The sequence below is a fragment of the Vicugna pacos genome, chromosome X (genome assembly GCF_048564905.1).
Source record: "Vicugna pacos chromosome X, VicPac4, whole genome shotgun sequence".
Classification (NCBI taxonomy): domain Eukaryota; kingdom Metazoa; phylum Chordata; class Mammalia; order Artiodactyla; family Camelidae; genus Vicugna; species Vicugna pacos.
Genome location: NC_133023.1, coordinates 39,181,380 through 39,251,168, shown reverse-complemented (window position 1 = coordinate 39,251,168; position 69,789 = coordinate 39,181,380). Strand labels below are relative to the sequence as shown.

Sequence of the window (69,789 nt, the reverse complement as noted above, 5' to 3'; positions counted from 1 at the left end):
GGCTAGCAGTGGAGCTGCCCCCTCCTCACCCAGGGTGGCAGCCCCATGAGGCCTGGCCTCCCCCAACCCATTTCCAAGCCTTGCTCCTGGGGGCAGGGTGTGAAGACTCAAAAGTGGCAGAGGAGCAAGATGGGAACTCAGTAGCAGGGAGCAGCCATTCTGCCGGCTCGCTGCCTGCAGGCTACTCTTCCGGGCTCAGTGCTTCCCTGGGCCTGGGCTGCAGGCAGGCAAGACCTTTGACGGTGAAGGATACTGAGACTGGGAAAGGGCAGATGGCTTCCCCGAGGCCTCAATGACCCATGGAACCCTGAACAGCTTCCTAAGTGTAAGCTGCCCACTCCAGGGGTGGATAGACAATGCTCCCCACCTACCAACCCTCATTCAGCTCTAGGCCCCTCCCTGGCCGGGGCATCTGGTCTCCTATGAGCTATGAGAGAGTCAGATACACTTTCTTGACTGAACACTTGCTGTCCCACTCTCAGATCTTTGCCTTCTGAGTCGAAGCCTTTGTCTTGACTGTTTTCTTTGAAATCTTGATGACTTATTTTTTTTTGCTATACAAATCAACTTAAAATTTTAGAACATTTATTTTATTTTTGTACTATTTATTTATTTGGGGGGGCTTTATGTTTATTTATTTATTTTGATGGTGGTACTGGGGATTGAACCTAGGACCTCATGCATGCGAAGCATGCACTCTACCACTGAGCTCTACCACCCCCGCCCTGTAAATCAACTTATTTATTTGTTTATTGAAGTATAGTCGATTTACAATGTTGTGTTAATTTCTAGTGTACAGCATAATGATTCAGTTATACATATATATATATATATATTCCTTTTCATATTCTTTTTCATTATAGGCTATTACAAGCTATTGAGTGTAGTTTCCTGTGCTATACCTTGTTGTGTATCTGCCTTGATTTCTGTCTTTGTAGCTTAGTGGGCCGTGTAATGTTGTCCCAAACTGAAGAAAGAAGGCCGGGCCTTTATTTAGCTGTGGGGTGCCCCCACTCCTGGAAGGGAGCATGACATTGGGCACAGGCAGCTGACTTCATTGGAGTACAGTTCCCCAAGATAGCTGGCAGAACATGGGAACAGGATTGTCAGGATTTTGTGCCTGGAGCAGCGAACATTCATTGCTAACTGAACAATCTCTGGGTTCTGTTAGCATAGAAGAAAAGGGGAAAGTATATTTGATGTGCCACTAACAAGGCTTGCCACAAACAGACCTCTACAAAATTATTTTGGAATAATTGCATATGGATATAATTTGCTGAAACAGTCTCCCTGTTGCTGGACATTTGGCTGTTTCCAGCTTTTTGCTATTGTCCACTGTACTGCAATAAACAGCCTTGTAATTTTTCTCTGCCCATATCCTCAATTATTTCTTCAGGATGAAATGCTGCATGTGTAATTGCTAGGTAGGGGGACCTTCTAAACATTTTTGATTTAGATTACCAAGATGTACCTTAGAAAGGCTCTACAAATGTTTTGTTTTCACTGAGCAGTCAATGAAGACGTCGATCTTTACTGACACTGGATATTCACATTCTCATTAATTTCATCAGTTTTATATTCCCGTCCCGGCATGTCTAGGCCCTCCGCATTGCCCTGGGCCCTCTTCCCTGCACCCTCCTACTCCACCCTTTAGGAAGCCTGACCTGAATCTCTTCTCCCTGCTCTGAGCAGCTTCCTGGCACTTCTGCTTCATATCATGGAGGCTTATAAGCATTACTCATCTTTCCTGGAGTCTGGGCACATCATCTCCGGGTTGCCAGAGTCCAGCACAGTGCTCAACTGAGGAGCATGGGACTGAATGAAGGAAGAGGCACTTTCCAAGCTCTAACTTTGTCTCCAATAACGGTTTGAGAAAAGCAAAATGGTCCTGAATTCCACTCCCCTCCTGGCTTTGCCAAAACCTGGATTTCTAGAAGAAGCACATTCCTTGGTTTCCCTTATAATCCCTAGCCAGGTGTAGGTGGAAGGAAAGCTGCATGTCTATCCCTGCAACAGATGCCCCACATGCACCCCCAGGGAGACACGTACACAGACACCAAGATCCAAGCTCACAGGCACATCTGAACACTTGATTGCATGCTGTGTACAGGGCCCTACACACATGTACACACACTAAGGATTCACGTACGCACATACTCTGAACCAGGCCCACGTCTGCACATGAAACCATGCACACACATGTGCATGGGTCTCCAGAGTTACACCTGCACAGATACTGAGGCCATGGCCACAGGCACACCTGCACCCATCCACACACACATGCACATTCATACAGGGCCCATGGACAGATATGCACCAGTGCATACACACATTCATGGGTGCCCAGAGGTACACATGCCCAGACACCACACGGTCCAGGCTCCTGAGCACTCATGTGTCTGTGTGCACACACATGTGCATCCATGAGCCCTCCAGGCAGCTAGTCCCAGTAAATACCTGAAGCCATGCCCATACACATGCCCAGGCCCAGGCTCTCAGGTCAATTACACTGGCAAATGCACGAGCACCCATCGTATGCTTGCACAGACACTAGACACACAAGCCTGGGCCAATGGGCTCCGCTGTACCAGTGCAGTCACACACAGCCATGCATGCACACCCTGGGGTATGCACAGACACACACAAGACACAAACAGGCTTCCACCCGTGGCAATAAGGGTTTGAAAGCGGAATGTCATGGATGAGCATATTGGTGTGTATGCACAACTGCATTTCATATAAACCTTTGTCAGGGTACAGGCTCCTGTGTCCCTGCTGGGCTCATCTGCTCCTGAGCACCTCCACTCGAGTGCACACTTGCACCTGTGTAATGCACATACACACCTGCCCCACAACCAGCACAGCCTAAATGCACACACATGTACCCCATATGTGTGCATGTATGAACACATTGTAAATGCAGTTTTCCCCAGCCCCTGCCATCTAGAGTGATTCAGACATTTGTCCTTAACCTTGGGCTGCCACCAGGCCTGCGATGACACCATCACAGCTACTCTCCCAAACCAAGGCACCGGTGGCTGTAAAACTGCATATATGTTCCGTGGGAGAATAGCCTGGTATGAATCAGGTTTGGGTGGGGCTCTTGAAGGAGACTTAGGGCCATTCTGGAAGCTCCCCAAACAATTCTCACTCATCTTGCAGAGTGGCTGAGAATGTTCTGCAGATATAGCCCCCAGAATCCAATCCGTGAGAGTCCTGCAGATTTCACCCGGAGTTTCCCGGGGCTACACATCCCTTCTCTGAGCTGAAGCCCCCTTCAACTAGTCAAAGAGGCTGTGCTGAATTTTCTTTTCACCTGAATGCCTGCTGCCCTCATGCATGGCCAAAATGAGACTCCTGGGGTCAGATCTGAAACTGAGAGGCAATGTGTTAGTCCGCTCGGGCTGTCATAACAAAATACCACAGACTGGGTGGCTTAAACAACAGACATTTATTTTCTCACAGTTCCGGAGGCTGGAAGGCCAAGATCAAGGTGCCATTGGAGCTGGTTTCCGGTGAGGCTTTTCTTCCTGGCTTGGAGACAGCCGCCTTCTTGCTGTTTCCTCACATGGGCTTCCTTCTGTGCATGTGTGTGTGGGAAGAGCTCGCTGGTGTCTCTTCTTTTCATAAGGCCACCGGTCCTACTGGATTCGGGCCCACCTTTAGGACCTCACTTAACCTTTATTACTTCCTCGAAGGCCTTATCTCCAAAAACAGTGACACTAGGGGCTGGGGCTTCAACACATGAATTTGCAGGGGGGTACACAGCTTAGGGATTAACAGCCAACAAACAAAGTGCTACCTTGAGCAGCTGCAGGATGGCTACGGCTCCTCCTTTTCCTCAGGTGCGTTCCTGAGACGTGTCTGTGCAGAAACCAAATGGAGAGGAGGAGTAAAGACAGGCACGGTCACAGCCGTTCTCGTAGACAGAATTCTTTATCGCTTGCCAAATACTGCACTTTATTTATTTATTTGTTGTAATTGAAGTATAGTCGGTTTACAATGTTGTGTTAATTTCGGGTGTACAGCACAGTGGTTCAGTTATACATATATATATATTCCTTTTCATGTTCTTTTTCATTATAAGCTATTACAAGATATTGAAAATAGGTCCCTGTGCTATACTGTAGGACCTTGTTGTTTATCTCCTTTATATATAGTAATGTGTATCTGCCAATCCTGAGCTCCCAATGTATCCCTCCCCACTCCTTTTCCTTTTGGTAACCATTCTCTGTTCTCTGTCTGTGAATCTGTTTCTGTTTTGTAAATAAGTTCATTTGCATAACTTATTTAGAATCCACATGTAAGTGATATCACGTGGTATTTTTCTCTCCCTTTCTGGCTTACTTCACTTAGTATAACAGTCCCCAGGTCCATCAACGTTGCTAGCATGGTCAGTTTTATTAAGATTCGCCATTCTAATAAGTGTACGATGACATCTCAGTGTGGTTTTAATCTGCATTTCTCTAATGACTAATGATGTTGAGCATCTTTTCACATGTTTATTTGCCATCTGTATTTCCTCTTTTGGTACAGCGTCTGTTCAAATCTTTTGCCCATTTTCTAATTAGGTTGTTGGTTTTCTTATTATTGAATTGTGGACATTCTTTATATATTCTAGGTACTGGTCCTTTGTCAGATAATGCATTTGGAAGATATTTTCTCCCAGCCTGTGGCTTACCTTTTCACTTGTACATTATACTTTTGTATCTTATTTTGTTTCAGTCATACTTTCAACAAATTTTTTTTTATTGAAGTCAAGTCGATTTACAATGTTGTGTTAGTTTCTGGTGTACAGCATAGTGGTTCAGTTATATGTATGTACATGTATATATATTATGTTTCTTTTTATATTCTTACCACATGATCCAGCAATCCCACTCCTGGGCACATATCCAGAGGAAACTATAATTCAACAAATATTTTTAAGTGTGTCAGGCACTGCTCTAGGTACTCAAAACACAGAAGGGAACACAACAGGCACAAATCTCTGTCTTTAGGAAACTTCCATGCCCAATATTATTCAATAGGCAGTGGAGAACATGAAACTAACCTGTTGGCTATTCTATTTGTCTCCTCAACCCACTGTCCCTCCTTCCCTGTCCTGCCCCATGTCTCCGGGTGGATTTCATCAGCCAGGCTCTGCTCCCACTGGCTTCCAGCTGAGAGGCCCTGGTAGGTGACTGGACAATGTGAGGACAGAGAAAGCTGGTTGTTCACTGACCAAGGCTGGGTTCCAGCTGGGTGCCCCTTCAGGCCTAAGAATGGTGACAGCATCCCTCTGATGCCAGTTCCCGGGTACCTCAGCGATCTTATTGGTTTACTGGACCCTCCCCTCACCTCTTTAACAACTCCCTCATTAATGTCTCTTCAAAATCCCACCCATGTATGCCTTGTGTTTCCCCACCCACCCACCCCAGGGCCCTGGCTGACTCAGCGAGTAGACATATAATATACTATTAGGAAGTACTAAGTGCAGTGAAGGAAAACAAAGCAGGACACAGGGGTGCAGAAGAATGAGGTGCTATTTTGGATAGTCAGGGAGGACTTCCTAAGGAGATGATCTTTAAGCAGAGAAAAGAAGAAAGTGAAGGGGGCAGCCATGTCACTGTGAACAACATGCAGATCTTGGGAAGAGTGTCCAAGCAGAGGGGAAACAGCAGATGCAAAGGCCCTGGGGTGGGCTAATGCTTGGTGTGTTTACAGAACATCAAGGAGGCTGGTGTGGTTGGAGAGAATAGGTGAGTAGAGACACCGGAGAGATTGGCAGGGCAGGAATGATTCTACCCATTTGCCAAAGGCAGAAACTCAGGGCCCAGGGAAAGGCAGAGCTGGCCTAAGGTCCCACAGTGAGGTCCCCATGGCTTCTCCCCAACATATGCTGTGTTTCTGGACAATAGAAGGAGCACTGCCATATGCCCCAGAGAGGATGTATAGCCCCCTGGGGAGGCCTGTCAAGTGGTTATGGTACTGGCCCCTGTGGCCCCTGTCCTCCATGGTTCAGCCTGCTCTCTGATCTAAGAACTTACTTCAGTCTCTCCTCACAGCAGTCAGAAGGTCCTATTACAGCCCAAGTCAGCCCACATCCCTCTTCTGCTCAGACCCCTGTTTCATCTCACTCAGAGAAAATGCCAAAAATCCTCCCTGTGGTCAGCGAGGCCGCGTAGGACCAGGCCCCATCACCTCTCCAACCTCACCTCCTGCCACTGACCCCCTGTCTCACTCTGTTCACTGTACCTCAAATGTGCCAGGCACAAACCCACCTCAGGGCCTTTGCACAGGCTTTCCCCCTTTGTCTGGATCACTCTCCAGATGTAACTCCTCCTGGAGTCACACTGACTGGTATATGAATCCTCCCAGGGTTGCACAGTCTGGAGTGTGGACACTCCTAGGATCAAACAGACAAGGGTGTAGACACTCATGAGGTCATGAGATTTGGGTATAAGCAAACCTGGGGTCATGCTGATTGGGGTGTGGATCTCCTGGGATCACAGAGACAAGGTTTGGACACACCTGAGGTCACACACTCAGATGTGGAGGCTCTAGGGGGTCAGACACACTGGGACGTGGACACGGCTGAGGTCATGCAGAATGGGGGGTGGTCACCCTTGAAGTATCACAGGCTGTAAGATGTTCTCTTAGGGTCCTATGGAGTGGGGTGTGGATGCTTCTGGAATCATATAGACTATGATCTGGTACCTCCTGGTTTTACACAGGCTTAACTTTGGATCCCCTGAGAGTCAGAAACTCTGGGGTCTGGATACTTCTGGGGTCCCACAGACTGGGACAAGGGCATGACTGAGGGCACATCCACTGGGGAGCCACTGTGGTCAAATGACCATGGCGTGGAGATTGCTGGACGATCATGGGCTTGGCTGTGGCTACTTCTGTAGTCACAATGCTTGTGGTGACACCAATGGAAGCAGAGATGCCTCTTGGGACACACAGACGGGGGTGGATACTGAATGGGGGAATCGACATCCCTGTGGTCACAGACACTGGGGCGTGGAAACTCCTTTGGTCACACAAATGGAGGACATCCTCCCCTGGGTCACCCAGACTGGAGTGTGAAGCTGCTAAGAGTCACAGGCACAGGAGCCTCATCTTCCTGTGGTCACAATGATGGGAGCACACCCTCTGGAGGCCACAGACATGCCTGTGTAGACACACTGTGCCAGAGACCGTGGGGTTTAGACAACACTGGGGGCCCAGACACTCGAGATAGGACATGGCTTCTGTTACCAGAACTTAGGTGTGGACATTCCTGGGTCATGGAGACTGGGGAATGGAGACTCCTGAGGTGGCTGAACTGGGGCAAAACCATCCTGGAACTTCACAGGCTGAACTGAGGACACCCACGGGAGCGTGGCTACCTCTGGGATCACATAGTTTGAGACACATACACTCATGGTGCCACTCAGACTGTGGTGAGGAAACTCCTGCGGTCACCCAGACCAAGCTGTGGCCACTCCCAGACTCACTCTGACTGTGGGGTAGACATTCCTGGGGTGTGGATGTTTCTGGAGTCAAACCTCAGGATGTGGACACAGCCAGGGTAAAACACACTGGATCCTTCCGGGGTCACAAAGACTAGGGGAGGACACGTTTGTGGAGTGGAGACACCCCTTTGCTCACATCATGCAGATGAGGTCAGTGACTCTGAAGGTCACAGACTGGGAAATGGACACTCCTGTGGTCCCGCAGACGATGTAGTGAACGAGCCTGGGGCCACAGAGACTTAGATGTGGACACTCCTGGCTCCCATACTGGCTGGCAACTCCTGGAGTGACACCCTGGTGGTCACAGATCCTGGGGTGTAGAGACTTCACTCATCATAGTCTGGGCTGTGAAAAACCCTGTGACTCACACAACCAAGGGTGTATCATCCTGGGGACACACAGACTGGGTGGTGGCCACCCTTGTGGTCACACTGAAAGGTGATCATCCCCTAGGGTCACGTAGACTATTGACTAGATCCTTCTAGAGAAACACAGGCTGACTGTGGGCTCTCCAGGGGTGACATACATGGGAGCACGGACACGCCTGGCAGTTTGTGGTCTGAGGAACGATCACTCCTAGGGGACACTGATGGGGAGATGGAGAGCCGACAGTGACAGACTGGGCTGTGACCAAATCTGCAGTAAGACAGACTACGGGTGTGCTTCTCTGAGGACACACATTGGGGTCCGGAGGCTCCTAGGGTCACACAGAGGGGGTGGACACTTCTGTGGTGACAAAGGCTGACATATGGCCACTGGTGAGGTCACCCAGACTGGGACATGGGTGCTACTGCTGACTGACCTACTCAGCAGTGGGCACACCTGTGGTCAAAGAGACTGGAGCTTTCACAACTCTGTGGTCAGAAGCTTTGGGCTATGCACACTTATGGGGTCACACATACTATGTTTTGAATACCCCAGGTGTCACACAGACTGGAGTGCATACCCTCCTGTGGTGCTATGAACTACGCTATAGGCACTTTTGGAGGGGACAATGACTAGTAACCCTTGGGGTCACACCGACTGGGGAATGGACACCCATTCTTGTCACACAGTTTAAGCAGTTGGCACCCTGTGGACAAACTGACAGGGGGGTATATGCTTTTGGCGTGACACAGGCTGGGGTCACAGGGACTGGAGAATAAGTGTTTGTGTCATCACAGACTGGGATGGAAACACTCCAGGAGTCACTCAGGCTAAAGTAAGTACTCCACTGGGGACATACCGTCTGGGGTATATGTACCTCTGTGGAAAAACTGACTTTGGTGTGGAAAATTCTGGGGTCAGAGGGGTGTGGAGACTCCTGGAGTCACAAGATGAGGGCATCCATGCTCAGGGACAGACGGGTGGAGAGTGGGCACTCCCAAGATGGGAGACTGGGCCTAGGCCAGACTGGGCCCTCCTGGGCCACATACTTGGGAGTGTGGGCGCCCTGGGCCACGTAGACTGGGGAATAGACATTGCTCCAGTTGAGAGACTTGTGTGCATATGCTTCTGATGTCACACAGATGGGGGCGGACACAACTAGGGACACGCAGCCTGCGGTGAGTACACTCATGGGGGCCTAAAGGCTGGTGTGTCCCCGCTCCTGGGAATTCAGGTGTGCGCGCTCCTGGGGTCTGACGCCGGTGCCGACCCTGCTGAGTTTGCATGGGAATGGGCGTGGATACCCCTGCGGTCACACCTCTTGTGCAGAGACTTCCGTCATACATTCCTGGGGTCAGACAGACTGGGGTGTGGACATTCCTGTGGTCATACCGACGTGGTGAGAAGATTCCCGGTTAACGTGCTGTGGTGCGGCCCCTCCCCCAGGGTTACAGACTCAGTATGGACACTCCCAGGGTCACAAAGTCAGGGACAGAAATACCTAGGGTCACAGACTGGATGTTGGTAGCTCTGAGGTCAGTGGACTGGGGTGTGGACAGAGAATGTGAGTTACTAAAGATACGGCAGCGAGCTGCGGAAACTGGGTGTGCTTATGTAGCTGGTGTTTGCCAGCTCCTGTTTGCTAGATTACAGACATTCAGGACTGCAGTCATGGCTGACTTTCTGACATTTCTTTAAGAAAGGGGTTCTTAACATTAAAAAATGTGTTCTGGGGAACGCTTTGGCATCTGGTTAAATCTGTGGATGCCTTCACATTTTAAAAAGCATATATTTAGAAAAATTTACTAAAAAGGAGGCACAAGAAGTATTTTAAAAAGCATCCATGTGTGTGCATAAGTGTGCATGCACACACACACACACACACACACACACAAATACACAGGATTATTATGGAAACCAATGAAATATTATGGAGGTTCCTCAAACAATTCAATAGAACTACAGCATGATCCAGTGATCTCTGGATCCCAAATATGTACTTCTGGGTATATTTCCAAACGAGATGAAATCACCATCTCAAACAGTACATGCACCCCCATGTTCACTGAAGCATTATTCACAGTAGTCAAGGTGTGGAGGGTATAGCTCAGTGGTAGAGTGTGTGCTTAGCATGCATGAGGTCCTGGGTTCAATCCCCAGTACCACCGTTAAAAACAAACATATCAGTCAAGATATGGAAACAAACCAGGTGTCTGTCAACAGATGAGTGGATAAAGAAAAGGTGGTATATGCATACAATGGTATATTTATTATTCAGTCATAAAAAAGGAAACAGACCTTGAGGACATTATACTAAAAGAAGTAAGTCAGAGAAACAGATATACTGTACAATTTCACTTACATATGGAATCTTAAAATGGGTGAAGGTGGTCAAAAGGTACAAATTTCCATCTATAAACAAGTTCGGGAGATGTGATGTACAGCATAGTGACTCTACTTATCAATAATCTATTGTATATTTGAAAGTTGTAAAAGAAAGCAAATCTTAAAAAAAAAAGAAAGCAAATCATAAAAGTTCCCAACACAAAAGACCCAGAATTACCAAAGCAAAATAGAAGAAAAAGAACAGAACTGGAGGAATAACTCTCCCAGACTTCAGACAATACTACAGACCTACAGTAATCAAAACAGCATGGTATTGGCATAAAAACAGACATATGGATCAATGGAATAGAATAGGGAGCCCAGAAGTAAATCCACAGACCTATTGTCAATTAATCTTTGACAAAGGAGGCAAGAATATACAACGGAGAAAAGATAGTCTCTTCAGCAAGTGGTATTGGGAAAACTGGACACCTGCATGTAAACCAATGAAGTTAGAATACTCCTTCACCCCATACACAAAAATAAACTCAAAATGGCTTAAAGACTTAAACATAAGAGAAGACATGATAACTCATCTAGAAGAAAACATAGGCAAAACATTCTCTGACATAAATCTTAGCAATGTTCTCCTAGGGCAATCTATCCAGGCAATAGAAATAAGGAAGAAAATAAACAAATGGGACCTAATTAAACTTATAAGCTTTTGCAAAGCAAAGGAAACCAGAAGCAAAACAAAAAGACAACCTATGGAATGGGGGAAAATATTTGCAAATGCTGTGACTGACAGAGGCTTAATTTCCAGAATATATAAACAGCTCATACAACTTAATGACAAAACAACCAAATCCAAAACTGGGCAGAAGACCTAAACAAGCAATTCTCCAATGAAGACATACAAATGACCAACAGGCACATGAAAAAATGCTCAATATCACTAATTATCAGAGAAGTATCACCTCACACCAGTCAGAATGGCCATCATTCAAAAGTCCATGAATGATAAATGCTGGAGAGAGTGTGGAGCAAAGGGAACCCTCCTATCCTGTTGCTGAGAATGTAGTTTGGTGCAGCCATACGGAAAACAGTATGGAGATTCCTCAAAAAACTAAAAATAGACTTACCATATGATCCAGCAATCCCACTTCTGGGTATATATCTGGAGGGAACTTGAATTCAAAAAGATATATACACCCCAGTGTTCACAGCAGCACTATATACAATAGGCAAGACATGGAAGCAACCTAAATGTCCATTACAAATGACTAGATAAAAAAATTGTGGTATATTTATACAATGGAATACTACTCAGTCATAAAAAATAAAATGCCATTTGCAGCAACATGCGTGGACTTAGAGATCATCATTCTAAGTGAAGTAAGCCTGAAAGAGAAAGACCACATGATATCACTCATATGTGGAATCTAAATAAAAAAGAAAGAAAAAAAAGGACACTATGAACTCACCTACAAAACTGAAACACTCGCAGAAACAGTAAACAATCTTACAGTTACTGGGGAAAGGGGATGGGAAGGGATAAATTTGGGAGTTTGAGATTTACAAATGTTAGCCACTATATACAAAAATAGACTTAAAAAGTTTCTTCTGTATAGCACAGGGAACTATGTTCAACATCTTGTAATAATCTTTAATGAAAAAGAATATGAAAATATATGTATGTATATGCATGACTAGGATATTGTGCTGTACACCAGACTGACACATTGCAACTGATTGTACTTAAATTATTAAAAAGTTCCCATCACAAGAAAAAAAATTGTAACTATGGGAGGTGATAGATGTTAACTAAACTTGGGGTAATCATTTTGCAATATGCACACACATTAAATCATTACTGTTGTACACTTTCAACTGACACAATGTTTGATATCAATTATACCTCAAAAATTGCAAAAATCTTACCATATTAAAATGAGATGATACTGGGGTACTGTATTATACATGAACTTTTTTATTAGTACATCAAATTATAACATCTTATTCAAAGTAGTGACCCATGTGAACAATACTTTAAGCTGCCCGCAACAACTGTAATGTAACATAAAAAAGTAACTGTGATCTGCGTTGCTGGGAAAGTTGCAGTCACTGCTTTCAGTATTGTAATTTGCTGCCAGCATTCAGATTTGGGAGTAACACAAAATTTGTTATATTAGTGAAAGTAAAGATATCATATTTCCCTGCATCAAAGTCACAGGTAACCCTGACTTCTATCCAGATTAAAAACCCCTGCTTTTGGGGTAAATTCTGGACATAAATCAGGACACTGCTGGAAAGACTTAGAGAAGAAGCAAGACCTCATTCAAGAATCCCTCTGCATGACTGGATAAAGAAGATGTGGTACATATATACGATGGAACACTACTCAGCCATAAAAAAGAATAAAATAATGCCATTTGCAGCAATATGGATGGACCTGAAGATTGTCATTCTAAGTGAAGTGGGCCGGAAAGAGAAAGAAAAATGCCGTATGACATAATTTATATGAGGAATCTAAAAAACAACAATAAGGACACAAATGAACTAATTATTTTGCTTTCTTGAATATGTGTAAGCACATTTGACTGTCCTTTATGATTGGATTACCGTATTCTGTTGATTCCTATCTTGTAGTTGGCTTTATTCCTTTGATTACTATGTAAGTTTAAAAAGCTAAAGATCTAATCTGTTCTTAGAAACCATGATCAGTACATATATGAAAACTAAAAAAGTGTGCAGTATATTGTATATATGTATTTACATGCAGTATAATGTGTATGTGCAGTCGAACTGTAATAAAAAAAAAATCCCTCTGCAGGGCAGATGGACATGCCGTGAAGTTTCTCTCCTCGCTGTGTTCGTGGTGGTTGTTCCAGGTTCCCACTCGGGGCTTGTATGTTCAGGATCCGATGATGAGATATTTCAAAACAAGTTCATCAACTCAAGTTCTGGTTTTCCTGACAGCAAACAGCTTCCGAGTCCTTATCAGATTGCCAGCTAACTGAAGGTCAAAGTAAAAGGAAGTTTTAAACCAAAAGGTATTTTCCCACTGTCTTCTACTAGAATCTTTGTTTGCTCAGCTACTAACATTTTTGTGAAGCTTTGTTTCCCCTTCTATTGTCAACCATAATCCACAGAAAAATGCCCAGAACATGTAATAATGTTCATTCTCTTTGATGTGTAGTTCTCCATTGTGAATATACCAGGATTTAATGATCCATTCTGCAGCTGATGGGTGTCTGGGCTGCATCTAATCTGGGGGTACTACAAATAGTGCTGGCTAGGAGCATTCCAGTACTCATTTCTTAGGAGTGGAATTGGCACACATGCAGCTTAAGCAAATACTGCCTAACAATTTTTCCACAGTGGCCGCACCATTTTATGCTGCCATTGGCGTATATGAGGGTCCCAACTGTTGCACGTCTTTCCAGACACCCGGTCTTGTTAATCTTTTTAGCCGTAGCTTGCATTTCCCCAAGGAGCAGCTTTTCATGTACTTATTGACCATTCTCATATTTTCTTTTCCTTCTTGATTTTTAGGAGCTTTTTAATATCAAGGATAACCATCTATAGGGATTATAAATATCTTTTCCCATTGTGATTTGCCATTTCATTTTTTTAAAGGGGTCTTTTTTACTTCTTATTTTAATGTAACACTTGGTCTGAATAACCTGCTAAGCCATTGTCAGAAAGGGACATCCCTGGGGGGAGGGCATAGCTCAAGTGGTAGAGTGCATGCTTAGCATGAACGAGGTCCTGGGTTCAATCCCCAGTAGCTCCCCTCAAAATAAATAAGTAACCTAATTACCTCCCTCCCCCTACCAAAAAAAGAAAAAGAAAGGGATGTCCTCTAATGTGGTGTCCTGAGGATGAGAAGCCCTCCAGCACTGACAGCCCAGGCTGTTCCAGGCAAACTGGTCCCTCGCTGCTCCCTTACACACCAGGCAGTTCTACCTCAGGGCCTTTGCACCTGCTATTTCCTCTTCCTGGAATGCCCTTCCCCTAGATAAATACAGGGATCCCCTCCCTCAACTTATTCAGGTGACCTCAACTTATTCAACATGACCTCAGTGAGACCATCCCTGATAACCCTCTTAAAACCTGCAAACTGCCATTCCCTAGAATTTTTGATCTCTTTATCCTGCTTTAAAAATTTTTCATATCCCATATTATTACTTTTACATGTTACATATTACACATGTATATAGAGATAGTGTGTGTGGGTGGGTGGAAACTCCTGCATTCAGACTATGTTATCGTTTATGACCTTTCCCCCAAACTAGGAGCTCTGAGAGCCGGGATATTTGCCTGTTTTGTTCCTGCTCTATCTCCAAACCTAGAACAATGCCCGCACATAGCACATGCTCAATAAATGTTTACCAAACGCCTCAATGTGTAAGATGTAAAATGCTTAAAGCAGTTCCTGGCATATAACATCAGGTGTTTTAGTAAAGGTTTGCTGAAAGAAACCTTACCTGTTGACATAAAAATTGCAAAAGTGAAATTTTACTCAGTTTTTTCTTCAAGGTGCCCTTTACTCAAACCCTTAGATAAAAAAGCAAATATTTACCTGAACGTGTTAAGGTGAACAATTCATTTCACTGTCTTCCACCTACCCAAGAAAAAGAAAAGGGGCTCAGACACTTGGCTAAATTTTTCCATTCATTATACTTGGTTTTACCCATTGATTTTTATAGGTATTGGGAGGCAAGGAAGAGACTTGCCCCAGAAACCATGAGATCTGGGGCAGAAAGGGGCACACGGGGAGGGGGTCACTATGGGCAGAGAGGAAGGGCACCCAGGGCCCTGGGCCCAATTTCCAGACCTCAGAGGCCAGCATGGTGTGGCGCTGTGGGGCGGTGAGGGGCTGGGGCAACGTGTCCACTGTGCCAATGGGACAGTCCTGGGGGCGGATCTCCTTGGCCAGCCGCCCCTTCTTCTTCAGCGTGCAGGCCTCCTGGTATGGCGGTGAGATGGGGGGCTGCGTGGGTGGAGTGTACTTGTACTCTGAGCCGTCCTCTAGCTGCAGGGACACGTTGTGGGGGATGGTGAGGACCTGGGAACCTAGGACAGCACTCCTCCACCCACCCACTGTTGGCTGGGCACTTACGTCCAGTGGGTAACTGCGGTCTGAATCGTAGGCACTCAGGTCCCCACAGGTCACAAATGGCACAATGATGCGGGTGGGACCATCTAATTGGTTGAAATCTGGATCTGACAAGCAGGGAGCAATGAGAGAGGACAGGGCTGGGGTGTCTGGGACCAGTCATGACTCAGGCCACATGCAGCATGGGTACTGAGGCCTCCCCATGTATCTACCAGCTACTCTTACACTCCACTGGAAATCCTTCATTTGGCTCAGATTACCTCCTCAGGGAAGCCCTTCATGATCACCCATCCTAAAGCATATCCTCCCCGCCCCCACTTTTCTCTCATTGCACTTTATGTCCACTTGCCAACCTAACATATGCCACCTGGACTTTGTCTCACTTAAGTGTGTTTGCCACAGGAGCAGCTCCATGCCTTTTCCCTCTAAGGGCCAGGCTGAAGAGCCTTAAGGGACAAAATTTCCAAACAGGGGTGGGGCTTCCACCTGGGGGCGTGACTGAGTCTCCCCAGGCTAGAAACTCCTTAGGCTGTAGTCTCCACTGGGGCAGGACTCAGGATCCTCCCAGGACAGAATCTTTTTTTCAATCAGTTCTAAGAGTTACCACCAGGGGACTGGGCTGAAGATCCTCTTGGGACAAAATATCCATACAGGGTGGAATTTCCACCAGAGGGTGGGGCTGAGGATCCTCCAGGGACAGAATTCCCCTAAGGGGCAGAGCTTCCAACCGGGGGTGGGGCTGAGGGCCCTCCCGAGATGTAAATTCCACAAGCCGACAGCATCTCCCCAGGGATGGGGCCCAGGGCTCTGGCTCTCACCGTAAGAGTGGTCCAGCAGGGGTTTGGTCAGGTCCGGTAGGAAGCCCTCAGGGGGGTCATAACCCTGACAGACAGCGAAGGCCTCTGTGGGTAGAAGGTAGAGTGAGGGGCGCTTGCTACTTCCACCCTGTGTGGGAAGCGTCCCTGAGATTCGCACCCACCTGCCCGGCCCCCCAACCCACTGACCGATGCTGGAGTTCCGGCTGCTCCGGGGCTTGGCGCAGAGTACGCTGGAGAAGAAGACCCGCAGCTGGCTATAGATCAGTGTCACATCCCGGCCCCGGAAGATCTCCAAGGTGGGGAGGTAGAGAGGGAAGCGTGAGGCTGGCCCCTTCGGGAGCCCTTTCTACACCCTACCAAGTTCCCCAAGGCTTACCTTGGCCACAAAGCAGCCCCCTGGCTTCAAGACGTGGGTAGCGATGTTCAGAGCCTGTGGGCAGGACAGATGGCTAAGGCTGCCATGGAGACAGCCAGGAGGGGGCCAAACCGAGGCAGGGGCGGCCAGGGTTACTCACGGCTAGGAGGAGCTGGGCCTGCATATACTCATCAACATCATGGAGACCGGTTACTGCGGCAAGAGGAACAGCATTAGGGGGCCATCCAGTTCTAGCTACCTTCCTGTCCCAGACAGATCAGAATGCTAAGAACATATCCCAGGCTCTCTTACTGCCAAGGTTCTGCGTGCAAATTAGTATCTGCCAACTAGATGCACATTCTGAGCTCCTAACCCTTAGGTGCTCAGTTTAATTCTCAAGACAAACTTTACACGCAAGGATCATTATCACCATTTCGACTTCCACTCCCAGGCCATTCCTCTTACCTCCAGACTCAGATCAGAACCAGCATCTCAGACTCAACACGTCCAAAAACAAACTCCCGACCTTCCTGCCCAAACCTGCTCCTCCCGCCATCTTCCCCATCTCATCTGATCTTTCCAGTTGTTCAAGCCAAAAACTTTCGAGTTACCTTTGACCCACATTCTCCACTGTCCTCACACCCACGTTACAACCATTAGCAAATCCTCTCAACTCTACTTTCGAAACGTCTCTCTACTCATTCCTGCCACCACTCATAACTCCTCCCCTCCGAGGAGGCCTGATTCTACGCTCACGCCTCACACTGCTCACGGCCCAAGTGGGGTACAGCCCTCCTCTGCTCACAACCCTCTTGTGGTTGTTCTCCATGCTTTCATCTCAGTGAAGAAGCCAAAGTCCTCAGTGTGGCCCACAAAGATCCACATGAGGATCTGGTCCCCATCACCTCACTGACCTCACTGACTACCACTCTCCCCCTCACTCACTCTGATCCAACCACACTGATTTCAGTGTTCCTCGTACAGACCAAGCACCCTCCTACTGCAGGGCCTTTGCCTGGGCTGGTCCGTTTGCCTGGACTGCTCTTCCTCTAGGTGTCCTCCTGGCCCACTCCCGCACCTCCTTGAGGTCTTTATGCTAAAGCCAGCGAGGCCTTCCCTGGCCACTTTATTTACAATTCCTACAGGTGATCCCCATCCCCCTCTCCTTTTCATTGATTCCCCCAGTACCTATCACCTTCTGACATGCTACCAAGCTCAATCATTTGCCTCTTTTCTGTCTGCTCCCACTAAAACACCAACTCTATGAGGTCAGAGATTAGGAGAATTTTATTCACAAATGTTTTCCCAACATGCAGAACAGTGACACACAAGAAGGGCTCAGTCCATGTGCTGAATGGCTGGCTGGCTGACTGAGAGAAAAGAAGAGTGAACAGTAAGATGGAATTGGACAGTTGCAGAGAGACGAGCATTAAGACGACAAAAAGGGACAAAACCGAAATGGTAGAGTATGGGGAGGGAGAAGACAGAGGCCGAGACCGAGGAACAGAGGGAGGGAAATGCCAGGCGTGGGCACGGCTGACAGCAGAGGGGAGAGGCAGGGAGTAGTAGAAGCGGTGAAAGAAGCCAACAGAGTGGGGAGATACAGAGAAGGACACACACAGGCCCCCTGCCTGGCCTCCCAATCCCTGCTGGTTACCATCGGGCGCCCCGTCGCACACCACGAGGTCTGCGGGGCAGCCCTCAAAGTGCTGGATGATCTCCTTGGCAGTGGACAGCTGTGGAAGAGAGGGAGGATGAGTGGCGCCAAGCCCTCCTCCACAGCCCTTGAACCCCACCTGCCCTTGGCCCTGGCCCAGCCAAATTCCCAGGCTCCGCCTAAGACCCAGTCCCATCTCCAGGGACCCAGTCTTAGCACTTTTTGTCGTCTCCCCCTGATGGTGATCTGCTGGCTCTATTACTCTGCTATTACTCTCTCGGGTTCTCTCAGTTACTCTATCTCTGTCTGTCTTTTTCAGTCTATTTCTCTGTCTCTCTCTTCCACCATCCGTAGCTCCCAGGTTGGGGGACCTTTGCCCAGGATATACCCCGACACCCTGGCCATGCTCTCACCTGGGTGATATCCCCCTGGATCTGTAACACACCTGGTAGTGGAGCCATAGCCTGAAGGTCCACGGCCACCACGTGGCCAGACCCCTGGCCCCTGTGGACAACACAGTCCATGTCAGCCCAGTTTTCACTCCTGGCCCACCCTCCACCTAACCTGCCCTCCTGATCCCACTTCTGGGACTCCAGACTCACCCAATCTTCTGGCTCAGCACCTGGCTCCAGCTGCCCGGGGCTGCACACAGGTCAACTGCCCGAGTCACGCCTAAGCACACGCAAGAAGGTATAGTGGTCAGTCGCACCCATCTCTCCAACCTGGTACCCTGAAAAGTTCCTTCATTTCCCCTGGGGAGCACCCATATTTATCTGCTGCCCAGATATTCAGCTTCTTCTGAGTACCTGCCCATCTTCCTGCCTGGGCCCTGCCCCAGAGACCCTCCAAGTCAGCCCCTCTACCATAGGGAGCTCTGCAGACCTAGCCCACTTATCTACTCCCTTCACCCGCCCCATCCCCCAGTGACTCGCCCACCAAGTGGGGACCTTGGAAGAGCTGGAATTCCTCGTCAAGTTGTAGCAGCTTGAAGGCACTGCGGGCACGCCAGCCATTCTCCTTGGCTAGGCGGTAGTAGACATCCCGCTTGTCCTTTGACGTCCGTCCCATCTCACACACTGTTTGCCCAGGGACCTGCCAACAGTAAGCTGATACCACTCTGTATCAGTAACTGGGTGAGTGGGCCATCACCTACCTCTGCAGGGCAGCGAGAACCACACAAACTGAACTGGACTTCTCTAACCCGTGTGACAGCTCACTCAGCAGATGGGAAGGCTGGAGCCTGGTCACTGACCCTAAGGACCTCACAGTCTGAAGGATCCCAGCACTGAGCTCTCAGGCTCCATCACGCACCCCACAGAACACCCCACTGCTCACTCCGTCACTAATCCCACAGATCCCACAAACCCAACACTTATCTCATAAATGACCTACTACTGACCTGGTCAAGCTCCCACTGCTGTCACCCACACTCCACGTATTAAATCCTGTTGCTCTCGCTACCAACATTTCTCTGCCCACCTTATCCCACTGTCTCTCCAGCCGTCCTCATTGCCCCTAGAGTCATGTAGCCTGACCAGTCCCCCATTAGTTCCTTGCTTTCATCCCCATTATCCTCATCCCAACTCATTGCACTCACCACCTCCTTAATCTCTCTCCTCTGAAATGATTAGGCCCCCGATAATTCCTTTATTAATACATCCCTGTCAACCCCCACTAATGCCTGGAGAATTATGACCTATTAGTTCCCCATCAAGCTCTCAATTACTATGATTTATCAGCGCCCATTAACTCAGCCCTCCAATTGATCCCTCATAGATCACACCATCAGTCCCCAGTAACCCTTCATTATCACACACTTGTGTTAATCCCTGAAGATCAGACATCAGTTCCCCATTCTCCCCTCACTGCCCACCTTCTCTCCCCAATGATCACACCCAACAGCTTACTATTACCCTGACTTTGCTCACTTTGTTCCCATTAATTCCTCAGTGATCATGCCATGATCACCCACTAAAATCCTTTGATTACAACACCCCTTCAGCCTCTCATTCTCTCTTCTTTGATCACTGCCCCCATTAGTTCCTTGATCATGACCCTCCTTCCAATTACTATGCCCCACCACTCTTCATTAACCTGTTGAGTATCATGCCTCCATCAGTCCCTCAGGGATCACACTCCTACCTGCCCACTCTACCATCACCTCATTAACTAATGAACACATCCCCGCTGGCCCCCATGAACACTTCGACTAAAACAAGCCTATTAGCCCCAACTGATTCCCCAATAACACTCTCACCAGACCTCTATTACACCCACGCGGCCACCAAACCCCCACAGCCCTCTGGTTACACCCCCGGTCCCTCCTCCTCATTACTTCAAAGCCCAAATCCCCACTGGGACCACCAGATTCCTCTCAAGGCGGCTCTGCCGGTATCTGGACCCCTGCGCTCCCTGACCCCAGTCCACCCCGCATGAGTGATCCCCTTCTCCGGACAAACCTTGGGTCTGGCGCCTACCCGGTGTCAACTGCCCAGACCACGCAGCTGCAGCGCTGAGGACGAACTTCCCTCCTTCCCTCGCTGGCGGGACAGCGCAGGCGTGCCTCAACAGTCTCGGCCCGGACCCAAGTCCTCCGTGCCCCAGGGCCTACCTTAAACTTTCGGAGTGGGGAGAAACCGGACGAAGGAGGCCAGTTCGCGAGCAGCCCGAGCCTCGGCGAGGGTGCAGACCGGTGAGAAATCGTAGGGTTTCAGTTTGTGTTCTTAGTTGATCCGAATGTCTGTTGCGCATGCCTAAGGGCGACCGCAGCGTGGCCAGCCTGTCATCGTGGGACGCAGAAGCTCGCGCGGAGCCGGGACCCGGCCGGAACACACCACATGAGTTCCGTCATTTCGCGCCGACGTAGCGGGTCTGGCGAACTGCCGTTCCCAGCATGCAACGGGCGCGAGCGAAGTCGCGCATGGCGCGGCCGAAATGTCGCGAGGCACGAGAACTGACTTCGTTCTTTTGTTCCAAGGCGAAAGTCGAAGTACTCTCCGCCCCTCCCTTCTGAGACAATGGCATTCTTTGAGCCTGCGGACTACATTTCCCAAGATACAACGAGCACGCCGACAGCTATTCATTTTTCGAGTGCAGCAAAGGGCAATTATACCGCTGGGGTTGCGAACGAGTGAGGAAGGAAAGTGCGTTAATTAAGTGCGCGAGCGCGCTGAAGCTGCTCGGCAGCAATTTCAAATCTCATTTCCGCTAGTTGATAGTGCCTTCTGGCTGTTACCATCTTGGAACTTTGGTTTCTCCATCTGTAAAATGGGAATAATAAATAGAACAGACTCTGCAGAGTTATTAGGATTAAATAGGAGTAGTTAAGCACACTGTAATTCTGTGTTCTTCAAACATTTTTAACTCGGACCTAGAAAAAAAAAGACTGCATCGCGACCCAGTGCACAAGCAAATACAGTAATGGAAACATTTAGTATAGCGTTTACCATGTGCCAGGCACTCTTTTGAGTGCTCTCAGGGATGTGCTGGTAAATGGTTAACAATTAGCTCTTTAGGTGGAGAGGGAGAGGAAGCCCTGATTTCTAACATTTACCAGTTTCCATGGTTTGCATACTATCATCTTGTCACATTTCAACTTATCAACGTGTAGTCACGGAACACAGAGTTTGAAAGAGATGCAGTAGTGCACCATTGTGTGTTATTTTTACCATACAGTTAAAATTAGGGGTAAATGACCTCAGGAGCACAGAAATAATGAAATGTAGTAAAATAATAACTAGAAAGTGATGTTTTGAGTATCACCTTTTAAAATCGAATTTATTTAATTGTAAGTCTATGCCATTTTATTTTTAATAATAGCTGTGTTTAACAACCAGTTTGCAAAATTTCTGAAAATTGAACCAGCAGCTCTGCAAACGTATACAATTAGGCTCCAGCTCATAACTGAACCCTTTCCTTTAACTCATTTTAATCCTTGCAACCACCATATGAGGTGATTACTGTAATTATCACAGTTTACATGAGGAAAAGGAGACAAAGGAGGACATATATATATACATATATACATAATTAGATATATAAACATATGATATAGAAATATATAGTGATGTATATTATTGACTAGTATATAAATTATATATTAGTAAGCAAATATAAGTATAAATATGCCATAATATGTAAATGTAAGAAAATATATATATTTTAGCATTTTGTACAGTGTATATATAAAGTATACAAATCATGTAAATGTATGTGCTGATAAATATGTAAATCTGCTAGTATCTATATGCATCTACTTACTAAAGTAATTGTACTAAATGTAAATATACTATTAAGTGTATAAATATAGAATGTTGTGTCAGGTGGTGATAAAAGCTGTGAAGAATAATAAAGTAGGGTGAAAGGAATGGAGAGTAAGCCGGGTCGAATTGCTGTTGTAGACAGCGCGGTCAGGGAAGGCTTTCTGAGGAGCTGAAGGGGAGCACACCCTAGGAGTATTTGGAGGAAGAGCATTCCAGGCAGAGGGAACACCAAGTGCAAAGACCCTGAAGCGGGAACAAGCTTGGCGAGTAGTCAAAGAACTGAACAATCGATTCATCACTCCTTAGAAATGTGAGCTTCGCTAGGCAGGGGTTTCTGTTGTTTTGTTCACTGCTGCCTCCCAGGCACCTAGAATAGGGGCCCGGCCCACGGTTGGTGTTCCGGGGATGTTTGCTGAATTCACCCTTTTGTTGCTTTTCTCCTTCACTCTCTCCTTAGCGGTGTGCTTTGCGTTTCTGCTGGACCCTGGGAGGAGGCGTGGACCGACGAGCAGAGACGCGGAAAGCACCTCCTGGAGAGCTAGGGAGGAAGCCAGAGCTTGTCAGCGGAGTTCAAGGGCGTTGCGGGGGGCGGTGGGAACACGGCTCCCCTGCGGAGGTGAGCAAGTGTGAGAAAGCAAGGTTTCAAGCCACCAGGCCGCTGCCCTACGGAGAGGAGGGGGTGCCAGGGTTTGGGGGCCCGTGTTCATCCTGTGGGACGCTTCCCACGTCCTGTTTTCTTGCCTCTCCCAAAGAGGATGTTTAATTTTTCGCAAAGAAACTTGCTTCCTCCAGCAGGGCCAGGGGATTGGGGGACAGCCGCCAGGCTCTGAACTCCCCAGGCTCTTCCCGAAGTAGAGTGTCGACCTGCAGCTCCCACCCGGCACCCCACTGAGTGTAAAGGTGTCCTCCCTTCAGCCTCCTGAAGAGGTCAAGGATAGGGGAGCTGCCAGGCCCGCTCTGTGCCGAAGGGCATCTTACCACGTGAAGGAAAGCGAGAGCCCGAGGTGGTCCAGGCGCGGGGGATCAGACACTGACTCAGAAGGCCTTGCAATCTGGGGCTAGTTTGAGGGACGGAAGAGTGATCCGTGGGGAGCCTGCATGAAAAGAGAGATTAGAATCCTAAATCCAGCCCAGTGGGGGGCTGCTTTCACTGGCAGGGAAGATTTCATTAATTCCTTCCACAAATACGGTTCTTTAAAAAAGTTTTTTTTTAATTTTTATTTATTTTTGGGGGGGTAATTAGATTATTTATTTATTTAACTTTATTTATTTATGTATTTATTTTACAATAACGTATTTTTTAAACTGAAGTATAGTTGATGTACAATAGTATATGTTACAGGTATACAATATAGTGATGTACAGTTTTTAAAGGTTAGGGTATAGTTATTAAAAAATAGTGGCTCTATTCCCCATGTTGTACATCCTTGTAGCTTACTTTATACCTGCTAGTTTGTACCTCTTAATCCTCCACCTCCATCTTGCCCCTCCCCCTTCCTTTTCCCCACTGGTAACCACTAGTTCCTTCTCTACATCTGTGAGTCTGTTTCTTCTCTGTTATATTCACTAGTTTGTTGTATTTTTTTAGATTCCACATGTAAGTGATATCTTACAGTTTTTGTCTTTCTCTGTCTGACTCATTTAACTTAGCATAATGCCCTCCAAGTCCATCCATGCTGTACACCAGAAACTAATAAAACATTTAAAATCAGCTGTACTTCAGTTAAAAAGCAAGCAAGCAAACAAACAACCCATTTAAAATATGGGCAGAGGAACTGAAAAAACATTTTTCCAGAAGAGGAAATGCAGATGTCCAACAGGAGCATCAAAAGCTGCTCAACATCACCAACATCAGGGAAATGCAAATCCAAATCACAATTAGATATCACCTCACACCTGTCAGAATGGCCATCATCAAGCAGAACACAAATAACAAATGTTGACAAGGATGTGGAGAAAAGGGAACCCCCTGTACACTGTTGGTGGGAATGTACACGGGTGCAGCCACCATGGAAAACAATATGGAGATTTCTCAAAAACCCAAAAACCGAACCACCACATGGCCCAGAAATTCCACTCCTGGGCATATACCCAAGAAAAACAAAAACATTAATTCAAAAAGATACACACACCCCGCTATTAACAGCAGCATTGTTGACAATCACCAAGACATGGAAGCATCCCAAGTGTACATCAATAGATGCATGGATAAAGATGTAGCATATATATGAAATGGAATACAACTCACCCACGAAAAAGGATATGTTGCCATTTGTGGCGCTTCATTCACTGTTTTTTTTCCACTTCAAAAACCAGAATTTTATAAGTGGCATAAACATTTCCATTACATCAAAAACAACCAAATACCTAGAAATAAACCTAACCAAGAAGGTTACTTATACTCTGAAAACTATAAAACACAGATGAAGGAAATTGAAGATGATACAAAGAAATGGAAAGATACCTTATGTTCTTGGATTGAAAGAATTAACATTGTCAAAATGGCTATACTACCCAAAGTAATCTACAGATCCAAAGCAACCCCTGTCAAAATGCCCATGACATTTTTCACAGAACTAGAACAAACAATTCCAAAATGTATATGGAACCACAAAAGACCCTGAACTGCCAAAGCAATCCTTTGTAGGTCTTTTATTCTCTTCTTTTTGTTCTCTTTTCTTGTGATTTGATGACAAGAGAAGTTCCTTTAACATTTATTGTAAAGCTGGTTTGGTGGTGCTGAAATCTTTTAGCTTTTGTTTATTTGTGAAGCTTTTGATTTCTCCATCAAATCTGAACGAGAGCCTTGCTGGATAGAGTATTCTTGGCTGTAAGTTTTCCACTTCCATCACTTTAAATATATCATGCCATTCCCTTCTGGCCTGTGGAGTTTCTGCTGAAAAATCAGCTGATAACCTTATGGGAGTTCCCCGATATGTTATTTGTTGCTTTTCTCTTGCTGATTTTAATATTTTCTCCTTATCCTTAATTGTTGTCAGTTTGATTACTATGTGCCTTGGTGTGTTCCTCTTTGGGTCGATCCTGTGCAGAACTGTTTCCACTTCCTGGACCTGGGTGACTGTTTACTTTCTCAAGTTGGGGAAGTTTTCAGTTATCTCTTCAAAAATTTTCTCAGATCCTTTCTCTCTCTTTTCTCTTTCTGGGACCCCATGTTGTCCCAGAGTTCTCTTAAACTATCCTCATCTCTTTTTCTTTTTTTTTTTTAAAGACGTTTATATTTTATTTTAAGGGCATTTCTAAAAAGTATTCTGTTCCATCTAGAAAATTAGCACTCCAAATCCTTTTTATTTTAAAATTGTATATTGTTATTTCAAAAGTAATTGTTAACTTCAAACAAGTCCAGACTTCTATAACGTAAAACACGAGAGACGGCCCCTCATGCCTCCTGAATTTCTTCTTTGCAAGGATGTTTACATATTCTGTCAGGGCTTTCTGTACATCCCTGCAACGTGTGCATCACACACACAGTTCACCTTTAAGTAAAAGATAAACTATCCCCATTTCTATTCATTCTTTTTTTTCCTTTCTCTGTTCTGCAGTAGTGATTTCCACTAATCTGTCTTCTAGCTGACTGATCCGTTCTTCTGCCTCATTTAGTCTATTCTTGGTTCCGTCTAGTGTGTTAGTCATTTCAGTAATTTTATTCTTCAACTCTATTTGGGTATTCTTTCTATTTTCCAACTCTTTGCTAAAAACTCTGCTCTGTGCACAAATACTCCTCTTGAGTTCTCTGAACATCTTTACCATCATTACTTTAAACTCTTGCTCAGATGAATTGCCTGTCTCCTCATCATTTATTTCTTCTTCCGGGATTTTATCTTGTGCCTTGGCCTGGGAGATATTCCTCTGCCGCCTCATGTTGTCTGTCTTTCTATTTGTATTTTTAGGTAGTTTAGTTACGTTTCTCGACCTTGGAGAAGTGGCCCTCAGTGGGAGATGTCCTATGCGTTCCAGCAGTGCACTCCTCTCTTGTCACCCAAGGGCCAGGGTCCAGCCGGTCCCAGTGTAGAGTCTGGCCTGTTTGTGGCTTCCTTCCATAGGCTTTGGGATTGTTGTTTTCTTATTTCTGGTATCTGCCCCCTGGTGGCTTATGCAGGTTTCCTGGTGGCTGCCCACTGCCGAGTGAAGCTTGGTCCTGGTCCTCTGGTGGGTAGGTCCATGTCTGGAGGAGTTTGTGGCTCAGGAAGTCTGCTGATGGGTGGGGCTATGTTCCCACCCAGTATGTTGTTTGGCCTCAGGCTTCCCAGCACTTAAGCCTACAGGCTGTTGCGTGGGGCTAGGTCTTGGTGCTAATGATCCAGTCAAGATGCCAGCCTTCAGGAAAGCTCATGTGGATGAACACCCTCAGATTGTCTGCCGCCAGCTTTTATGTCCCCTGGGTGAGCCGCAGCCATCCCCTACCACCCTAGGAGATCTTCCAAAACCAGCAGGCAGGCCTGGCCCAGGTTCCTATGAAATCACTGCCTCTGCCCTTGGACCCGGGGCACGCCAGATTCTGTGTTCGTTTCCCAAAAGAATGAAGTCTCTGTCCCATGGGGCTCCTGGAGTCAGTTAAGCCCCGCTGGCCTTCAAAACCAGATGTCCTGGGGTCTTCTCCTCCTCCCATTGCCAGAACCCCAAGCTGGGGAGCCTGACGTGGGGCTCAGAACTCCCACTCCTGTGGGAGGGCCTCCACGATTTAATTACTCTCCAGCTTGTGGGTGGCCTACCTGGCAGGTAATGTGACCCGATTGTATCGCGAGCACGCCCCTCCTACCGTCCTGCTGTGGTTCCCTCTTTATGTTTCCAGCTGAAGAAGATCTTTTTTGCTAGGTTTCAGTCTTTTTTTTTTCTTGATGGCTGTTTAGCAGTCAGTTGTAGTTTTGTTGTAGTCGTGAGAATAGGCGAGCTCGTGGTCCTACCACTCTGCCATCTTGATTGGAAATCCTCTATTTATTTATTTTTAGTGGAGGTACTGGAGATTGAGCCCAGGCTCTCATGCGTGCTAAGCATGTGCTCTACCACTGAGCTACACCCTCCCCACCCCAAATACATTCTTGAGCTATTACTGAATGCCAAGCGTTGTTCTTAGCGCTTTACCTGTATTCATTCATTCATTCTTCCCAAGGGCCCTGAGTTAGGCAGTAGTCCGCCCGCCCGAGGGAAGCTGAGACAGTGAGGGATTTCCAAACTCGCTCCTGGCCGCAGGGCTCCTAAGTGGCAGGGCTGGGAAAGCTCGCGCTGCGAACGGCTCTGCTCTGAGGCTCCCTCCCCTGAAGGCTGCTGAGCACTGACCTGTTTTAATGAAAAGCAGGAGTCTGCTTAGAAGAACTGACAACCTAAGCTGACTTTTAACAGACTCGATAGTAATCCCAAAGGTCACACGAGGGATTGCTTTACTGAACCAACAAAAGCTTTAAATGACCCGGAGAAAGGGCCCTACTTTGATGAACTAACAAAGCAGTCTTATTCCTGGCACAGCCTCAAGGCCTCTGTCAAGCTTAAAGACATCTGTTCCTTCTAAGCAGGCTGCCTCTGCAGCCAGATTTCACTTTCCCTTTGTTTTTCCTTCTACCAGCATATGTTGAACACCTGCTATTTGCAATGCCCTGAAACTTAGCTGAGTTCTGGGGAGCAGAGCTGGATGAAGGTTCGTCCCACCTCTAGAAGAGTTCATTTGGCAGAAATAAAAATAGTAATAAAGAGCATATGACACCTGATGAGTGGCATTTATTGAGCACCCGCTGTGTGCCAGGTGGCCCTGGGCTTGGTCAGAGTTGGAGGGTCTTGGGTGGCCCTGGGAGGGGAGGAAAATGATCAAAGCAGGCAGCTGCTGCTGGGAGGTGAGTGCATTTGTTTTTGGGGGGTGCACTAGTTCTTTGGATGGGACACTTCAAACTTTTCTTGAAATCTAGACACCTGCCTAGATCCCCCCTCCTTCTTCCTTAGCCATTTGGATCAAGGTCTCTCCTGGCAGGTGCCTCTTTCCCTGGCCGGCCTGGAGCACAGATATAATGTGCATGTGTGAACACCCTAAGTGTATCTCATCTGCCTGTACCTGTTCTCAGCCACGACATGTATGTGAGCCCTACGTGTGTCTGACTATGTAACTTGCCTGGCTGTGTCTTGTGTCTATGGCTTTCTTTCCAACTCATGTGTTTCCTCTTGGGTGGCTGTGTGTTGGTCCCGTCTGTTTGTGTTTATCTGTCTCCCCGCTGTGTGTGTGTCTCCAATGTCTGTGTGTCTTTCTTTGCCACCGCGTTTGAGTCTTTCTTGGTGAGCGGCTGGAATTACGTGTGCCCTAGGGGTATTTCTTTTGGTGCCACTGTATGTGTATTATCTGGTTCCTATATTTCCTCTTCATGCAGCTTTAGGGTTATTTTCTGGATTTCCTCTTTGTCATGGTAGTAAGTATACTCTCTGCATCCCTGCTTTTCCAGTTTATGCACCTGCGCATGCATTCCGTGGGCACTTCTCCTCTGACTTGACTTGTGAATAGCTGTGCCTGTCCCCGGCTGTGTGCACCTATCTGCGTGAATGCATTTGTGCTTGTGTCTGTGACCGTGGCTTCTCCGTCTGTACAGTCGTCTCTGTCTGTGACCAGCACTGTCTGTGGTCACCAGTCCACACACAAGTTCACATGCACAGAGGTGTCATTCTAGAGGCTGAGTCCGGACATTGACCTCCAGGGCTGCCTGAACTGTGTGTGTGTGTGCAGGAGACACTGGGCCTGTGTATGATGTTGTCGGCTGTGTGGAATCATATTTGTCTGTGTGGGTGTGAGTCTGTGTGTGATTTGCCTGTTGCAGTTCTCCTTCGTGTGGCTGTGAGTCCACGGGCAATGAGTCTGTGGCGGCTGTGAAATGGTGTGAGCGCATCCCTGTATCTGTCAGTGATCGCTGGGTGCGTCTGGGTGATGATACCCGTGAGACTAAGTCACTCTTTGTGGCTATCTGTGGCTGTCCCATGACCTGGGTTCTCCGCGTGCAGTCTGAGTGTGTTCACACCCGTCAGCCTGTATTCTCTGTGCATGGCTGTGAGTCTGAATGAGAGTTGGTACCTCTGTGGGTAATGTTGAGTTCACCTCCGTCTCTAAGCTCCTGGATGGGGCTGTGATCCCTGAGCGTGTGGGACTTCTCCTGCTGTGGGGAAGTAACCGCCCCATCCCTTGCCCTCCTCCAGCTGCAGGGGGGCGGGTGGTGGTGGGAGCCTCCGGGCTAGCTTTGAAGCCCCAGCCAGCCCCTGGCCTTTCCGGGAATTCTGTGCTCCCGGTCGGGGGTGGGCAGGTGGGTGGAGAGGCCCAGACAGAGGCCTCTTGTCCACCTGGCCCTCAGGCAGCCCAGACCCCATGTCCACCCGGCCTGACTTCCTACAAGAGACACATGCCTTGCCTGAGATAGACATGCCTGTCACATGTCTGAATGGAGTCGACAGACCCCTATATAAGAGAGACAGCCAGCCAGCCAGCCAGTGGGGCTCCTCAGTGAGGGTGTGGACGGGCTCCACCCAACGCCTGGGCTGGGGTCCAGGACTTCAGGGTGTGCCTAATTTGCAGGCAGCGTGTATGCACACTCTCCACCCAACCACAAATGCCCTCCCTGCCTCCCTCTGGGGACCCCCAAGGTCTAGGGTCCTGTCTCAACTGGGCCTGGCCGTGTCTATCCCTGTACCTGTCCCACTGCTGTCCCCAGGCCTGTCTGCTCCTCCTCTGCCTGGATCTGACTTTCTTTGCCTGTTACCATCGGCCCCTCCATGGGTCTCTCTGCCTCAACCACTCCCTCTATCCCCTTGGCTCTCTGGGCCGGTGTGTCTGTTCCTAACCTTTGTTTGGGGATGTGTCTGGCTGTGTCCACCTGCCCATCTGCCAGTGTGTCTCCTGTTTATTACTGGGCCTGACCGCCTGCTGCATTCATCCAGGTGCTCATGGGAGCCCCTCCTTGCCCACTGTTTCTGAGTCTGTCTGTACATCTCTTTCTCCCCCAACTGCCCCTCTGCCTGTCTACCGCTCCCCGTCTTTGTCTCCTCTTCGTCTGCCTGCCTGTTTCTATTCATGGTGGTGTCTCTCACTATCTGTCTCTTTTCTGCTGCTTCCCGCCGTCCACCCCATCTCGCTGTGTGTCTGACCCTGAGTCAGTTCCGTATGTCTGTCCGTTCCTCTCTCTAGGTGTGGATCTACACCCTCAATATTTCAGTCCATCTCCCCCAGTGGGTCCAAATGAGGGGAGGCACCCGCCTCCCACCCTCCCCTTCCCCTGCCCAGAACCAGAAGAGGGAAAGTGAATTAAAGTTAAAACTTTACAGGAAAAAAAAAAATCCTCGGGCCAAATGGGGCGCGGGCAGTGCTGATTAGCCACAGAGCAAGTCGGCACTGCTGATTGGTCACAGGGCGGGCGAAGGCAGGGGCTGGCTGAGCGCGAGCCGCCCCGGCGGTGGGGTCCCAGATCCCTAGTCTGAGTTGCTGCCGCTTCAGGAGCTGAGAGGAGCAGGGAGGTGAGGAGAGGGCGCTGGTCATCGAGGGGGGCTCCTGAGACCCCTGAGGCACGAATAGGGGTCCTGGGAGGGGACTCGGGGATTCCCCAGAGACATTTTCAGTACTAGTGCGAAATTGAATGGGAGGGGGAGTCCTTTTGGTACCCTGATCCCAGGAAGTGAATTCAGGAGTGGGTGGGAGTCTCCAGAGGGTGCTCCTGGCTGACGATGGGGCTCCTTGAGAGCCTTCCCCGACCCAGGAAGGGGATTTGTGTCTCGGGTAGGGGGGTTTCTGGAGGCAGTTTTAGCTATGATGGGGACCTCGAATGGGGGTTTCTGAGATAAGGCATTCCCTGGAAGTGAGTTCAGGGCCGGGGGTGGGGGGAGATTTCAGAGATACTCCATTCCAGAAGACAAGGGCTCCAGGCTGGCATGGGGATTGCAGGGACACCTCATCCCAAGAAACATCAGGCCTTGGGAAGGGGCTTTCGATGATTATCTCAGAGACGGCCCATCCTTACCAGGGGAAATGAAGGCTCTAGCCAGGTCTCTGAGACATTCCAAGTCCAGAAAGGATCTCAAGTCTCGCAGTGTCTCCAAAGTGACTTCTACTAAAATAGGAGTGTGGAAGGCTTGACAAGGGTCCTAGAAAATACCTCTCTCTAAGAGAGAAGGAGGATTAAATTCGGGTCCTTGGGTCACTTCTGTCCCTGGCAGACGGCTCAGTTTAGGGAATTGCCTTTGGCCTCCAGTGAGAATATTCAGAGTTGTGGCAGAGAACAGCCTGCCACGTCCCGGGGCTGGGGTCTCCAATCCCTCCCCCCAGCCCCAACCTCTTCAACAGGTTGCATCAGCTCTGGGCTCAGGCTCCCGGCCCAGGCGGGGAGGAGGGGGGGTAGGGGGCGTTAGGAGGGGTGGGGCGGCCAGGCCGACACGTGTCCCTGTAAGGAGTGAGAGGCCCGACCACGCGGTGAGGGTGGAGGGAAGGAGGGGGTGCGCGGGGGAGCGGGGGAGCGGGGACGGAAAGAGACGGACAGCAAGAGAGAGTGAGTCTGGGGTCTGGGAGGAGAGGTGATCCCAGCTCCAAATGGCCATCCCTTCTGCTGCAGGGTCAGTCTCTCTCTCTCTCTGTCTCTCTCTCTCACTGCCTTCTTTTTCTCTGTGTCTCTCTGAGTAACTGTTGGCGTCTCTCCCCCTCTGATTCCCTTCTCCCTCCCATCTCTGTTGACCTCTCCCACTTGTCGTCTCCCTTCTCTCCCTTTATCTCCCCATCGCTCTCATCCCTCTGTTCCGGTTCCCCTTTCCTCATCTCTGTGTCTCTGTTTCTGTATGTGTCTGTCTCTCTTTGACCCCCGACCCCCTGCATCTCGCTCTCTCCACTTTCTAGGTTCCCTGCTCCATCTCTGACCGCCCCCACCTTCTCTGCCCACAGGATGGAACTGCAGGATCCCAAGATGAACGGAGCCCTCCCTGGGGGTGCTGTGGAGTGAGTTGGGGACCCAAGGGGTTGAGGTCAGGGGTCAGGATTACCTTCTCATCAGCCTCAATTTCGCTGCCTTATCTAGCTACAGGCAGGAACGCGAGGGCTTCCTCCCTAGCCAGAGTCCTGCTCCTGGGAGGAAGCCGACCCAGTTCATGGATGTGAGTGACCCCACAGCTGCACCTTGCCCAGCTCAGCTCTTCCCCAGACTGCTCTCTCTTCCCGGTTTCTCCCTTTAGCTGTTTTGCCTTTGGTCGCTGCCCCACCCTCCCCATTCTTCTCCACTTCCAGCTGCTTCCCTCTTAAACCTCTTCTAGTTTTTCCCTTCCCAGCTCTCCCATTCCTAGCTTCTTCCCATCTTCAAGTCCTTTTCCTTCTTCTGATGGTCCCTCCTGGACTTCTCCCTGCCCCAGTCACTTCTTCCTAGTCTTTCCAAGACCCTGGCCCTGGTCTCCTTCCTTGGTCTCCTTACCTGGTCCCCCTCCCCCTGTGTGCCCGGGGCCTCGCTCCTTACCCGCAGTTCGAGGGGAAGACATCGTTCGGAATGTCAGTGTTCAACCTCAGCAACGCCATCATGGGCAGCGGCATCCTGGGGCTGGCCTATGCCATGGCCCACACGGGGGTCCTCTTCTTCTTGTGAGTCCTAGGCAGTCTGGGGTGGGGGGGGGTGTCGTGGTGCAGGCGGGAGGCCAGGGGGCCAAGTCTGAGCTGTGCCATCTGCCACAGGGCCCTGCTGCTCTGCATCGCTCTTCTGTCTTCGTACTCCATCCATCTCCTGCTGACCTGTGCTGGTGTTGTAGGTGAGACCCAGAGCTCAACCCAGACCCCACACCACATTCAACTCTCTGGACTCCAGACCTTCAGACCTTATCTGGGCTCCCAGATTCCCACCCTTCAGCCCTCAGTCTGGCCATCAGACCCCATTGCTCAGACCCTCCCTACCCCCAGACCACTACACTCCATCTCTAAGCCCCACCCCTCATTCTCCTGGACACCTAACCACGGAAGCCAGCCCCATGACCCCTAGACCCCCTGCTCCTCAGCCCCCAGGTCCCCAGCTCCCACTGCCTCAGATCTCAGACTTTACTCCCACATGGCCTCAGTCCATCTCCTGCCCCCAAAACCCCTGCTACCCATATCCCGTCTCTGACCTTCTCCTTGGCCGTAGATTCCACCTCCGAGCCCAACCCTAACTGCTTAACCCGCACCTCCACCTCCCAGCAATCAGACCCAAGTACCCTAAGCCCCAGCTCCCCAGCTCCCCAGCTCCCCAGCTCCCAGACCCTCTGACCTACAATTCACCCTTGGCCTGGCCTCCTGGACCCACAACCCATTCTTTCCTGTTCCCCTCCCCACCAGGCATCCGAGCCTATGAACAGCTGGGCCAGAGGGCGCTGGGACCTGCGGGGAAGGTAGTGGTGGCCGCAGTCATCTGCCTGCACAATGTTGGGGGTGAGGACTCTATGAGATGGGGGTCAGCTTGGGGAAAGAGGGTGGGGTGAGGTGGGCCTCCCCAGGCGGGGATGGGAGGGAGATGAGGGGAACCCTTCTGCTTACACCTGCCCCCACCTGCACCAGCCATGTCCAGTTACCTGTTCATCATCAAATCCGAACTCCCCCTGGTTATCGGCACTTTCCTGGACATGGACCCTGAGGGGTGAGTGTGCAACACCCCTTGGCTCTGGCCCACAGACCCCTGATTCTGCCTGTGAGGTCCAGCTGCTACCTTCAACTCTCCCAGGTCTTCTATCTGGAGACCTGTTGGGCAGGCCAGTTTGGTCAGACTGTGGTTCCTGTTTATTGTGATGCCAGCAGGATGTGTGACTGTTGCTTTGACTGTAGGAGTCCAGTCCACATGTTGCTTTTTGTGACTGTTCTGGCTGATTCCATCTGGTGGGCCGATTCCATGTGTCCCAGTGTCCTCTGATTTTGACCAGGGGGCTGTGCATAATCCAGGAGACCTAAACACTGGGGTTTGCTTCTGTGGCTGTTGTACTGGTAGATTCTCTGGGCCTCTGTGTGACAGCTGACTACAGCTGTGTCCTGTATAGTGTGATTCCAACCATGTGTGTTTGACATTTGCTTACTCTGACTTTCTCTGTCCCGTGGATTTCTGTTTGATTCCGAGTCCATTAGGCCGGCTGCATCTGTCTAGCAAGAAGTGTTTGGTCACTGACTCCAACAGTGTCTGTGCACGTGTGTGTGCAGTGTACCGTGGTGCCAGCTGTGTCTGTGATTCGTTCCAACTCTGTGTGCCTGTAGACTTGAACTCTGTGTTTAATTTGCTGACCATTGTTCTGGCAAATTCTTTCTGGCTGTTTGTGTGTGATCCTCCAACTGTGACTGTGTACATCCTCTGTATTATGGTTCTAACCATGTGCGTTTGACTGTTGTTTTGAGTTTGCATCCAGCTGGCTGTGTGTTTGATTCTGGATCCATCTGTTAGCTCAATCTGGTCAGTGGGTTGTACATGATAGCTGATTCTGTGTATCCTGTTAGATTTTTGGTTTGAACCTGAAACCATCCAGGTAGCTGACAGTCTACATGACTAGGTGTGTCTGATTGCTATAGTTAGTTCCCACTGTGCTCTGTTGGTTTATGTCTGTGTAACTGTGGAGAAAGTAGAAAGAGAATATGTGGATGCTTGGAACATAGGAAGCACTCTTCACAATTTATTTATTTCTTTTGAATAAATAAGCAGTTATTTGGCCAATTCTGTCTCAACAGACTCTCCCGCCTGGGCACCTCCCCCCAATATCTGTCCAGATCCTGCTCTTTTCTATGAGCTAGGTTCCAAGAGTGTGGTCAGCTGGCTGATTCTGTCTCTATTTCCATCTTTGACTCTGGCCAAATCAGCCCAGCAACTTTCAAGGCATCAACAAACCTTGAGTTGTTCATACAACCACACGTGTGTGTTTCTGACTTTTTGTGCGACTCTGCATCGTTGCCTGCTGACCAGATCATCCGACTGCCGTTCCCTGTCAGACAAACCAGGGTCATGACTCACTCTGTCTGGCACCTTGTGTTGGACTATGTGAGTCTGGCTGATTTGGGGTTTTGTTTACTCATCTGGCAGTATGTCTTCTTGAGAGACTGACTGATGGCACGGTTTTGTCCAGCTGTGCATGCATCCTCGGCTCTATCCCTCTGACAGTGTGTGACTGGCAGTCTGATAATTTGTCTGGCTGTTTCTGTCAGTCCTTTTGTGCTGTTTGTCACTGTAACCCCCTGGATAACCCCTCACAGCTGAGGTGTCAGCTCATCTCTCCTGACTGCGTGCAGAGAAATCTCTCTGTCCGGCTGTCTTCTCTGCATGCCTGCCTGAGTTCTTTTTGGTAAGCAGCTAGTCACTATGTCTGCCTGTCTCCTTAGGGACTGGTACTTGAAGGGAAACCTCCTCATCATCATTGTCAGTGTGCTCATCATCCTGCCACTGGCCCTCATGAGACACTTGGGTAAGAGGCTTCCTGTGTTGATCATTAGATGGTAGAATCAGGGAAGGGGAGCAAGATCCAAAGAACAGGAGCCATTTTTCAAGGATAGTGGAATACCAGGGGAGAGATTGTTTGATGTGGATTTTAACTGATGGATAGGAGTTTGCTATAGAGGGGGTGGGCTGGTCCAGGCAGAAGTTAAGTTTGTGCAAAGTGTGGCAAAATTAGGGAGAAGGGGCTTTGAAGGCCAGACTTGGGGGTTGATATTTGCTGTAGGAGGAGTCCCTTGATTTCTGAGGCTCCATATATTACCCCTTGTAGGCTACCTGGGGTATACCAGCGGTCTCTCTCTGACTTGTATGCTGTTTTTCCTCATTTCGGTGAGTCTGAGGGAGAAGGACATGAAAAAGTGGGGAGAGAGTTTGGGACACTGGGACATACACAGCATTCCTCGTGACCTCACTTCCCCACCCTCCCTTCCCCAAGGTCATCTATAAGAAGTTCCAGCTTGGCTGTGCTATGGGCCGCAATGAGACAGCAGCGGAGAACAAGAGTGCCCCAAGTCTTCTCACCCAGGGGCTCAACACAAGCTGCGAGGCCCAGATGTTCACAGCTGACTCACAGGTGGGTGTGCAGGCAGATGTCGATGCCTTGTGCTGCACTCTGGTCCTCTGGTTCTGTCACACGCTGCAATCTGCTCAGAGTGGAGCCAGGGATTGGATGTCAGGGGCTTCCAGGTGTCTGATAGGGAGGGCAATGATGGGGCCAGGGGAATGAGGAGGAGAGGATGAAACCCTGTAGGCTCTGATCTCTTGTACTTGGGCCATTCCCCCAGATGTTCTACACAGTGCCCATTATGGCTTTTGCCTTCGTCTGCCACCCAGAGGTGCTGCCCATCTACACAGAACTCTACCGGTGAGTGGGAGTGCATGACAGGGCAGCAGGTGGGGTGATAGTCATAATGTCTGAGAATCCTTACAGCAGTCCTGGTACTGCAGCTTTTTTTTTTTAATTGAAGTACAATCAGTTACAATGTGTCAATTTCTGGTGTGCAGCAACAATGTCCCAGTCATGCATATTCATACTTATATTCGTTTTCACATTCTTTTTCATTAAAGGTTACTACAAGATATTGCATATAGCTCCTTGTGCTATACAGAAGAAATTTGTTCCTTATCTATTTTTATATATGCTGGTACTGTAGCTTGATTGTGTCTAGATTGTGCCAAGGGAAGGGCTTAAGGTGGCCAGGAAACCTTGAGGGATGTAGGGCAGTGACTGTTTACTACTTGGGGCTTGAGTATTCTACTCTTTTATCATCCAGTACAAGTGCGAATGGGCAGAGTAGGGAGGCAGAGATGATCAAGTGGAGGGGTGGTATGCGTGGATGGGGATGGGGAGATGGGGCTGGTCAGATGGAGTAAGGTATGGATGGACAAAGAGGGGGCTGGGATGATATGATAGAGGGATGTGTAGATGATCAGTCAAGGGGATGGTGTGGATGATCAGATGGAAGGGAGAGGCAGTGGCAATCAAATGGAAGGGAGAGGAAGAGATGGTCAAACAGAGAGGCAAAGATGGTGATATGGGATGAAATATGGATGGACAGAGAGGGGAGGCTTGGCTAGTCACACAGGGGAGGCAGAGATGGGTCTCTCAGTGTGTACTAGCTGAGCGTCAGCTCTGGGAGGAGGGGATTCTAGATGGTGGGGGCTAGTTTTGAGGGGCCTGGACCAAGTCCAAGGGTCTGGGCATGACAGATCCATGACCTCTATACCTCAGGCCCTCCAAGCGCAGAATGCAGGCAGTGGCCAATGTGTCCATTGGGGCCATGTTCTGCATGTATGGGCTGACAGCGACCTTTGGATACCTCACCTTCTACAGTGAGTGGGGCGGGGGCCAGGGTTGGGTGGCAGCTGGGGTGGGGACTGGGCAGGAGCCTGAGAACTTTCCTGCCATGCCCTCAGACCCATCAGTTTCCAAAGGGAGGGTACACATCACACATGTAGATTTTGTCACCATTTGTGTTATGTGCATGTGCACATGTGTGTTTCTGGGACACTGGTCCTGGTGCTCCAACCACATCCTGTATCCCATGTCCCATGTCTTGTGGCCCAGGCAGCGTGGAGGCGGAGATGCTGCACATGTACAGCCAGCAGGACCTGCTCATCCTCTGTGTGCGCCTAGCCGTGCTGCTCGCGGTGACTCTCACTGTGCCAGTTGTGCTGTTCCCTGTGCGTTGGTGGCGAGGGTGGGCCCATGGAAAGGAGGGACATGGATGGACGGGTAGAAGGCATAGGCATGGATGTTTGGATGGAGGGTGGAGATGGGAATGGATGGATGGATGAATGAATTGAGGAGGCTGGGATGCACAGACAGGGAAGGCAGAGTTGTCAGATGGACAGAGAAGGCAAAAATAGATAGTCAAAATGGGGAGGTTATAGTTCAGTGGTAGAGTGCATGCCTAGCATGCACAAGGTCCTGGGTTCAATCCCTAGTACTTGCATTAAAAAAAACAAGTAAATAAACCTAATTACCTCCCTCCACACACAAAAAAAGGTCAGACAGAAGGGGAATATAGATGGCAGAACAGTCAAGGGGAGAGGGCAGTTGGAGAGAAGAGGCCCAGATGTCTGGCTAGACAGAAGAGGGAGGGAGGGATGGTCAGGCAGATAGTAGAGGCATAGATAGATGGAGATAGAGGATGAAGAAACATGGATGAACAGAAAAAGGGTGAGGTGTAGGAGGGACATGGCTCTCAGGTGGAGAGGTGAGATGACAAGACAGAGGAAGGAGATGGAGGTAGTCAGATGGAAAGAGAGGCAGCAATCTCAGGGTGGAAGGACAAGTGGGTGGTCAGATGGAAGAGGCAGAGATAGTTGGATGGAGGAGGAGGAAAAGATTTCAGACAGTGGGTGGAGGCATAGATGGATGATCAGACAGAAGGAAGAGTCATGGATTGTCAAAAGGGAGGCAGGACGCTCAATCAGAAGGTGGAGGCATAGATGGGTCGTCAGACAGCGTGGAGGTATAGTCAGCTGGAGGGGAAATCAGGGATCTCAGACAGAGGGTGGAGTCAGACAGATGACTACATGGAAGGGGAGGCAGCCCTTGAGCCCTGACCGTGTCCTACCCTACCCTGGTGACAGATCCGCCGGGCCCTGCAGCAGCTGCTCTTCCCAAGCAAGGCTTTCAGCTGGCCACGCCACGTGGCCATAGCCCTGATCCTGCTTGTCTTGGTCAATGTCCTTGTCATCTGCGTGCCGACCATCCGGGATATCTTTGGGGTTATCGGTCAGTACCCCCAGCTCCAGTCCTGGACCCCACCTAATATGGACCTGGTACCCCAGACTTACATAGACTCTGTCCCTCCTGCTTGTCCTCCAGGCTCCACCTCAGCCCCCAGCCTCATTTTCATCCTTCCCAGCATCTTCTACCTCCGCATCATACCCTCTGATGTGGAGCCTCTCTACTCCTGGCCCAAGATCCAGGTGAGCATTCTAGGGGAAGACTGAGCCTCCTGAGGAGGGGACACTCCAGGATGGCTAGGGATTGAAGGAACATTGTCAAGAGAGGGCTGGGGGAAGAGGGAGCATCTATCCAGGGAGGGGGCAGATGGTGTGAAAGAATGAAGGTGACTGTCTTAGCAAGGGGCTGAGCAGACAGAGCACCAGGAGGGTCTGAGGAGGCAGAACTATTCAAAAAGGGGCTGGCTTCGAGGAAGCCTTCAATAGACGGACAGAAGGAGCACTGTTAGAAGAGTGTTGGAACGTTTTCAAGGAGGATGGAGGAGAGTACTCCCTGAAGGCTTCTAGGAAGATGGAGGGAGGATTCACAGGAAGGGGCTGGTTTTAAGGAAGGAGAGGGAACAGAAAAGGAGGGTCGGGGTTGAATGGGGCACTCTCTGGAGGAGGTGGAGGGCTTGAGGAATATTTCTCTGGAGGAGCTCGGGTGTAGAGACCCAGTCAGCCCCATCTTTTCTCTCTCTCATCCACAGGCTCTGTGTTTTGGTGTCCTGGGTGTCCTCTTCATGGCAATCAGTCTAGGTTTCATGTTTGCCAACTGGGCCACGGGCCAGAGCCATGTATCTGGACATTGACCAAGCCCTGCTCCACCTGGGCCCCCATGCGCATGCACCTTTGCATGTGGAGGAAGATGGGGCCGCTCTCCTGGGTCCCTCCTGCCTGAGGTGTGGAGGTGGCTGGTTCCCATCAACATGGCTGTCGGAGGTAGGGGGCTGCAGAGGCTGCAGAGTGGTCCGCTTCCCTCCTCCCCAGGGATGCCGAGCTTGGATCATGGCCCAAACCCCAACCCCAACCCCATGGGAGGAGGGGGAGTCCAGGTCCTCCGGGAGCCCCTGCCCAGACCAGTCTCTTCTGCCTCTATTGGGCAGAAGCTGTTTGTCAGGATCACCCTAAAGGGGGAGAATAAAGATGCTGAATTGCAACTTTGGCCTCAGCCTTCTGATCTCTTTCTAGGACTTCTTAGGGGAGCCTGCCTACCTTCAGACAGGGGTAAACTGAAGCCCTAAGAGTAGGACTGTGCTGAACTCATCTGTTCACTCATTTCTCCACACTTCACTAACTTGCTACCCAATTCAGATCGGTTCACTTGCTCACTCAGGAAACATCTATTGAGAGCCCACTGGCTGCCGGGCACTGTTCTACATGCTAGAGATACAGTAGTGGGTCAAGCAGACAACAGTCCCTGGAATTGGTAATGTTCTAGCACAAGAAAGGGCAAACTGGCCTTCAGACTGTATTTAGCCCCACTGCCTATTTTTGTAGATCCACTGAGCTAAGAATGGCTTGCACATTTCTCAATAACTGGAAAAAAAATCAAAAGAAGAATCATTTGTAGGGGAGGGTGTGGCTCAGTGGTAGAGCACGTGCTTAGCCTGCATGAGGTCCTGGGTTCAATCCAGTACCTCCATTTAAAAGAAATTAAAATAAACAAACAAATAAATAGACCCAATTACCTCCCCCCAAAATTAAAAAAAGAATCATTTGTGACACTCGAACAATCATATGAAATTCCAATTTCAGTGTCTGCCAATAACATTTTATTAAAACACAGTCACACTCGTTCACTGACACCTTGTTGATGGTTCCTTAGTGCTACAACCGCAGAGCTGAGGAGTTGCGACACAGACCATCTGGCTCCCAAAGCCTAAGCTATTTATTATCTGGCCCTTTTCAGGAAAAAAAAAATCGCTGATCCCTGATCTAGCAGAAGAGAGGAAAAGAGATAATCATTTCTGATAAAGATGAGCACTAGGAGGAAAATGAGTGATGTGAGTGTGACGCCGGAGGCAGTAAGGGGCCATTCAGGGAGACCTTACCAGGAGCTGGGTCCTTGATTGGCTGGAAAGAGCAAGTCTCATGGTTATTTAGGCACAGTTCCAGGCAGAGGCGGCAGCAGCAGCAAGTGCAGAGGCCTGAGGTAGGAAAAAGCACGGCAGGTCCAAAGGAAGAGCAAGGAGGAGCCAGGGTGGCCATTTTGCTCTCCCACCAGCCAATTGCACCACAGCCTTGCCAACAGCCTAAGTTATGAAACATGGACTTTTGCCTTCCTAATAAAATAAAATAATAAAAATGGTATTGCAAAGTTTTCGGATGTTTCAGACACATTCATTGGTCTTTTTGGATCATTTTTATGCCTAGACAAGCCACTAGAGTTATATAACCTTTTTTCCTCTGCTCCATATTTAGAAATGGGGGCAGTTGACTAAAGTCGATCTGTTCTGTATGCTCCTTATTTCACTGTTGCTCCCTTAACTCATTCCTTACTGCCACCAAATTTAAACTCAACAGGCTTGTTTTTTATTTTTTTTATTTTTTTGTGGGGGAAGGTAATTAGGTTTATTTATTTACTTATGTATTTATTTATTTAATGGAGGTACTGGGGATTGAACCCAGAACCCCGTGCATGCTAGGCATGCATGCTACCACTGAGCTATACCCTCCCACTACGTTTGCTTTTTGATAATAATGCTAACTTGAAATTCCAGAACCTGACCTTAAAAATGCAAATCTTCATCTTGAACACCACCCAAAGATATCATTCCCTCAATAGGGTCTCCTGCAGAGCAAAACTTAAATTTTCATGAAGTCTAATTTATCTTTTTTTTTTAATGGGCTTTGCTTTTGGGATCCTGTTTAAGAACTCTTCACAGTACCCAAGTTTTAAATGTTTGTTTTCCATTTAAAATCTATGACACATTTGAGTTAAATTTTGCATTAGGTATGAGGTTTAGGTCAATGTTCTTTTGGGGGAGCCTATGGATAGGCAATTGCTCCAGCAGCATTTCTTAAGAAGACAATCCTTCTTCCATTAAATTACTTTTGTAATTTTGGGAAAAAAATAATCAATTTGGGACTCTTTTGGAGTTTTCTATTTTGTTCCATTGATCTATGTGTTTATTTTCTCCCCAATATCACAGTTGTTTTTTGATTGAAGTATAATCAGTTTCCAATGTTGTGTCACTTTCTGGTGTCCAGCATAATGTTTCTGTCATACATATACATACAAGTATTCCTTTTCATATTCTTTTTCATTATGGGTTACTACAAGATACTGAATATAGTTCCCTGTGCTATACAGAAGAAACTTGTTTATCTGCTTTTTATATAGTGCCTGCAAATCTCAAACTCCCAATTTGTCCCTTCCCACCCTCTTTACACCCTGGTAATCATAAGTTTGTTTGTTGTCTGTGAGTCTGGTTCTGTTTTGTAAATAAGTTCATTTTGTCATTTTCTTTAGATTCCACATATGAGTGATATCATATGGCATTTTTCTTTCTCTTTCTGGCTTACTTCACTTAGAATGATGATCTCCAGGTCCATCCATGTTGCTGCAAATGGCATTATTTTATTTTTTATGGCTGAGTAGTATTCCATTGTGTACACATACCACAACTTCTTTATCCAGTCATCTGTCGATGGACATTTACAGTTTTGATTCCTATTGCTATATAATAATTATTAAAATTTGACAGAGTCAGTCCTCTCACTTGCTTCTTCTTTTTCAAAATTGTTTCAGGTATTCTAGTTCCTTTGATTTTCCATATAAATTTTAGAATAATTTTATCTGTACAATATTGCTGGGATTTTGATAAGAATTGCATTAAATCTGTATATCAAAGTGTGGAAAACTGACACCTTTACTATGTTGAGTCTTCTCTGTTTCTTTTCCTCAGTGTTTTGAAGTTTTCAGCATATAAGTTCTATACATGTTTTACTAGATTTATACCTAGGTATTTCATTTTCTTTGCAGCAAGTATAAATAGCATTGTTTTTCTAACTTCAGTTCCCATGTTTTCATCGCCCACTATTTCCACTATTAATCAGTATTGATATCGACATGATGCCCAATGCAATAGAAGAGATAAGTATTTTTAAATGATGGTAAACATTATATTTTTTCAGACTATGGGATTATCTACTTAGGAGGTTCAAGAAAATCAACAAAAAGTATCAGAATTAGAAAGAGAATTCAGTAGTTGGCATGGACACAAAATAAATATCCAAAAAGCAATTTTAATTTCTACATCTTGGCAATAATTAGATAGAAATTATAATGAGGGAAAATATCCCATTTATGACAACAATAAAATTGTAAAAAAAACACACACTAAAAATAAACTGAACCAGAAATATGCATGACTACAGTATCAACACTTATAAAACTGAACTCTAGAAAGAAAAATGGGAGTAAATTTGCAGAAGCATTTTATTCCTAGATGAGAAGACTTAATATTTCTACAGATGTCATTTCTGCAAATCTTTTTTATGCAATTTCTATGGACTGCAATTTCCTACTTAATGCAATTTCTAAACAAAATCCAGGTGAGATTTTTCTTTGGGTTATGACACATTGATTCTAAAGTTTGCCAGTGGAAAACTAAGTGGCAGCAAAATAAATATATGAAAATAGCCAAATTATTTTTAGTTTCATGCATCATTTGAAGTTTAGACAATTATGAAACATTTTATTCTTTTGAGAGAATACTCAGATGTACAAGCCTGAATCCTTCTTTTTAAATTATAATTGACATAGAACATTAGTTTCAGGTGTACAACATAATGATTCAATGTATGTTTATATTGTGAGATGATCACTACAATTACCACACATATTTACACATTTTTTTCTTATGATGAGAACTTTTAAGATCAATTCTCCTAACAACATTCAAATATGCAATACAGTATTGTTACCTAGAGTCACTATAGCATACATTACATCACTGGGATATTTATTTATTTATTTATTTATTTATTTATTTATTTATTTATAATGGCGGTACTGGGGATTGAACCCAGGACCTTGTGCATGCTAAACACGTACTCTACCACTAAGCTATTCCCCACCCCAGAGGATTTATTAATTTTATAACTAAGATTGTTTTGAAAACTAAAGAATAGGGTGACTTTGCTCTAACAAATGCTGATATGTACTCAGTAAAGGGGCTGGAATAGTGTGTCCATATCCCTGTCCCCAGAACCTGTGACTATGTTGTTATATATGTTATAGGGGAATTAAAATTGCAAACGGCATTAAGGTTGCTAAGCTTTAGAATAGATTATTCTGGATTATCTGAGTGGGTCCAAAGTAATTACAAGGGCCTTTATAAGTAAAAGAAGGAAGCAGAAGGAGTCAAAGAGATGTGACAACAGAAGCAGGGTCAGAAAGATGTTGAGTGTTAGCTTTGAGGAGTGAGGAAAAGGGGCCATGAGCCCAGGAATGTGAGCGCCTCTAGAAGCTGGAAAATGGTTTCTCCTCTGGAGACTCCAAGAAGGAAAACAGCCCTGGGAACATCTTGATTTTTAGTCTAGTGAAACTCGTTTTGGATTTCTGACCCACAGAGCTATAAGATAATAAATTTGTGTTGTTTTAAGCCACTAAGTATATGGTAATTTGTTATAACAGCAACAGAAAACTAATACACACAGAAATAGTCAATTAGTGAAACAAAACAGAAAGATGAGAAACAAGCTGACTTATATACAAAACTTTAGCATCCATTTCCAAACAGTGGGCAAAAGATGGATTGTAGAGTAAATGATAGTTTGATAAGTGTCCATCCATTTGGAAAACATAAGGATTAAAATTCTTACCTTTACCACATAAAATAATACATTCAAGAAAAATGAGAGGTTGAAATGTGAGATTTGAAGTCATAAAGAACTAGAAGAGTAGAAAACAAACTGGTTACCAGGGAGGAAAGGAGGGGAGGGATAGTAGGAATTTGAGATGAATAAATATACACTACTGTATATAAAATAGATAAACAGCAATGACCTACTGTATAGCATGGAGAATTATATTCAATTTCTTGTAATAAGCTGTAATGGAAAAGAATCTGAAAAATATGTATATATATGTAGGTATATGTATAACTGATTCACTTTGCTGCACACATGAAACTAACATTGTAAATCGACTACACTTCAATACAAAATAAGAATAAACAAAGGAACTAGAAGAAAATTTAGGAAAATATTAGATGGTGTGGCATTTCTTGGCATTACACCAAGGTTAAGAGCAATAAATCTGATCTATTTAAGACATAAAAATTAAAGTGTTATCCAAGTCAAAAGACATCACTGACAACCATTTGAAAGGGCAAATTTGAGGGAAAATGTTGAAATATGTTGTAGGGAAGGAAAAAAATATTTTCTTTCTACCATTCTAGGTTCTTGGCTGGGGTTCTGTAACAAATGACAGATTAATAAGAGAAGAACAAACAGAAGTTTATTAATATGTGTATCTCATATACAGATAGGAGAGACTTAGGGGTGATAACTCAAAGGGATGGCCAGAGCACAAATTTATATAGCAATTTGGGCTAAAACAAAGGAAAAAGGAGTTTTGGGCTTCTGATTGGGAGGCAAGGTATGGGAAGGTGACCAGGGCAAGTTTGGTAAACAAGGATAAGGTTTGTTATGCAGATTTAAGTCGGAGCTTTCTCCGTTGATCAGAGTTTCTAGTGATTTAGAGTCATCCTTCTCTTCCGAGTACAGAGAGAGTGATACTCTGACACTCTTACAAATGGAGATTTCCTTTATAAATGTAAATTTCCCTTACAAAACAGTAGCTTTTACGCTCTTTCCAGAGCTTCTCCTGTGTCTGCTGTTTCTCAGAATAATCAGCTTCAAGTAATCTTTATGCCAAAGAAGCATATTTGGTGGTCACATATTCTGGTCTCCTACCACATGCAACAAATTAAAAGTAACTATCCTTTAATATATAACAAAGCTTTTGCAAATCAGTAAGAGAAGCTGGAGCAACTCAATGAAAAAAAATGTGTTCAGGCAATGGCATTACTTCACAGTACAGCACAAAGGGATCAAGAAGTAGAAAGTCTGAAAGGAAAACAAAAATAAAGGAAATGGAGAATAGATCCCAGAATTTTCAGTGCTCGTCTAATAGGAGTTCCAGACAGAGAGAATAGAAAGATTGGAAAGAAGGTAATATGTGAAGAAATAATGTTCTAGAATTTTCTGAGCTGAAGAGAGACATGAATCTTCAAACTGAAAAAAGACACTAAGTTCTGGACAAGATTCAAACACACACACATATCCTAGAAATAAAATTTTTAGGTTAAAGATAAAATCTTAAAGGATAAAGAGAAAATCTTGAGTAGTTCCAGAGTGAAAAGAGAGCAGAAAGAATACAATGGAGAAGATCTTCGAAGAGCTGATGAGAAATTACTTTGAACCTAGATTCCTAGATTTCTGTATATTTCAGAAAGTTCATCATACATGTACACTTTCTGAAAGGATGATAAGGGAGTGTGATTCAGCAAGAAGGGGAAAAATGGATTTAGGAGGAAGGATGGAGTTCCAACAAAGCAGTGGTGAGGGGAAAAACAGTAAAATTTAAAATCTAAATAAGGTTGATCATAAATTTTAAAAATTACAATCTTGACCTAAAATTTCAGGTAGTATAAACAGGGAAGATGAGGGAAGGGACAGAAAAGAGAAGAGAAGTTTTTGTGATATTTAAGGGATGGATATAGATGCTAATTAATGGTAGATTATAGAGTAATTAAGAGCACTCGATTTTAGAGTGCAAATTCTGGAGTCAGAAGGCATGGGTTCAAATTTTGGCCTCTCAATTTATTGGCTGTGTGGCCTTATATAAGTCACAAAACCCTTCTGTGCCTGTCTACCCAACAGTAAACTGGGGATAACTAGGGTATCTAACTCTCTGGATTGCTATGATGATTAAATGGGTTGGTATATTAGAAACAGTTGGAACAGCACCTGTCATGTGGTAAGTGCTGTATTTATTTTAGTTATTATTGCTGTTGTTAGTCATGATTTAAAATGGCTGCTAAAATGCAAAGGCATATCTGCTTCTAGATGAAGATGGTGAACCAGCACTAGCTGTTGGCTTCCTTCCCCCAACCTAACCCTGCAGACTCCACAGAAGAGGTGAGAAGGGGATTGGACCTCAGAATAATTCCCAGCAATAAAACTCTTCATCTTTCTAATTGCATCTCTTTCTCTACTCTGATTTTCTAGAAGGCTCATTACCTGTCCTGTAGACACCACAGAGCAGAAAAGCGGCAGGGCTGACCCAGTACCAGTCTGAAGTGGCCTGGTCACATCAAGGCATAGTGAGGTTGGAAAGCTCATCTAAAAAGTGCAATCAGAGATGAATGGATAAAGAAGTTGTGGTATATTTATACAATGGAATACTACTCATCCATAAAAAAGAATAAAATAATGCCACTTGCAGCAACATGGATGGAACTGGAGATCATCATTCTAAGTGAAGTAAGCCAGAAAGAGAAAGAAAAATGCCATATGATATCACTTATATGTAGAATCTAAAAAAAAAAAGACACAAATGAACTTATTTACAAAACAGAGACAGACTCAAGCATAGAACATAGACATAGACTCAGACATAGACAGACATAGAAAACAAATTTATGGTTGCCAGGGGCATGGTGGGTGGGAAGAGATAAACTGGGAGTTTGAGATTTGCAGATACTAACTATTATATATAAAATAAACAACAAGGTCCTACTGTATGGCACAGGGAACTATATTCAGTATCTTATAGTAAGCTATAATGAAAAAGAATATGAATATATGTATGTTCATGTATGACTGAAACATTATATTGTATACCAGAAATTGACACAACATTGTAAACTGACTACACTTCAATAAAAAAAATATATATATACCAAAAAAAATGGAAGAAGAAATAAATAACAACAACAACAACAACAAAAACCCCATGAAATAAAAAAACAAAAACGACAAAAAAAGAAAAAGCGCGGTCAGGCTGGCTAGTAACTATCCATTCCTCCTAGCCCTCCCCTCCACCTGCTGGGCTAGGCAATTACAACAAATTACATCTCCGATTCCTCTACCCTCCTCTACACAACCCCTAGACACAGTGAAATATAAGATTATGAAAGATAAGCAAAAATCATGTTGAAGATGTCCAGAGAGAAATAGCGGTTTACCTACAAAGGAAGAATAATTAAACTGACATCAGATCTCTCAAACACCACCATAGAGGCAAGGGGACAGTGGTGTCACATCTCCAAAGCGTTGAAAGAAAGGGCCTTTTCTAGGGTGGAATAAAGATAGTCTCAGGCAGGCAGGGTCTCAGAAGGTTTAAGACAGAAAAAAACACAAGCATTAAAAGACAGGACAGCAGCACAATTAATAAATGATGAAGGAGAATTTGGGGGCATTTGCTCAATGAATTAAGACTCAGCTTTAAGCATTCATTATTGGTATGACATTTAAGTATTTTTTTTCTCCCCAGGTGAGTATTATATTAAATTTAAAATTCATTTTATTCTAATTCTGGTGATTGCTTTACTATGGACTTACCTGGATGTTTAGGCAGCTACAAACTACCCAGAGAAAGGCAGAAATGGCAGTGGAGATAATTAAAGAATGGGAATATAACTATAAAAGAGTAACCAAAGGGGAAAATTGTCAGGGCAAATAGACACAAAATTGCATTTTCCCTGTTGTCAAAAGGGAAAGAGACTTCCGCTCCTTCACTTCTTTTCCCAAGCATTTCCTTGAGAAACCTAGGCTTTCCTCGTCCTCTTTGATATGTATGTACATATTTTTAAAAGCTAAATAAGCCTCTTGCCAGCCCTTAAACCCAGGAATGTCTTTCTTTAAGAGCCTTGGAGCCATCTCTTTGAAATGTGGATGGCAAGGAAGATAAGCACCTTGTCTCCCTGTTACCTGGGAGCTTAGCCTAGGCGCCTGGCTCCAGGCTGTAAGCACCTGCTAGTCATAGAGATAGTCGCTTAAGTTTTCCTCCGGATAAAGGCAATTAGCTCACACAGGTGGCTACTCCAACTAGCAGGTGAATTTAGGACTTGCCCGGCGGTGCTTAGCTCTCACCCTTGGATGCCACTGTAAAGCCAGGCCAATGAACTGCACACCTGGGCTTTCTGGCCCCTCCCACCATTTCTGGATCGTATGAAACACTACACCCCAAAGTGTGGAATCTGGCTTCCCAACAGCTGCCCAAGGGGCCAGATGATGCAGTGTAGAAGTGTGGGGGTGTTAATGCCTGTGGGGGTACATTTTGATCTATAAGAAGAGAAACAGAGTGAGCCAGGCAGGCACATTCTTCCTTCTTCCCTCTCATGCACTGTTCCAAGGATGGTTTCCCTGTGTAGTCTGTCTGGAGATATCCTATATGGTCCAAAGACTGTTTCCTTGGGAACCTGAGCTAAAACAAGGGCAGTTAAACCCTTTAAGATGGTGTTAAGTGTTGACTGTGGAGGACCTAGGTCTGGGCAGAGGAAAATTGTCCCAATAAGAAAATGGAAAATTTGAGGACTGGGGATAGAGGGAAGCAATACACACGCCCTTCACTTAAAACCAATCTCCCCTAGGAGGTGAAGGAAGCATATATTTTTCAGAGCTAAGCAGTTCACTGCAAAAATCACCCAAACTGCCTTTCTATCCTCCAAAAATATCACCCTTAATCTATTCTACTACTGGTTCTTCTATTGCTTCCCTCTCTCCCCAAGCCTCAAATATAATGAGGGAGAGAAACACATTTGTGGAGAGGGGACCACTTCCAGCCTGCCTGCTCCATGGCCAAAGCAATCACCCCAAAGCAAACAGGATACTCAGATGTCCTACCAACTTATGGAGAGTCTGAACCAGTGATACCTTGATTCATGCATTTTATGAGTACAATATTCAGATAAAACCGTAAACCACACAAAATGTTGTTTGAAGCATCATTGGTCTATTTCACAGACTCAAAAGCTGTGTTCCCATAGCACACGTGTCTCCCTAAGGGAGAATAAATCTTAATAGAGACAACAGAGGAAAGTGAGCTGGACTAAATCCAAGCAATCCTGGGGATCCAGTGTAGTTTTCTCACTGTCACCCAGTCTTCTTTTTGCCTTGGTCCTCTGCCAGCGCCTTCCTGATTTCTAAAGTCTAAAGTTCCCATCAAAAGTAGAAATGTTATGATGACTGTGGCTCCCATATAATTTCTTCTACAGTGTGGTTGATTGGCTGACTTTTAGTGCAAATAGCATTTGCCCCCAGCATTGCACCTCAAACTCTCTGTCTCTAATGGAAGAGTAAATTTGTCCCCTTTTCCAGTTGCCTTAGGTGTGAAATGGAAAGTGGGTCTGGCCACCTCTCTGAGCCTCAAGTCCCCACCACACTCACAGATTCTTGTGAGAAATAGAGGCAATAACAGACACATAAAATAAATCGAACAAAAAGGTGCAAACCGTGGATTCAATAAATTATAAAGCTTGATAGAAGACATAAAAAAAATCTTTAGGGAGGAGTGTATAGCTCAAGTGGTAGAGCGCATGCTTAGCATGCATGAGGTCCTGGGTTCAATCCCCAGTACCTCCTCTAAGAATAAATATAAATAAACCTAATTACCTCCCCCTACCAAATTTTTTTTAAAAAAATCTTAAAAATGGAGACATAGCCCAAGTTCTTAGATAGGAAGACTCCACAGCATAAAGATGTCATTACCGGCTCCCCCCTCAACTGATCTATGAATTCAATGAAATTCCAATCAGAATCCCAACAGAGACCTGTTTTTTTTTTTAAATCATGGAACTTGACAAGCAGATTCTAAAATGTATCTGGATGTGCAAAGGATGTAAAGAAAGACACAGAGGGAGGACTTGCCTTCTGGAAAGCCAGTCATATTGTGGAGCTATGGCACAGGGATCTGCAGATTAACCATGGGATGAGGAGAAAACCAGGACATTAAGTTGAGGTGGTCCTCAGAGCTGTGGGGACAAGTGGGCACATTCACGGTCTACTTCCTCCCTTATGATGAAGACAGGAACCCAGTCTCTCACCCTGTCAACTTTTCCCACGGAGTGCTGTACACAGTCAAGGCTTAATAAGTGCCTTGTGATAAACTGACTGACTTAGAAACTGTACCACCCTTCTACTTGCCTGTCCTTGCTGAGAGATCGCCTCTGTCTGATGCTTGACATCTCTCTGTTTAAATACCATTCCTTTAGCCAGGGATTTCAACCTTGGCACCACTGACATCTGGGGCTGGATAATTTTTTGTTGGCGTGGGCACTGTCCTTTGCATTTGAAGGTGTTTAGCAGCATTCTTGACCTCTACCCCACTAGATGCCAGTAACCTTCCCCCCATCAAGTCATGACAACCAAAAATGTTTTCAGACATTGTCCGTTGTCCCCTGGGGGACAAAATCCACACCCTCCTCTCCTATTGAGAATCACGGGGTTGAGCAGTTCCCCCACACCACATTCTCTTTCATGATGCCACGCTCTCCTTGTGGCTGACTTTGGAATGTTCACAAATATCCTCTCTCTCTCTGCTCCCAGAGGACCACACTCTCTCTCACCCCTTCGAAGGTCAGACTTGGCCATTTGATGAGGCAGCTCATGCTTAGCCACACTCTTTTCTGTCTGCCAGGTCATCCATGTGACTGCTCTGTTGTCCCTGGGTCCTGGCAGGAGGGTGTTGATAATGGGGACAAGCAGCATGAGTTAGAAATAAGCTCTGGTTGTCTGTCATTTCTGTATAACCCAATCTACTCTGAGCTGATAGCCCTCCCCACCAAAAGGATGAAGTAACAGAAAAAAAAATGTATTGGTCTTTGCCCCTGATTCCTGACACAGAGCTCCTAAAACTTGTGTCATTTCCTACGCGATGAGAGCGCATCTTTTGTTCTAACGAGGTGACTCTGGGTGGTTCCTGAAATGGGGATTGGTCATTAAGAAGACCAAGCCATGGTTAGAAGCTTGGAATTTTCAGCCCCACCCCCATCCTCCAGAGAAAGGAGAGGGCTGGAAATGGAGTTAATCATTGATCGTGCTTATGTGAGGAAGCCTCCATAAAATCCTGATAGCATGGGGTTCTTGGAGCTTCCGGGTGGGTGCACACATCCATGCTGGCAGAGTGGGCACCCCAATGCCACTGGGACAGACGCTCTCGTGCCCCCCACCCTTCTGGACCTCAACCCAGGCATCTCTTCATCTGGCTGTTCATCTGTATCCTTTATCATATCCTTTATTATATGATCAACCAGTAAATGTAAGTAAGTGTTTCCCTAAGCTCTGTGAGCTATTCTAACAAATGACTGAATTTGAGAAGAGGGTCATGGGAACCTTTGGTTGCCAGCCGGTTGGTCAGAGGTACAGGTGACAACTTGGGACTATCAACTGGCAGCTGAGGTGGAAGAGGCAGTCTTATGAGACTGAACCCTTAACCTGTGGGGGTCTGTGCTAACTCCCATTAGTGTCAAGCTTGAACTGAATTGTACAACGCCCAGCTGGTGATGCAGAGAATTGCTTTGGTGTGGGGGAAAAAACTCACACATCCTAGAATTCTTGTGAGTGTGGTAGGCGTGCGAGAGTAAAGGAGAGACAAAGGAGTGCTTTTCCCAGGCATCTGGGATGGCCCAGCTGTCCATATACCCCTCCCCTGGTCAGGCCCGGGCCAGACGAGCAGGAAGCTTCCAGGTCACCATCTTCCAGAAGACCATGGCTCAGAGAGGACATCGCAAGGCTTCCCTGAATCTTCCCTGCAGGACTCGGAACAGCAAGTCACCTGGTGGACGCACACTGGGACCCTGGAGAAGGGCTTTCCAAACTGCAGGTTGTGACTCACGGTCAATAGACTATTTTATAGATCCCAAACAGGATTGTATGTTTTTAATGAATTAGAATGAAATAACAGCACATCCCAGAACAGAATAGAAGACATCAGAGGAATATCACGTGTATAAGGGTCAGTATTATTTTGTGAAGCATTTGTTTTATTTACTTATTTATTAACTTTTTAAGAATCTTCTTTCTTTCTTTTTTTCCCTTAAAAAAAATGGAGGTACTGGGGATAGAACCCAGGACCTCCTGCATGCTAAGCATATGCTCTACCACTGAGCTATTACCCTTCCCCTAGCATTTGTTTTAGAGTCACTTGCAAAATGTGTTCTTTACCATGGATCTTGGTGAATAAAGCTCAGAACTGTTTTCTTGTGATGGGTGTACTGTTCTCTCTCACATGTCCTTGCATTTTCTCTGACTCTCTGCGAGGAATAGGGATTTGCTTTATAATTGGTTTTTTAAAATATTGAAAGAGAAATAAAACGGGGACTGGATGGTTAAAAAAATCATTTTGGATCCTCATCAGAAGAGCACGTGCATCCACGTTGAGTCTCAGGCTTGGTGGTGGGGGAGGACCACATACAGGCTGACTTCTAGGGTCGGGCAAAACCATACTCTCCCTGAAGCTCAAAATTTGGATCTGTCACATGGAGAAGGAGGAGGAGGAAGAGAAGGAAGAATGGAAGGAAGGAAGGAAGGAAGGAAGGGAAGGAAGAAAGGAGCTCTAGCTACCCAAGGAACCTAAGGGAAAATGCTGCTTGTCGTGACTCCAGAGTGTTTTCAAGCCACACTTTCCTACATCTGTCTCCTGTCCTGGGGAGTCCAGCCAGTGGAGCCCATCTTCCTCAGGAGAAAGAAAAATCAAATTTTGGGTGTCCTATTCTGTATTTGCATGGAGAATAAAGGTACACAATGTCTATGAGCAGAATATTAAATTTGAGTGATGGAGTACAGTAGTGGGGTAAAATAGAATTTGTTTCCTCTGAAGCACAGGTGGAACCTCACTGACCTGGGCAGCACCCACCTCTCCCTGAAGCACCAGGCAGGGTGTGCTCACAGTTCTTGGGGATCTCTGACCTCAGACCAGCTGACCCTTCATACTCTCCTTCCTGGCACCCTGTCCCTCCGATGGCTGGGATAGCCCTAACATGGCCCAGGTCTCCCTTGCCTCCTTACTAGCGTCTTTTCTCCCTAACCTGTCTCTCTGTCTTCTTCTTTCCCCACTACCACCAGACCCTGCTTCTCCCTCCCTGCATGCTCCTTCTCTGGGGTTCCCTGTCTTGGAAAAATGACTTCACATCGTTTACCCTGAGATTTGGGGCAGAACTCAGAGCTTATTCAAATCTCTCCTCATCCCTCCCAAATACATGCCTACCGTCCTAGGTGTCTCTGAAGACACAGTGAGTTCCAAGCCCAGCCCTTCCTGCACATGCCAGGTGCAAGAACTCTGGCGAGAAGCTTGACATCTGTCTGTGTCTCCACCTCTCATCTATAAGACCTCTCCATAGCTATATGTAACATCTATAATGATGGTAGTGTCTACACTCAAAGGTTGGTTGTGAAGATAAAAGGGAGAATCCATATGAGATGCTTAGCATCGGCCCAGGCACTTGGCAAACACAAGATGAATATTAATTACACTTTCTATGGTTATTATGGAAGGTGGGCTGAGAGGGCGAGACCCCAGTGGATCAGACCTCCCTCATCCTGGTCCTGCAGACGTTCTTGGCCTGGCATGCAGACTCCTGGGCCTGGGACCTGTCTCCCACAAAGGTATGAGCTCAAGTGATAAGATGTTATTTGTCCCAGAGGATCAGGTGAGGATCAGGTGAGGACTCAGGTAAATTGGGGATGCCTTTGCTCCACAGTCCCTTAGGAACTGGCTGTGCAGGGAGGGTTACCCCTATGAGGAAAGCTCTGCTTCAGGGAACATACTGGTGAGAGAGGGTTTAGGTGGGTGTGTACATCTGTCCATACGACCGGCCATGCCACCTTCCCCACCTGTCTGTCATGGCCCGCGTCAACTCCCAGGTCTAGAGTTCCACAGAGCGGTGATTCTCTCAGGCATTACTCATCATCCTCCCATAGCAAAGTCCTCTTTAAAAAAAAATTTTTTTTATTGAAGTAGAGTTGATACACAATGGTGTGTTAGTCTCTGGTGTACAGTATAGTGATTCAGTTTTTTATATATATATGTGTGTGTATTATTTTTCATAATAGATTATTATGAGCTATTAAATATAGTCCCCTATGCTATACAGTAGACTTTGTTTTTTATTTTATATATAGTAGTTAGTATTTGCAAATCCCCAACTCTCAATTTATCCCTCCCCCTCCTTTCCCACCCTGGTAACCATAAGTTTGTTTTCTATGTTTGCAGGTCTGTTTCTATTTTGTAAATAAGTTCATTTGTGTCCTTTTTTTTTTTTTAAGATTTCACATATAAGTGATATCATATGGTACCATAGCAAGGTCCTCTTTGGTGGGTCTTCTGCCCCCGAGGGCTTTAGGGGACCCGAGCCCAGGCCAGGTCCCAGGGCTGCCGTGTGGACAGTGATCCTACGACCCTGCAGCTGTCATTGGGTGTCCGTGGGAGAAGGTAGACCCAATTCTGGCCCAGGAACCGCAGCTCGAGGCTGGAGCCACAGTGACTGGTCAGAGTCTAAGGAAAGACTTGATTCTCGCCCCTCACCAGGAACCAATCATCTGTCGGTTTATGGTTCCTCCTGCCTTTGATTCAAATCTACTGGAGTGAGGGGAGGGGTCCAGAGGTGGGATGAAGACAGAGGTAGGGGAGATGGAGGCTTTGGCAGGAGGAGAGCCTGGAGGTGAAAGAAATGGGCCGTGGATGGTCAAAACAGTGCAATACTGCCTCCATCTGGGGCTGGTGTTTGACGTCCCATGCAAGTCACCTTGAATCTCCATGGGCGGCCTTAATGTTCCCCAACACACACGGTGGTTTGTTCTAGAAGAGATTCCTCTCTTCCCTTCCCCAGAGCTGACTGTTCCATCCTGTGGCCTGCAATGGGATGTCTGGGAGAGGACTGTCCCATTCTTAACACCTCATCCCCACCCCAGCCCCCAAGCCCTTGGTTGTGAGACCCTTGATGGGAAATTTCATGCCTCTGTCCAGTAGACTTTTCCATCTGTTGCTCCCTTGCATCATGGCTAAGTGGACTCTTCCATTCCTGTCCACCATGTGCCCCACAGCAGACCTCTCCTTTCCTAGTCCTCCATGTTCTCCGATTGACAGTTTCATCTCTGTCTCCTCCTGCAGACTCCCAAACGGACTGTCCCAGCCCCTGACTCTAAAAGCTTATGGAGAACAAAGGCCAAGGCGTCCATCCACCTGCAGAATCCTGCCCCGGGATCGGGGTGTACAGTATCCATCAAAATAAAAACTAGAAACAACCCCCACCTAGAATGTCAGCTCCACGTGTGTGGAGAGTTTTTTATCTTGTTCCCTGATGTCTCTCTAGCACCTAGAACGGGACTCAGCACACAGTACAAACCCATCAGGTGTTGGGTGAATGAACCCTTTGACACAGCAATTCTCCATCGAAAAATGTGTGCATTAAAGAAACACTCACACACGTGCACAGGGTTGTGTGCACAAGAATGAGAGGAACAAACAGCCAGGGAAAGTTTGCAAATGTTTATTCTTTGTCAATGACTGACTCAGGCTAAATGAACAACAAAAGTTTGTAACTTGGAGCATCCAATGAACAGTGAGAGAGACTTCTTCAGGACACGCTGCTAATGGGGAAAAGCAGGTAGGAGATGCTCACTGTGGTACCGTGTGTGTGTGTGAATGTAGAGAAAAACATGTGGAATCAAACACCCAGAACTGTGCTCAGTAACTGTCGCAGCTGGAGAGTGAGAGGTTAGTGCTGTTCTGTGCAAAGACTACTTAACAATACTTGCTTTTTTTTTAAAGGTATAGATGCATGAATACACAGAAATAGGCATTAGGTATATATCTTGCTTATCAACAAAATTCTAACATCTAACAGAACGCTTAACACAGTAACAAAAATCAGGTTTAACTTGTCATTGTTGTGAACTCCTTCTTTCACTTTCTAGACCTGATGGCCAGGAGTTCACAGCCATGCCCATGCTCATGAAAGGCCACCAGGTTCTGCTTCTTATCATGGGCACTTGTCACATCCCTGGGGCTGAGGCAAGGAAAGAAAAGGAAAGTAAGTGGCGGTGAGCTCCAATTGACTGAGAAATTACTACTCATCTTCTCCTTGGGAACTACACGGCCCTGCGCACTCTGATGCTACCCTCCCTCATGATCCACACGCATCCCCCACTGCTCCTGGAGGCAAACCTTCTGTTCAGTGACTCCCCTACCTGCTCTCTGAGTTTCTAGGCATGGCTTACACATCAGGAGCTAACCTGGGCTTTGGGAGCCCACAGCCTCCTGAGCAGGGAAGATCTCTGGCAATTCAGAGCAAGGGGGTAGAAAAAGCCTGAGAAACCTCCTCATTTAGCCTCAGAGCTACACCACAAGGGACCAGGAGAGAGGAATGATGTGTGGAGCCAGCGACAAGATGGGCTACCGGTACAGGACATTTTGCAGGGATACGAGGATGGACTGGAGGGTAACTTACAGAATTAGTCATCTTCCTCAGGATCGCTGATCTCCTCATAGATCACGCGGTACTTTCTTTCACGCAGTCTGTTGGCCCAGACTTTAACTCTCTCTATCTTGGGTCCTATGGTGAAGAAGAACTGGTAAACGAGGGTCGGGTGAGTGGGGGAGGGTTGGGCCCTGTTCTGTCAGATAAGGAGATGCCTCCTCCCGCCCAAGTGGCCACAGGCTTTCTCCATAGTCTGTTTTCCATACCTTCTGGCTCAGGGAAGCTGAGATGTTAGACCTGTACCAACACATACCCAATACACACCGTTCGCCATTCAGGGTTTTCGCTTCCAGCTCCTCCCATTGTCAGGTTTAGATTCTCAACCGCTTTATTTACCAGAACATTCATTCAGACCTTCTTTCATTCTGCATTTATTTGTTAAGGGCATATTGAGTGTCAGGCATTGAGCTGAGGGTAGGCATAAAGTTCTGAGTAAGATATGTTCCCAGGGTATCCCAGACAGAATGACCCGAGCACCGAGCCTTCTAGATGTAATTGGACACCTCTGAAAAATCTGTGAACTATGATGCTTTACTTTCGTTTTATGGACTGGGAATTTGGAGCTCAGAGAATTTGGAAGACTTCCCCCTCGGTTACCTGAATTCATGTTGATGACAACTCAAGTCTCTGACTCTGGAAGTCATGTTCTAATGTCTCAGCGGGAGCTGAGCGAGCTTGCCAGTCCAGCCTGGACCCAAGCCTGTCCAGGACCCATCTCCCACGCCTACACCACACACTTGAACATGGCCAGGGAAGCCAGGGGAGGTGTTTCCAAACAGTTTCCTCTTACCTGGTATCTCCTTAATCTGCTGATCAGAGCTAACTTCTTGTTTCACGGGGCACAGCTGTTTCGGAGCCTGTTGTGAGCCAGATGTTTCCTTTTCACGCTTCTCAGGTAGCACCTTATTAATGTGAAGGTCACATATAAACAGTATCAATGGCATTTCTCTAGCGCTTTAGAGCTTACAAAATGTCTTCACATTCAGTGCTTTAATTAAAATTCTCAGCAACTCTGGAAGATCGTTCTATTATCTGTACCTACATTATGAGGAACTGGGAAGTTAGAAGGAAAGGGAAAGGTCTAAATGAAGGGGGTTTCAAGGACTAGAAATCTCGTCTTCCAGCTCTTTCCAGACTGACTCGCAAACAGCAGAAGTCTCCACATAAGCAAGAGTGTGGTATACGGAAGATTTGGGGAAGTAGACCATTTTAAGAACCCACGAGGTCTGCGAAAGCAAGACGAGGCTTCTATAAAATATAAGGGATCGAATATAAGCTAGCGAACAGTTGAGAGTAAATGAAAAATGTACAGAGGGGACAAAAGACTGCTGGAAAATGGTGTGGGGGAGATGAACATAGGGAAAGGAGAAGAAAGGAATGGTTTACAGGAATTAGTGCAGATAGCAGGGAAAGTAGTGCCAGATGTGACCTAGCGTCCTACCCCGGCAAGCACACTTAATGTGGAATTAGGAGAGGTGGGGGAGGGCATAGCTCAGTGGTAGAGCGAATGCTTAACATGCATGAGGTCCTGGATTCAATCCCTAGTACCTCCATTAAAAATAAATATATAAACACATAAACCTAGTTATCCCCCTCAAACCCCCCAGAAACAAAGGAAAAAAAAGGGAGAGAGAATTAGGAGAGGTGGTTCCTGTACCAGCTCTACTTGTGTCAGGGTTTGTCATCGACCAACAGTCTTAAGCCATCTTTCATTCAGCGCCTTCGTTTTCATGAAACAGTAAACACGAAATGTAAAACGAGCTACAGGAAAGCACTTTCTAAGCTTGTAAAGACTGTTTAAATGTGGTAATAAGAACAATGAATGCCTCCTTTTACGATCCTCTGAATTCCCTCGACTGTGTCCATCCTGGAAATCCCACCCCAGATCCCTTCATTAAGCTAGAGTTTAATCTGCAATCATGAAATAACTTATTCAGTAAACCTCTGAGAGTCCCCCTGGGCTGGGACTGAGGCTTCAGAGATGCCTTAGGTACAGATAAAGCCCCAAAGGAGTTGACGGCAGGTAAGGGCCGGCAGTCCAAGCGATCCAAAAGGGGCCCTTTGACTGAGCAGAGGGGAGCTGGTACCTCCTGTAGTGACAGTGGGAGTCTTAACAGAAGTGACGGTAGCAACTGCGGAGTAAAACCCTAAGCCAAACGCCTGAGTTTCATAAACATAAGGAAAAGCTCATGAAATTGGAAATGGCTTGGAGGATTAGACTACTACCACTGCCACTGTGGTCTCAAGCAAATTATTTAACATCTCTGTACCACAATATCTGCACCTTTTATTATTATTAAATTTATAATTATAACCATAAATTATAAATTATATATAGTAATAATAAAAATTAAATTAACTCAATAATAATAAATTAAATAATACATACTTATTTAATATTATTTAATAACAATAATAATTATCATAAAAGAAAGTAAGTAAATATTAAATACAATTACAATAACATCCTCATTATTTGGGGACAATAATAGTAGCAACATCCTAGAGGTTTTTCCTTAAGGACAAAATTAATCCATGTGAATTGCCTAAAATAATATCTGGCATCACTATGAAAACAAAAGAATTATCAGCTATCATAATTGTTGTTGATTACTACTAAGCTATAGCTACTACATCAGGCATTGTGATAAAGTGATCAGGACAGGGAGGCAGTGAGGACCAGGTCATTTTCAGTGTTTTCCCACTTTTACTAATATTCACATCCGCGGAGAGAGAAATGGTCTCCGGTCCTTTCTACTCGGGAGGTACTCACCTTCAGTTGTTTTCTCTCTTGCATGTTGAAAACCTCCTGAGGAAACTCTTCTGAAAGGAGGTGACAAATTAGAATTTTTCTTTGTCGGTAAATATTCCCAAACTGCAGAGAGACTCCTGTAGTATCAAGGTATTCTGCAGCAGAGGGCTTTGAATCCACTCGCTGTCAAGGAGTTATTTGGAGACTGGCCTCTGGATTATCTTTAATAACAGTTTATGCATTTATGTGTGGCATCAATTCACAGTTTTCCTTCTAAAAAAGGATGGTTTACAAAATGCGAACTAAACACCATCATTGTCTCATCCTATTTCATTACATATTTCTTATTTTTGTCCCCAAAGAATTAAATTGATTGGTTGGATATCTGAACTGTGTAGAGATGTGTGGCATCCTTAACTAAAAATCACTGTATAATTAAAATGGTGAATTTTACAGTATGTCAATTACACCTCAATGAAGCTATTAAGTGTATGATGAACTATGGATGATTTAGTCCAGCGGTTCTGGAATGTTTCCAGCATAAAGACTGCCCTTTCATATCAAAAGCTTTGTAGATAATCAAACACTGGATTTTCAGCCCTCTTGCAGTAATTTTGGGAGCTTGTGGAATCTGGCCTGTTTAGCTGGAGAGTCATATAGGTCTACTGGAGACAGTCTGAACATTCTGACCCTGTCTTCTTACAACTGTGCTGTCGGAGCTGAAGACCAAGTGAACGCATCCCACCCCCCTTTTTAAGTGAGTACATACACTGCTGAAATGAACAAAGATTTCTAGAATCTGTCACGTATTTTTACCCTGCATTGCCTCTGCTCACTGACAAGTAGGGAAACTCAACGTGTGGAGGACTGCTTTCTCAAACACTCTCCTAAGCTCAACAAAGAGAGTCAGGTTCAATTAGGAGTGACACAGCTATTCGGTTTTGGTAAAACACAGGGAAATAACCATACATACCATTACAATGCATTGATCACTTTCTCTCAAGATATTTATCCAATACCTATGCACTATGAAATTCACTCTGGGAGTTTTGGGTGGATTTACACTTTACATTTTTCTTAATCATCCTATGATTCATTAATGGTGTTTAATAAGAACAATAATTTCTTTTAAAAAGAGAAGTGTTTCAAACATACAGAAAATCATGGAGAAAAATATTGGAAACGTACACATCTACTACTGAGTCTAGTTGGATTTCAACATTACCTTGTAGCTACTTCAGATCACTCTGAGTTCTTTATCCAAAATACAACAAAACACTATGAACAAGTCACAGCTAAAGCCATCTGTGTAACCCTCACTGATCTCTGCCCTCCCTCCTTTTTTACTTCTTCATTCCAGAATTTGATGGGTTTTATTCTAACTCAGGCTTTTTAAAAAAATACATTTACTATGTACTTACTATCCATAAAATTCTTGTTTTCAATTTTTAAGATTTTATATGAATGGCCTCTGATTGTACTTAACCTTCTGCATCCAACTTTTCCCATTCAACCATGATGCTTATGAGGAAACAAACTCCTAAGAATATTTCCCCAGGTGCACCCCAAAGTAGGAGACCCTTGTCACTTACTCTGATTCCCAGGGTTCTTATCCTCAGAATCACGCTCACCGAATTTTATGGTTGGCCTTCTAGGACACATGAAATTTGGCAGGCTGGCCTTGAGGCCTAGAAAGATACAAAATATTTGTTCCTTAGGAGACAGCCTGAAAGGAGGGTGGAATGCTGGGATACACCCCTAACAGTAAAGCTCAGCAGTTGGGAAGGGGATCTGAACCAGGGCCAGCAGGAGAGAAAATGCGTGGGATCCAGGTCTGAGCATCTCTGTGGTCACTCCCAGTCCTTAGCCCTGCACTATAAGAGCAGAACTCCTGAAAGCCGCCTTGGGATTTCTTCCCTCACAAAAGGGAAGTGTAGGCCACTTGCTGCAGTTTGAGAAGAAGCCACGGCATGTAAAGAGGGATGGTCATTTGTTTCCAGCCTTGTCTGGACCCAGAACTTTGTTACCTAGACCAGTCATGGTTTCATAGTTTCTCTTCATATACACGTAGGTGATTTTCTCTGAGTATGCCAGATTTGCCCACTCTTCCTTAGAGAAGTACTTGGAAATATCCTTGAAAGCCTAGAAAAAAAAAAAAAAAGAAAAAGAAATCCCGGCAGCAAATCGGCTACACATGTCTGACGTTCAGCCAGGGACTCTTCCTTGGCTGCAGGACCTCCACATTGGATCTGTAAACTGGAGATAATAACCCTCCTGGTTGATGTCATGGCTAACTGAGAGAACATGAGTAACATTCCCCGGCCTCTCCCCTGGTGTGCAGTAGGTGCTTAATGTGCTCTGCTCACCTTCCAGAATGGACTGAGAGCCACCCAGAGCGGTGCAAGGACACAGATCTTGTATCCAGAGATGCTAGGCAAGGACAGAGTGACAGTGGGAAGCTATGGATCTCCCTCTGACACCCTGCTCCTTTTTTCCCAGTGCTTCTTACCCCACCTTTTCAGACATCTAGTCACCCTACACTGTCCCCTGGGCCACTCCTCTGCCCCCTCCAGATCACCTCACCTTGGATTTCTTCTCTAATTTCTGGGTATCATCAGAGGAGTTCTTTACAAAGGAGCTGCCTCTATTCATGGTGCTGGGATTGGTCTGATCTCGAAGGAACACAACCTGAATCTCTCTGTCCACAAGGTCAAAGGTTCTGTGGGGGGAGAAAGAGCTGAGGGGAGGCCACAGTCAGTTAGTCACCCGGAATTAAAGTTCTACTTTTCTCCGTTCTTGGCTTGTCTGTTCCTGAGGAAGGACACAGAGGGAAGTCAGATGAGAATAGGGGGCTGGAGGTCTCTGGGAGAAGTACTGATTAGGGATGACAGGTTTTCTGTGAGCATTATCAAAGCAACATTGAGTCTTTGAGGGAGGTTGGTTACTGTTCTTAGTAGTTTCCCTAGGGTTTGGCTAGAGTTAAATAAATAAACAAACAAACAAATAAATAAATAACAGAATACTACTCAGTCATGAAAAAGAATGAAATTTTGTCATTTGCTGCATGGATGGACCTGGACTGTTTAATGCTTAGTGAAAAAAATCAGAGGAAGATAAATATCGTATGTTATCACTTACATGTAGAATCTAAAAAATGAAACAAAGAGATGAATATAACAAAAAAGAAACAGATGTACATATATAGAGAAAAACTAATGGTTACCAATGGGGAGAAGAAAGGGGGGAGGGGGAAGTTAGGGGTAGGCGATTAAGTAGCACGAACTAGTATGCATAAAATAAATAAGCAATAAGAATATATTGCACAGCATAGAGAAATATAGCCATTACTTTGTAATAACTTTAAATAGAGTATAATAATAAAAATATTAAATCACGATGTGGTACACCTGAAATTAATACAATATTGTAAATCAACTATACCTCAATTTTTAAAAAGGCTATTTCTAGGTTATTTGAAAATTATTAGAGGGAGGAGAGCTGGAATCTCTGATACTATCGGATTAGCCATCACTCAGGCTGAGAATGTGGGAAGTTTTAGTGAGCAATCTGGTGCTCCCCAAACTGACGGCATTGGGAATCTCCGAGGGAGCGGAGGGTCTGATGCAAAGAACGCCGCTTCTTTATCTCACAGGAAGAAATAAAAAAGTCCCTTAGGCAGAGGCTATATTATATCTGGTTAAGGAGATATAGGGGTATTGGGTTGATTTGGGGGTTTCTCGGGCTGAGGGGAGTTTTCCTTTCCTCAAGAAGAGCAATAGACCGAAGACATTTTTGGTTTTACGACTGCCCGACGGAGATTGCCGAAAGGCTTTATAAAGTCGTCCCTCAGTCCTAACGATCTTGAGGATGTTAGGAAGTACAGAAAATACCCAACCACTTAAGTTATTGACAAAAGCTTCCATTTTCTGCTTTCCTCCCTTAACCTATCCAGAGTGTCCCTGAGAGAGAACCTACCTCGGCGGTGAGCGATGGCGAATGGCCGCTCCACGATGAGATGAAATCCCACAGTTCCGTGGCCCAAGGACAGTAAACCAATCAGAACAGGCAGTGAACTTCATCTGGCCAATCAGAGATCAGGAAAATAGGCACGCGTGGGGAGGAGGGACGCAAGTGAGTGGGTGTCTCAGTCCAGGCTCCACAGGCAGAGGAGGGCCTCTTCAAAATGGGTGGAGACTTCGATTTTTCCGTTTGACGCAAGTTTGTCTTCCACCAGAATTGTCCACTCCAGGTTCCGTAGGCCCGTTTGCACGCATGCTCAGATGTTCCCTTTCCATTCAGCCTACATCTTCTGTCCGGCTGTGTGTTTTTTGCTTTAGTTTTAATAAATGGTATAGCTGAGGCGAGCCGCCATCTCAAATTCTCCGCATCAGTCTCCAACTTACTCAGATATGATGTCTTTCCTAGGGCCCCGTAGGACCTCTCTAATAACTTAAGAATTATTAACTTAAAAAAACCCACAGTTTCGGATATGTGCTTTTTTGATATGTGCTTTTTCTATAAGATCCAATAACCAGAAACATGTTTTACCCCTTCATACTAATATTTACAACTATAGTATTAAAAAGAATGGCCGTGTAATTAGGGCTTGAGGTGTTCCTCAGCAGAGTCAGAAGTCATTTTTTCTAGGAAGTCTTTCCTACTCCCCCCCCCTGTTCTCCAATAGGTCCCCAGTACACAATCCGTGGGTAGCAGAGCTGGAATTCACCCTCAAGTTGAATTGAGTCCAACGTCTGTGCTTCTAATTACTCTTCGATTTTGTCTCAAATATTTCTTGGCAGGTTGAATGAATGAATGAATGAATCTTAAAGCTACAAAGGATATTTAACATAATTTACATAATCTTCTATAATCACTCATAACTTTATGTGGCTGCTATAACAAATTATCAAAAACTTTGTGGCAGAAAACAACAGAAATTTATGTACGTATGTATGTTTTTAAATGTTTAAATGAAATATCCTGATCTTTATTTCTCACAGTTCTGGAGGCCAGAAGTCTGAATTAGTTTCTCTGAGCTGAAATCAAGGTGTCGGAGGGGCTGCACTCCTTCCAGAGGCTTTAGGAGAGAATCTTTTCCTTGCCTCTTCCAGTTTCTGGTGGCCGCCAGCATTCCCTGGCTTGTGGCTGCATCATTCTAATCTCTGCCTCTGTGGTCATATTGCCTTATTCTCTTCTGTCTGTCAAATCCTCCTCTGCTTCCCTCTGATAAGGACACTTGTGATACATTTAGGGCCCACCCAGATAATCCAGGATAATCTCCCTATCTCAAGATTTTTAATGTAATCACACCTGCAGAGTCTCTTTTGTTGTTGTTAAAAGGTAATACTTATAGGTTCCAGGAACTGGGAAGTGGTTATCTTTTGGAAGGCTGTTATTCCGTCTGCTCTCTGGTTCTCAAAGATTCACGTCCATCCTGCATGTAAAATACACTCACTCCATCGCCAAATCCCCAAATTTGTCAATCCACTGCAGTATCAATCAACTCAAGCCCCAAACCTCATTTAAATATCATTAGCTTAAGAGTACCAAATCTCATCAACTAAGTATCTTAGGTATGGGTGGAACTCTGGGTGTGATCTCTCTTGCAGCAAAATTTGGACTTGGACACTAGAAAACAATTTATCTGTTCCCAAAATACAGTTGTGGGACAGGCATAAGATAGTAACTATAGATAGGAGAAAATGTAAGAAAGGAAGGAGTCACTGGTCCTAAGCAATTTTGAAATCTAGCAGGGCAAATTCCACTGGTTTTCAAGTCCTGGGAATAATCCTCTGTGGCTTGAGGCTCTGCTCTTTGGCCTACACCTCTGCCGTCAGAGTCATTCTTCCTTTCTCTCTTCTTTTTTTAAATTGAAGTATAGTTGATCTACAATGTTGTGTTAGTTTCAGGTTCCTTTCTCTTGAAGTGTGGCATATGTTTGCAATTGAGGAGTTTTATCAGGAGTTTACCTTTTTCATGCCTATAGTATTTTGGGAGTCTGGCAACCTTCTCCAATTTTGTCTTGCCTCTGTATTGTTCAGTTCAATCTGGCAATGTTTCTGATGATATAACATTCTCAAAAGCTGTGTGGGCCTCCCAAGTGTGTCTAGAGATTCATGCCATTAGACCAGAGGGTCCTCCACGTATCTTTCCTATATTATCTCATCTCTATTTCCGGGCATGGCTGAGATGGTTGAAGGGATTCATGAGTCACATATCTAATCTCTTCAGTACCAGCAAACAGAGCCATACTCTTGACTTATTCTCCAGAGCACATCTTCCTGAGAGTGAATCTCTTTACTTAATCTCTTTTGCAACCTAATAGACTGAGAATTCCCCAAATTAAGTCCTGGATCCCTTTGCTTAATAGCCTTTTCCTCAATTTATATTATTCCTTTGACATTTTACTATATGTAGCAAGAATAAATCAGATAATACCTTCAACACTTTGCTTGGAAAGCTGATTAGCTAAATATATAAGTTCACTGCTTGTGAGCTCTGCTGTCCACATAACTATAGGAAACAATTCAGCTAAGTTTTCTGCCAGTATATAACAAGGATTGTCTTTCCTCTAGTTTCCAATAACATGTTCCTTATTTCCTTCAGAGCCCGTATCAACAGCACCTTTAATATTCATATTTCTACCAACATTTTGCTTGTGACAACGTGTGTATCCTCTAAGATGATATAGGTTTTCTCTTCCATGCTTCTTACTTCCTTCTGAGGTCTCATCATAATCACCTTTAAAGTTTTAATTTCTACTGACAGTCTTTTCAATTCAGTCTAGGGCTTTTCCATCAAGCTTCTCAACATTCTTTCAGCTTCTATCCATTATCCATTTCCAAAGTCACTTTCATATTTTTAGATATTTGTGAAAGCAGAATTCAACTTCTAGGTACAAAAATCTATATTAGTTTCTTGTGGCTGCTGTAACAAATTACCACACACTTGTTGACATAAAACGACAGAAATTTATTTTCTAACAGTTCTGGAGGCCATAAATCTGAAATCAGTATTACTGGTCAAAATCAAGGTCTCAGAAGGGCTGTGCTCTATCCATAGGCTCTAAGAAGAATCCATTCTTTGCCTCTTCTAGCTTCTGGTTGCTGTCATCATTCCTTGGCTCCTGGTGGCATTACTCTAATCTTGAAGGCCAGCATCCTCTTATCTCCCTCTGTTCTATCTTCACATTGCCTTCTCCTCTGTATATCTCTTCAAATCTCCCTCTACTTCTTCCTTCCTCCCTCCCTCCCTTTCTTGTTTCTTTCCTTTCCTTTCCTTTCCTCCCTCCCTTTCTTTCATTCTTTCTTTTCTTTCTTTCTTTCTTTCTTTCTTTCTTTCTTTCTTTCTTTCTTTCTTTCTTTCTTTCTTTCTTTCTTTCTTGTGCAGTCTATATTTTCTCTAAAATTTGAGCTAAAGAGAACTCTTCAGAAAAAGAAACCATCTACATGATTGAAAATGGGAAGGTTCTAACTTACACAATGCTATATGTCAATTATATCTCAGTAAAGCTGGCATTTTTTTTAATCCTAAAAAAAGAACTGGAAAAAGAAAATGGGAAGGCACAACTTCATATAGTGACTCTAGGATGCTCAGAGGAAGGAACTAATGGTGGCCAAGGTTAGCCAAGATTTTTCTGAGTTGCCCAGACTCCAGAGTTGTGACTGGTATTTCAAAGAGAAAAGAGATCAGTCAAAAGTTTGAGGCATATAGCACCTGATAATATGTAACACTCCTGTCACCTCAGCTGAGTATGTTGGCTGGAGTTTCTGCTAATGGTGAGGTCATTGCTCTCAATTTCCTAGGCTCTTCTGCCTTCCCTGTGCGCACCTGAGATATGCCCAGACCTCTTGCTCCACGAGGGCAGTGGACTCTTGCAAGTATTCAAGAAGAATGCTCCGCAGATGTGAGCATCTCATGCCATGAGCCAGCTTCACAAGAGAGTTGGGTGTGCAAAGGTTTCCAGAAGGGTCAGCAGAATCAGAGCAGCACAGGCTTTGCAACAGTAGTCAGCCAGAAGGACAATCTTTCAGGGTGGGCCTTCTCCTTGATCTCCTTTCATTATGATGTGGACCCGGTCTGATAAAGCTGTGGCTCTTCCATCAGCTCTACCCCAGCTGGATTCCTAGAAGATCACAGCTGATGTTCCACAGTCACTCAGCTATTTGTTACTTTAGATCCTTGGAGACACCTAGGTCCTCTTGTGGTCACTGAAATACTTGGCACTCAGGGGCTCCAGGCCTTCAGCCAGGGAACAGCACAGTTTGGTCTGCACCCACTCTCACACCAGTTTGACAAAGGGGTGGGAAGAGCCGCCAGAGCAGGCACAGCAGGAATGATTGCTGGACCAGCGCAGAGTGGACTATGCCTGGCTGCACCGCATAGGGGTGGCCTCATGCTTTGGAGCTTTTTGGCCAGCTCCCAAGTAACAAGCACATTGGCTAGCTTGCTGTGGCAGTATGAAAAACTCCACCTGTAGTACTTCTTACTCTGAAGTCGTGGAAGGGAATCTTGCCAGCATGGTGAGCCACCAGTGACAGGCTCACCAGGAGTGGATTCCTTCAGCAGCTCCAGCAGCGAGCAGGTGAGAAGGAAGTGGCCCAGGTGGTTGGTTCCCAAGTGAGTTTCAAAGCCATCGGTTGTCTTGGGAATATGAACACATCATCACTCCTGTATTGTTGATCAGAATGTGGAGCTGCTTTTCACTGCCAGAAAGCCCTCATTAAAGGCTGGGATGGATTTGGTATTGGATAGGTCCAGTTTCCACACAAGCACCTGGGAGTTCTTTGTATAAGCTCAGGTTTCACTGACGGCCAACTCCCACTTCAGTACGTATCAGCAGGCAATGCCTCTCTGCTGGGGAGCTTTCTGGCAGTCTCCTTGCTGATGCCCGTGATCACCACTACCTTCCCTGGAAGCTTCGCATTCATTCTCCAAACCCCACCAGCAAAGAACTTCTAATGGATGGGGCTATCACAAAGCGAGGAGATGAGCAGTCCTAAGATAACCAGCATATGTTCAACTTCTTTAGTTGCTGCTGCTTTAGCAAAAGCAGCTTCTACTCCAACTCTGGCTCTGGCTTCTGGTCTGGCTCTAATTCTTGGCTGCTTCTCTCTGCTTCTCCCTCCCACTCCTCTAGTTCCTCTCTCTCCCGGGATCTCCACAACAGCTTGGCTTGCCTCTCTTGCGTAAGAATACATGTGGTTGCATTTAGGGCCCACCCAGGTAATCCAGGATAATCTCCATATCTCAACAGCCTTAATTTAATCATAGTTGCAAAGAATTATTTTCCAAATAAGGTAGCATTTATATCGTCCAGGGATTATGACCCAATATCTTTGGGGGCCATTATTCTGCCTGCTGCCAAGAGTAAGTCAGATACCTTGTTCTGAAGTTCTGAGGTCACTGGGTTTGAAAAGGAGTGAATAGAGTTCTTTGAGGACCAATAGGGTGGAAGGTAGTACAGCCT

General features: G+C 46.0%; 3 protein-coding genes, 1 non-coding gene and 1 pseudogene across 15 annotated transcripts; 1 reads left to right on the top strand and 4 right to left on the bottom strand.

The window, feature by feature from the left end:
- Positions 1 to 647: 647 nt before the first annotated feature.
- TRNAA-CGC (transfer RNA alanine (anticodon CGC)) lies at positions 648 to 719 on the bottom strand. Its single transcript has one exon. It is a non-coding gene; the product is annotated as a tRNA-Ala (tRNA).
- Positions 720 to 12,157: 11,438 nt separating this feature from the next.
- Positions 12,158 to 21,031, bottom strand: FTSJ1 (FtsJ RNA 2'-O-methyltransferase 1). Of its 8 annotated transcripts, none has more exons than XM_006213436.4 (13): positions 20,754 to 21,031; positions 19,090 to 19,248; positions 18,745 to 18,814; positions 18,556 to 18,646; positions 18,143 to 18,221; positions 16,646 to 16,698; positions 16,507 to 16,560; positions 16,317 to 16,419; positions 16,131 to 16,214; positions 15,316 to 15,413; positions 15,031 to 15,228; positions 14,776 to 14,817; positions 12,158 to 13,206 (listed from the first exon to the last, which is right to left on the bottom strand). In XM_006213436.4, the coding sequence occupies exons 2-12, from the start codon at positions 19,208 to 19,210 to the stop codon at positions 14,785 to 14,787; spliced, it is 984 nt and encodes a 327-aa protein (XP_006213498.1). In that variant the 5' UTR covers positions 19,211 to 19,248; positions 20,754 to 21,031; the 3' UTR covers positions 12,158 to 13,206; positions 14,776 to 14,784. The 8 variants fall into 8 exon arrangements, with proteins under 8 accessions (XP_006213498.1, XP_031528286.1, XP_015102784.1 ...); XM_031672426.2 differs by having other exon boundaries at positions 15,316 to 15,419; positions 19,090 to 19,234; XM_015247298.3 differs by having other exon boundaries at positions 15,316 to 15,419; positions 20,754 to 21,030.
- A 9,757-nt stretch (positions 21,032 to 30,788) lies between these two features.
- On the top strand, positions 30,789 to 40,234 carry SLC38A5 (solute carrier family 38 member 5). 3 transcript variants are annotated; one of them, XM_015247312.3, is made up of 16 exons: positions 30,789 to 30,894; positions 32,306 to 32,359; positions 32,439 to 32,514; positions 32,874 to 32,989; positions 33,080 to 33,153; positions 33,713 to 33,805; positions 33,932 to 34,010; positions 35,726 to 35,808; positions 36,109 to 36,167; positions 36,274 to 36,411; positions 36,623 to 36,702; positions 37,570 to 37,670; positions 37,906 to 38,021; positions 38,937 to 39,081; positions 39,175 to 39,278; positions 39,785 to 40,234. In XM_015247312.3, the coding sequence occupies exons 2-16, from the start codon at positions 32,307 to 32,309 to the stop codon at positions 39,884 to 39,886; spliced, it is 1,419 nt and encodes a 472-aa protein (XP_015102798.1). In that variant the 5' UTR covers positions 30,789 to 30,894; position 32,306; the 3' UTR covers positions 39,887 to 40,234. The 3 variants fall into 3 exon arrangements, with proteins under 3 accessions (XP_015102798.1, XP_015102797.1, XP_006213496.1); XM_015247311.3 differs by lacking the exon at positions 30,789 to 30,894 and adding an exon at positions 31,881 to 31,983; XM_006213434.4 differs by lacking the exon at positions 30,789 to 30,894 and adding an exon at positions 31,895 to 31,919.
- A 16,328-nt stretch (positions 40,235 to 56,562) lies between these two features.
- On the bottom strand, positions 56,563 to 64,494 carry LOC102525321 (putative protein SSX6). 3 transcript variants are annotated; one of them, XM_072956281.1, is made up of 8 exons: positions 64,296 to 64,494; positions 62,904 to 63,057; positions 62,348 to 62,462; positions 61,913 to 62,008; positions 60,342 to 60,388; positions 58,359 to 58,470; positions 57,539 to 57,643; positions 56,563 to 57,097 (listed from the first exon to the last, which is right to left on the bottom strand). In XM_072956281.1, exons 1-7 carry the CDS (start codon positions 64,397 to 64,399, stop codon positions 57,543 to 57,545), a joined length of 729 nt encoding a protein of 242 aa, XP_072812382.1. In that variant the 5' UTR covers positions 64,400 to 64,494; the 3' UTR covers positions 56,563 to 57,097; positions 57,539 to 57,542. The 3 variants fall into 3 exon arrangements, with proteins under 3 accessions (XP_072812382.1, XP_015102711.1, XP_072812381.1); XM_015247225.3 differs by having other exon boundaries at positions 60,342 to 60,391; positions 62,904 to 63,039; positions 64,296 to 64,492; XM_072956280.1 differs by having other exon boundaries at positions 60,342 to 60,391; positions 64,296 to 64,491.
- A 4,017-nt stretch (positions 64,495 to 68,511) lies between these two features.
- LOC102525071 (retinol dehydrogenase 12 pseudogene) lies at positions 68,512 to 69,250 on the bottom strand (annotated as a pseudogene).
- Positions 69,251 to 69,789: the final 539 nt, after the last annotated feature.

Excerpts from the sequence above, each read along its gene's own strand:
- FTSJ1 (XM_031672426.2), bottom strand. The coding sequence starts at position 19,210 with ATGGGACGGACGTCAAAGGACAAGCGGGATGTCTACTACCGCCTAGCC. Across the intron at positions 18,222-18,555 it reads TCCAGGGGGATATCACCCAG|CTGTCCACTGCCAAGGAGAT; the intron begins GTGAGAGCATGG and ends TCTCTTCCACAG. Across the intron at positions 16,215-16,316 it reads CAGCCGGAACTCCAGCATCG|AGGCCTTCGCTGTCTGTCAG; the intron begins GTCAGTGGGTTG and ends TTCTACCCACAG.
- SLC38A5 (XM_015247311.3), top strand. The coding sequence starts at position 31,961 with ATGGCCATCCCTTCTGCTGCAGG. Across the intron at positions 32,990-33,079 it reads ACGGGGGTCCTCTTCTTCTT|GGCCCTGCTGCTCTGCATCG; the intron begins GTGAGTCCTAGG and ends CATCTGCCACAG. Across the intron at positions 33,154-33,712 it reads GACCTGTGCTGGTGTTGTAG|GCATCCGAGCCTATGAACAG; the intron begins GTGAGACCCAGA and ends CCTCCCCACCAG.
- LOC102525321 (XM_072956280.1), bottom strand. The coding sequence starts at position 64,399 with ATGAAGTTCACTGCCTGTTCTGATTGGTTTACTGTCCTTGGGCCACGG. Across the intron at positions 63,058-64,295 it reads CGCCATCGCTCACCGCCGAG|CTCTTTCTCCCCCCACAGAA; the intron begins GTAGGTTCTCTC and ends GCCTCCCCTCAG. Across the intron at positions 62,009-62,347 it reads TGAAACCATGACTGGTCTAG|GCCTCAAGGCCAGCCTGCCA; the intron begins GTAACAAAGTTC and ends GTATCTTTCTAG.